The sequence below is a fragment of the Nicotiana attenuata genome, unplaced genomic scaffold, assembly GCF_001879085.1.
Source record: "Nicotiana attenuata strain UT unplaced genomic scaffold, NIATTr2, whole genome shotgun sequence".
Lineage (NCBI taxonomy): Eukaryota > Viridiplantae > Streptophyta > Magnoliopsida > Solanales > Solanaceae > Nicotiana > Nicotiana attenuata.
This window is the reverse complement of record NW_017670494.1, coordinates 149,510-221,598: the sequence shown is the minus strand read 5'-3', so window position 1 is coordinate 221,598 and position 72,089 is coordinate 149,510. Positions and strand designations below refer to the sequence as shown.

General features: G+C 40.3%; 1 protein-coding gene and 1 long non-coding RNA gene across 5 annotated transcripts; both read right to left on the bottom strand.

Annotated features, from left to right (window-relative positions):
• Nucleotides 1–2,080: 2,080 nt before the first annotated feature.
• On the bottom strand, nucleotides 2,081–10,513 carry LOC109240205 (BTB/POZ domain-containing protein POB1-like). Its single transcript, XM_019406841.1, has 6 exons — nucleotides 10,184–10,513; nucleotides 9,087–9,239; nucleotides 6,716–6,840; nucleotides 6,568–6,631; nucleotides 3,691–3,970; nucleotides 2,081–3,227 (listed from the first exon to the last, which is right to left on the bottom strand). Exons 1-6 carry the CDS (start codon nucleotides 10,428–10,430, stop codon nucleotides 2,414–2,416), a joined length of 1,683 nt encoding a protein of 560 aa, XP_019262386.1. The 5' UTR covers nucleotides 10,431–10,513; the 3' UTR covers nucleotides 2,081–2,413.
• A 32,028-nt stretch (nucleotides 10,514–42,541) lies between these two features.
• Nucleotides 42,542–46,667, bottom strand: LOC109240203. Of its 4 annotated transcripts, XR_002070030.1 has the most exons (4): nucleotides 45,662–45,710; nucleotides 43,229–43,344; nucleotides 42,789–42,883; nucleotides 42,542–42,675 (listed from the first exon to the last, which is right to left on the bottom strand). It is a non-coding gene; the product is annotated as an uncharacterized LOC109240203 (long non-coding RNA). The 4 variants fall into 4 exon arrangements; XR_002070031.1 differs by lacking the exons at nucleotides 43,229–43,344; nucleotides 45,662–45,710 and adding an exon at nucleotides 46,125–46,667; XR_002070027.1 differs by lacking the exon at nucleotides 43,229–43,344 and having other exon boundaries at nucleotides 45,662–45,715.
• Nucleotides 46,668–72,089: the final 25,422 nt, after the last annotated feature.

Genomic DNA, 72,089 nt, shown 5'->3' with positions numbered 1-72,089 from the left:
ATATCTGCTAGGTTTATACTATTTAAGCAAAATCTTTGTAAACATATTTAAGGTTATTCATTGACATATTCACAGAAAACTGCTGCATTTGATGTAGTTTCTATTTAGATGTTTTCAGATTTTTGTCATTACTTTCAGTAACTATAATTTTGCCCGACTGGGGGCTAAACCATTTGAAATCCTTTAAAATATTCTGGTCGTATGACTAATAAGAATTGGGGTTTGATTCCTGTTCTCTTTTTGATAGTTACAGGATGGTTTTCAAGCAATTCCCATAAATCAAAATACATTTCTCTCACCTCAAGTACAATCAAGACTATTTTACTTAATTTTTCTTTTCTGCCAAGTAGTCGTGCAGTTGTGTCTTTAGTGTGTGTTAATCAATTGTGGAGCAAATGATGGGTACATTGCTCAGCTTGACGTGCTTGTGTGATTGGCATTAAAGTTCTGCAACTGATTTCATCAACATCAAGCTTATTCTTTGAGGGTTTTCACTTATGAATGTGACATTTAAATAAATGCCTTCTCCTACCTTGGATGCTTAAGCTTTTCCGTGCTGATATTCATAGATATCTGTGATATAGATTTTCAATGTCCCATTTTCTCGGTGATGAAAATAAAGTACCCTAGTTAAGTTCTGAATACCAGTGTTCCTCCATTGACAGTTGGCCCTTGATTGATCTCTTATGTAGATGTGCCTCCATCAGGAATTTGTTTGTTCTAGTTTAAAATCAGATATTCTGTCTGCTTCTCTGAAAGAAGTTCAGTTCAATCCTTTGCCGCTCCCTGTCTAGAGTATTGTTCCCTCGTCTTTGCACGTCTGTGTATCATATAGATCTTCAACTTCATTGTTAGTTTTGAAGCTTTGGTGCAACATAAATGACATGCAGTGTAGGGTTGTAATTAATAAAATTCTTATTGACTGCTTCTGGGAGCATCTTGCTTTTGAGACCACTGGGTTAGATTGGTGGTTAACAGTGTTTCATATTTCAGGCTGTTACTATATGATGTTCAGCTCCTTAAATTTGTTGTTTTTCTTCTGCATCGTGGCTGCTAGATTATATTTCACTGAGAAAGAGCTTCATCCGCTTTCTACCATGTCCAGGTTTCCATTTCACTTGACCCTAGTAGGAGTCTTGTGGTGTCTCTAAAAACATTGCATAGTATGCCTTGCTACCCCCCCCCCCCCCCCCCCCCCTTATTTTTTTCTTTTTTCTCCCCCCTTGGAGCTTCAATTCATATTGAAAGTTAAAAACCTTTTTTTAACTTTCATTTTCGACAAAAATAATAAAAGAAAGGGCCAACAGTGTAGTCTACTTACATATTATAGGCATATTAACATAGCCTTCCCTGTCAAGACTGCATCTGATTTTCCCAAATGCCTTTAATTCTTTATACGTAGTTTGAGATGAAGTGTTCCTTGGTTTCTGGTAGTAGTGTCTGTCAATTTGTGGTGTGGAAGTTGGGGGATTGCGGGAGGGGTCGGGTCAAAACTCTGAAGTTCAAGACATGTTAAGTGATAGAGGACGACTCAACCTTTCCATAAGTATGTTTAAATCAATAATAAGTTGGATCAAATTTGATTTAAGTGGCATAACACAACTCACCTAATCAACCAATTTATATAGTTACAATAAAGTAAACATATTATGTTTCACTCTTTCCATTTGTTTTCTCTTTTTAGGATAATTTTTAAGGAGTTTAGCCCAAAATCAACCAGCTCGGTCGTGCTCTTTTGGTTCATCTTGGCCTTTTCATCGCAAATAGTACTCCAAAGCTCAATTAATATCGATTCCATCGTTTTCAGAATATGTTGTGTTTGTTAATAAAGAAAAATAGATGATAACACTACTAGGATACAGAACATAAAATTGCATTTGCTAGAAATTCGTCAACATGCCCTAAGATTTTATCCATAAGGGGAAAACGAAGGCCTCCATCAGAGACAGAACGATTATATCATATTAGTCCAATTAGAATAAACATAAAGATACCTACACTAGCAAATCACCTCCGCAGAGAGCCAATAAACCTTAAGAGAACCACAATTTCATTAATCTATGGCAAGTTAATAAACAAGTAAAATTCAAAGATTTGCTGAGACTTTAATTACGCACCTCAAAACAACTGGCAAGTTAAAAGTTAGTGCAATATCAACACATGAAGCTACTGATTCTCTCAATTTCACTAACACCCAGCAGTGCATATACAGCAGTAGGATACATACAAGCCCATACAACAGTTTCTACATAGGCACTGAACAATCAACCTGTCACTACAATTTAAACCTTTCTGGAAACTAGGCTCGACGATATCTTACAGTTAGCATTCCACCTCTTCTCAAAGCCCCCACTGACATCTAAAAAAGTCCAGTATGGCTGTAGACAAAGGCATTATGTTAGTATCTACGCACTTACTGTCGGATAGTAAGCTCAGCTCGAAGATGGAGAATCCCATTGATGAAGTATACACTATCTTCAGCCATAAAAGCAGTCCAAGGGATGCCAAATAGGTTCCTGTAGCCAACAGCCTTGCCACCAGTGAATGTGTAGTTCCCCTTATACTTGCTCACATATTCCTCGGTTGGCTTTGTCCGAGCTGCAAACTCATAATCCACTGCAAATGACACTGACCCCTTCTCTTGCATGCCTAAAAACAACCCAAAGCAATGGAATGAACTCTGTTGATCCATGTTACAATGAGCTGATAGGAAAAAACCTTGTCCACCCAAATGGAAAGCCTGAGAGTAAACTCTACCAGCAGGAAAGAGACTATTGCACTCTTCCCGTTTTATATCTAGGTAAACAATACACTGCTGACGAGGCAGTTCAAACTCGACAATTTTAACTGGTCTATACTTGTAAGCACGCTCCACAAAACGATGGTGTGAGGCACTGCCCTCCTCAGCAGCAAGAGAACGCTGCCGGTATGGTGCTTCAGCTTTGAAAAATAGAGCCTCTAGGACAACCTTGGAAGATAGTTCAGGATCAAAGTCATTGCAAGTTAGAACTTTCTTCAGCTTCCTGCATGTCATGTACGGAAAGCGAATGAGGCGACAAAGACGTGAGCCCAATATTTCACGTCGTTCCACCAAGTTTGGGTAATGGATGCGAGCCCACTTTAACACAAAGTCATATACAGCATCCTCTGAAGCAACCTGAAGATCGTCATTGGAGAGAACAGCCTCAATTCCTGCAAGAGGCAAGTTCAACACCTCTTCTTGGAACCTGGGAAGGATTTTAGGATAACATTTCAGATGACGAATTCTAGGCCGAAACAATCAAAAACCATATCTAAAGAGTGAACAAGTCTCTGATAAATAGGACAACTTGAAAACACTCTGAAATGTTATACAAGAAGCTCTTTACTAAAGGGAAGACTAGAGGTCCTTTTATTCACTAGTTAGTAATAAAACAAACAGCTAGTTATAAAGCCTCAAAATTAGGCTATGTCAAATGAAGTGTTAAGGAAAAGCAAACTCAGTCTGAAATAGGAATGACGGAATGAAGTTAGTTCATGAAATCGGGATGACAGAATGAAGTGCTCGAGATGAAGAGGAAAACTGAAACTGATGACAAGCCTCTTGTGTTCGTTCACTTTCTATTTCCAAGCAACAGATTTAAGCTCCACATTCAAAATCAATCAACGAGAGTGAGTAATAAAAAAACTACTTCTTGGAAGAGCTCTCACTTGGTTATATCCTTGAAACGTGCAGCGAGAAACTGTTTTGCAGCATCAGTCAGTGGCAGAACTGCATCAGCCATTAAAACACCAGAAGGAAGATCCAAATAAAGCAAGGCTGATTCACAAGTCATGGGAAGATTCCTTAGTAAACGGCTGCAGTGTCTCATGCATGATGCAACCTCAAATTTGTCAGCAGCCATAAGCACGTCAAGCAAGGCAGTAGGCGTTATCGTAGATAAAGTATTGCTATACATAAAATTCAATAGGTCCATGAAGGCAGCTTCTTCTGCGAAAATGATAGAGAAAGGTGGAGGTCAAAGAAGAATATATGTTATATCTAATTAAAGAAACTGTGAAAGAATTTCTTCTTCAAGTATGCTTTAGAAAGCAAAACAAACAGCAGAGCTTGGAGCATGTTTATAACCCCCCAAACATATTTGTAGACAATAAATGTCTCATAAGGATGCTTTTAGGAGTAGCAGACACGATTCTTGATTCTTGATCTGGTGTTCGATTCTTCTACATTTAGATTTTTTTGGATTCAACAAGATAGACAAAATAACGGATACGTTAAGGCATACTGCAAACAAGCACACGGGTAAAAGCATGGTTTATCAGCTCCTTATGGTAACATGTTTTTAAGGTTTAGAATCGTGTTTGGAGTTCAAATGTCAAACCTAAATCATGTACACATTCGGGCAGCTCAAATGTGATTTTTCACATTCACATTGGAAACTGTTTCCAAGTAGCTTTTTTCAGAATGCGAACTCACACTGCTTAACATAAAATAACCTTTGCCCATGATTTTAGATACTCTGTAGGAGATAATATATTATTACTTAGTAATCACATTAACATTTTAGTTTCCAAACACTAACAAAGAACCATCTTTTTTTCTTTTTAACAACGAAAAATATTTTTCAATGTTATATGGAATTTTGTCCTTGTTGGGCATTCAAAAAAAAACGGAAAAGGGCCAAAATTGCCCCTAAACTATTGAAAATGGAGCAATTATGCCCTCCGTTTGCTCTTGGGCACAAAAATACCCTCACCGTTAGTCAAGTGGAGCATATATGTCCCTCTCCACTAACAAACTCCACATCAGCTATAAATTCACTTTAAAAAAGATTTTTTTTGCTGAGTTGGAGCTCCACATCAGATTTGGTTTTTTTTTCATCCAAGATAATTAATGATATCTAAATTACCCATGTCTTTTCCCATTTTCCACAATCAACAGATTAAAAATGCCTTAATCAACAAGTCCTATCAAAGACCTATTGTATAATCAATTATGCTCCTCATTGTTCTCATTTTTGCTTTGTTTCACCATTAACTCATCAAACTTCCATAAACACTGTCGAAAGACCTATTGTATAATCAATTATGCTCCTCATTGTTCTCATTTTTGCTTTGTTTCACCATTAACTCATCAAACTTCCATAAACACTGTCGAAATAGTCATTCCAGAGTTCAACTTCATTGTATTATGCATGTACCACCTGGAGAGATAAACATACAAAGAGAGATTTATTGGTGTTAGAGACTTAATTCGATTCTTTTTTACATTTATTTTATTTTATCCTTCTGCAATTCTCTCCATTTTTTTGTTGTCGTTCTTCACAATCCTTAATTTTCAAGCCTCTATCTCATCTCTCTTCCCGTTTTGAAACCGTTTGCAGAGGTTCAGATCTGGACTTGGTTTTTTCTATACGGGTTCTTTCGGGTTTTTCTATACAGATTTCTGAAAGAAGAAAAAAAAATATATCAAGAAAAAATGGACTCCTCGAGGAGTTTCCGATGAAGTCTGATGGGGCTCGCAGGTTGGGTTTTTCGGGATAAAAGTCTGCTACATAAGGGGCAGTGATGATTGATGAAGAATTGAGATAAGTGGAGAGGGAGGTGGCGGCCAGATATTCTTGATATTAGAAAATTAAGAAATTATATAGAGGGTATTGTTTTCCAAGCTGGAGCTCCAAATCAGCAAAGAAAATACTTTTGAAAGTGAATCTATAGCAGATGTGGAGTCTGTTAGTGGAGAGGGGTATATGTGCTCCACTTGACTAACGGTAAGGGTATTTTGGTGCCCAATAGCAAATGGAGGGCATAATTGCTCTATTTCCAATAGTTCAGGGGTATTTTTGACCCTTTCCCCCAAAAAAATGATATCTTTCTGTATTTGAATCTTTTTTCTTTAGTTTCTAACTTAGTTATGTTATATATCTAACTTATATGTCAAAAGTTTTTATCTTAAACTATAAACCTGATCAAATACCATCTGAAAAATGGAAAGAGAGGGAGTATAAGAATCTCATTTATCAAAATCTATTTAAGAATTCACAGGTGTTCAAATCTATTTTGTCCCCAAGTTTTCAGACAACCGCTTATTAATCTAATGGTTAAACAGCTCAAAAACTCAATATTCATTTAGTGATTGATATGTGTTGCTCTCTAATTGAATATCCCAATTATTGAAAACTTTTTTAAAGAGAAAATAAGTACTGATTATAAGCATCCCGAGCTGATTCATTCCAAGTTTCAAACCCGAACAGTAGTCCGAACAACTATAGGAATATCAAGTTATGTGTACGGTATAAGGGGGAAGTGGGGCGCCCATGTAAGTAGGAGGGGGGAGGGTTTAAGTAACATAGAGCACGATATAGCATAGCCTACAAGTAATTCCAGTAACTTTTAGTGTAACCAAATGGAAAAAGATCTAGATAACAGACACATTTGATGCTCAGAGAATACAACTGTATCCAGATTCTGACATGGGACATTATCTGGTTAATATTATTACCCTATCAGGACGGTTCATTCTAAGGGAAAGGACAATACCATGAAATGAGAACACAAGAAACTACAATTAAAAATGTTATTACTAACCCGAGGCATGGATTTGTACAGTAACATGCCGCTGCTCCGACTCTCTCATGCCGTTGGAGAACATCTAGAAGAAAACAAATAGATGTCAAAAGAAAGAGCAAAAGAAAGTTCCTGACTAAGATATAACAAAGCATTAAAGACTTCTAACCTTATAAAAGAATGGACTCTTTGCGGCCAAAATAGGAGAACTGATGTATATAGTTCTAACTTGACGCCCAGTTGAAGAGTCCATGTTTGTGGACGAGTCAGTGCTCTTAGGAGCTTCACCATCCCCTATAAATTCCGTAAAGTTGTTTCAAAAACCCAAAAAAAAAAGGAAAAAGGAAAGAGAAAAAGACCAATAATAAAAACAACAAACCCAGTGTAATCCCACAAGTGGGGTCTAGGGAGGGTAAAGTGTACGTGGACCTTACCCCTATCTTGTTAAGGTAGAGAGGTTGTTTTCGATAGACCCTCGGCTCAAGGACAAAAGGGGAAAGAGAAAAAGACCACGCAATGATAAAGGAGCTTAATGTTTCACATGCTATTACATTGTAACAAATTCAGGTTTCAGATTATGCACACAAAGGATACATCCATATTCTCCTAAAAGAGTGATAGCCATGTTATTATGATATCTCTTAAGGGCTCGTTTGGTAGAATGCATTAGAGAAAATAATGCATGCATTAGCTTTTGGTATTACTAATCCCTTGTTTGGTACACTTTTCCAACCTATGTATTACTGATGCAAGTATTAGTTATATAACCTATTTAGTATTATCCTATGTATAACTAAACACATGCATTAGCATGGTTAAAGACAAAATTGTCTTTAAAGTCCCTTAAGGCTAAAGAATATGGAGGGCATTTTTGTAAACAACTAATTTTCTTAAAAATTATTCAATGCATTTTAATTTCGGAAAAGGTCCTGATAGATCCCTCTACTATTAGAAATTGTTTCAAATTGTCCTTCGTTATACTATTAGATCAAAATAACCCCTACTGTTTTACTATACAAACATATATACCCTTTATTTGATGGACTGGACACGTGGCACGCGTCCAAGGCTCTTGGTCCATCTGGTCTTAAATTAGACTCGACCCGCTCCATTACCCCAAGACCCAGAACTCAGAACCCATAACCTAACTCTTTTCTTCTTCCACTTTATCTTCTTCTTCCATACCACCATCCCCCTTCACCCAACCACCGCCACCACACTAGGAGCTCCTATCAGATGTGGTTGCAACCTCAGTCCGGGGTTGGAGATTCCTTCTGAATTTCACAAGTTCATCGCTACTTGCACTCTTTGTCGGGTCATTTGTTTCACTAAGCCATTCGAAACGAAAAGAACTAAATTGGATTGTGATTAGCTAGCACGGAATTCTGCAACAAGAAAATTATTGACCCTTACTAACGATGGATGATTGATTTGGATGAAAGAAAACTAGCTTTTGGCGTGGATTCTAGTTCCCTAAAACTAAAGAATTTACTAATCTTCACTCGTTCAGCCAGGAGGACGTAATATCCTATTAAACGGAAGCCACATTATATCTGTTTCTATGAGCAGCCAATATGCCTAAAACTATACGAAAAGCAAGCCCAGTTTTGAGATCACAAGATCTATTCAAATTGAATAAAATTTATGGTCTTAACCTTTCAAATTTTTTAGGAGCATAATAAGATGTCCGCGTTATACAATGCATCGGGAAGTATAAACTAGTAACTGGATTGGAGAAACCAGTGTGATGGAATCTACCATTATATTAAATTTTAGATTTTTAAAGTAAATAACTAATTGTTGTTATACGTAAATTCTTCATCTGAATTTACAGTATTTATTTCTCTCGGCTATAGAGTATTTCAAGCGATTAGGAGAATCCAAAGTATTCAATGTAATTGCCAAATGGAGGTGGATGAATAAAAGACAAAGACGGTGAAAGAATGTTTTCTATGGTGGTCATGGTGGTCTAATGGTGATGGAGGAATTAGTGAATGGTGGAGGAGGATCTCCTAGTGTGGCGGCACCTTTTGGGGTTAGGGTTAGTTTATGGGTCAAATGATTGTGTTTTCTTAGTTATGGGTTCTGGGTCTTGGGTAATTGGGCGGGTCGAGCCTAATTTAAAATGATCAAAAACTTTGGATGCGCGCCACGTGTCCAATCCGTCAAAGAAGGGGCATATGTATTTGAATAGTAAGACGGTAGGGGTTCTTTTAATCCAATAGTATAACGAGGGACAATTTTAAATAATTTTTAATAGTAGAGGGATATATGAGGACCTTTTCCGTTTTAATTTTTAATACACACACCAAACAATGGAAGTGGATAAGAAATAATCTTTGCATAACTAATGCTTGCATTACTAACCCATGCATTACTAATACACCTTATTCAGCACTATTCTTATACACACTACCAAACGACCTCTTAGATTCTTGTTAATATCAGGATCTAATGTTAAAACAGTTAGAATCCTTGAAATAGCAGCACAATGATGGAAACAAGATAGTTTGATCCATAGTGGGGAAGTCCATAGGTACCAGGGTGATCTGTGGTCATCTCAGTGCCGGATGGAGATTCCTCAACCATTGCAACAGCTTCCTCATCTTGGTTCTCATAAGCAAGACCATCTTCTGTGTCCAGCATATTACAATTCAACACCTCCTCCTCACGTTGCGTGAGCACATCCGCATCTGAAAGGTTTATGAGGTGAGAATCCATTAGACTGGAGAAAGTAATTAATAAGCACAAATTATGACAAAACATAAAAATACTGGAAGTTTTCAGATAGGCGACAGAACAAGAAATGTTTCAAGAATGGGGACAAACTCAAGTGCGTGCAGCGGTAGCTCACAAATTTAAGTATGATTTAGAACAACGGAAAATCTTAAGTTTGTTGTTAGACAGAGAATTAAAGTATTTGCCAAACTTTTCAGAAAGACACTTTCAGCGACAAATGACAAGACGATTACAAGATCATTATTTTTTTTTCTTTTTTTTTGTTAGCAAACAAGATCATTGGTATTTAGTGCTCAAGCAACCATATTTGCGAAGGATTTAAGTTATGCACACTATCATTGTATTAAAATGTTTACACTACCAGTAAATTTAACGTGTGATAGCAGGTTAGTTACCATTTTTACCAGATCACTAATTAGTGTTTATCAAAAGAGATTTACTGTAATTACCTAAAAGTGCATAGAACTTAAACTCATTTGCAAATTATCTGAGGATGTTAGTAACTTATGCTGCAGCTACATCTGCTAGATCAATTGCAAGATTTTCATCAACAGTCAACGCTAAAGCAAATTCGTGCAGTTCTATCATTTTAACCTAGCTAAATACCTTCCATTTCAAGTTGTAACTCAGGTTTGCACAAAAAAATAGAAATAAATAAATAAAGTCCTAAATTTTGTATCTTCTCCCTGTAAAGTTTGATATGTAAAAGCCCATTCTTCACATTCATTAATCATAAAAACAAAAACATTAAGCATTTTGATGTGTAAATTGAACCCTTGAAACAAAAAGATAATCAAATTGCACATCTAAGTACAAAATATACATACATGAAATGAATAAAAAGCCAAAATTTGATAAAATAATTGTTTAAAACCCTAACGGAATCAAAAGAGCTAACCATTTTCTTTCTTGATTTCTTCTCTACTACGCTTGCGTTTGCGGGCCCAATCAACGATACTGCTACAACCCTCACCGTCGGATTTGGAGTCAGGAACAATCTCAACTATCAAAATCCGGTCGGAGAAATTGCTGTCATTGAAAGCGAAACCGAAGTCGGATTCCGTACCCGACCCGTAACCAGGAGAGAAATCGGAGTCCATTATTATTGTTAGGGGATCAAAAATGTCGTCGTTCAAGTTTTTCATCCAAATTTTTTATAAGGAAAAAAGAAAAGGTTGAGAGAATATGTGAGGAAAAATATTATTATTGGTGGTGCTCAGTTATGGCTAAGAATGAGTACGTAAGTACGTTGTATACCTTTCTAGTTTGGTACTTAATAGGCTGGTTGGTCAAGCTGCAAAAATGCAAAAATGGTTTTTCTTATAAAAGTGCTAATTAATTTAAAAATTACTTGTGAGAGTCTATTTGGAAAATCACGAGGTAATTGGAAATGGTGTAATTACTAGGCTAGTAATTACATAGTATTGCAATTACGGCGACCTGTTTGTTTGTCATAGTATAATTACAATGTAATTACAAGCGTATTGTTTGGTTGCATAAGTATAATTACATAATTAGATTAAATTTAAAATGAAGTAATTATCAAAACTTAAAAGTTAATATAATAAATATATGCCTATAAATAATTTTATATAAGTATAAATTAACAACTAAAATTAATTATAAGAGAATAGTATAGTATTAGTTTACTTCCTTATAACAACTAAAAACACACGTCTTGTAATTATTAACAGCTAAATTAATAATATTTAGTTTAATTAATTATTTCAACTAAAAACATACGTCTTGTAAGAACATCATGGAATGCATGTTTGATAAATAAATTACTCCTTAATATTTATAATTATAATGTCATAATCTTATTCAAATGTTTGACAAAATTAATCTATCAATTCTAACTAAAAAATGACAACATGCAATGTGAAATAACAAGCCAATACTATTAAAACAAGTAAAGTGGAACCATAAGTATAACACTGTATACGGTCAAAATTAGGGAAGACCGGTTCAAGACTTCTATGGCAGTCCGGGCCCGGCCCCGATGGGATCAAGGCACGGTCCAAGGCCTGTCCAGGAAGCACTCGCCTCGGCAGGGTACGTCGAAGACTCACCATGGTGTACCTCGAGGCCATATGAAAATCGACGACCGTCATGGAAAGGCGGGAAACCCCCCTAGAGCACGTGTTAAGGACTGACAGAATCTGCAAAAATAATATAAATCCATGCTGAGCCGTTGCCCAGCTGGACTAGTAGCATTTATTCTTTATTTATTAGACATGTGCTATGATGAGATTCAATCCTCCTTTATCATTTTGTAAGGCACCTGGATATTGAATAACATACAACATTCTCTACTCTCTTTGCTAAAACTATTGTTCTTCACATTTATTGCTTATTCTTATATTGTTCATTCATTATTCATTTATTGTTCTTCATTTATTGCTCATTATTGATCATAAAAGTCCATCTTCAAGGCCCTCATTACCATTGATTATCTATCAATAGTTCATCGTTATTAGCTCCGTTTAGACCTCGAGGTCCCGCTTCAGCCAGCTTTGTGACTCCATTGGTTTGCATATCTTATTCTCTTTGCTCATACCTAGCATCTACTGCTTAATAACTAGTATTAAAATAAATCACATATTTTTAGAACCACAAAATCAAAGATAATTGTAGTTACCATTTTCAAGGTAAACAGTTTGGCGCCCACCGTGGGCCTAAAAATAATAGTGATTGTTTTGGTGTTAGTTTTCTGAAAACACAAGTTATTCTTCACACTTTTTCTTGTCCAAGAATCTCTGATATCAGGTCAAAATGTCTAACTCAGCACATGCACGCGAAAACAACGGCATGGAGCTTCAGGGAGAAAATGGTGCAGACGCCGATGTACCACTGCAAAATCCAGGGGTAGCACCAGCAGATGCCGGTGTACCACCGCAAAACCCAGGGGAGGCACCAGTACAAATCCCCGTCAACGTAAACTCATGCAACGCTGTGCATGTCTATGTGAGCTCTCATACCAACGAGAGTGTACGCGGGGAGGAAAGAGAAATTAGCCTTCAAATCATTTTCGAAATGTTGCAAGCACAACAAGTGGCTATTGCTCAGCTACAAAGTCACCAAAAAACCCCAAGCACAGTAGCACCTGAAACGGATCCTCAGGTCGAGCAGGTACCGGAAAGATCGAGTAACAACGGGTCAGCAACAGACCCCGCTATTATGAAGATGCTCGAGGACCTCACCAAGAGGATTGAATCGGGAGAAAAGAAGATAGAAGATAACGATAAAAAGGTGGAGACTTATAACTCGAGGGTCGATCAGATTCCGGGCGCACCTTCGATCCTGAAGGGCGTAGATTCGAAGAAATTCATATAGAAACCATTCCTACCAAGTGCGACTCCGAAGCCCATCCCGAAGAAATTCAGAATGCCTGATGTCCTGAAATATAACGGGACCACGGACCCCAATGAGCACGTTACCGCCTACACTTGTGCTGTAAAAGAGAATGACTTAAAGGACGACGAGATCGAATCCGTCTTGCTGAAGAAATTTGGAGAGACACTGTCGAAGGGGGCCATGATGTGGTACCACAACCTACCCCCGAACTCGATAGATTCGTTTTCCCTGCTGGCAGACTCTTTTGTGAGGGCACACGCTTGTGCCATTAAGGTCGCCACCAGGAAGTCCGATGTCTTCAAAATCAAGCAGAGAGAAAACGAGATGCTAAGGGAATTTGTATCCCGCTTTCAGATGGAGCGAATGGAATTACCACCAGTCTTTGACGACTGGGCAATACAAGCCTTCACTTAGGGCTTGAACGAGCTAAGCTCCATAGCTTCGAAGCAGCTAAAACAAAATTTGGGCGGACGTGCATAACAGATATCAATCAAAGATTAGGGTCGAAGACGGCCAATTAGGGGCCCCTTCGGGCTCGGTATGTGATAACTAGGGATTTTGACGTGTTTCATGCTCCTTCTTGCTTACGCTTTGATTATAAATTCTTACAAAATAGTCCCAAAAGGCTCAAAAGTTGTGCTTGATTGCAGGTTTGATCAACAAAGTGACGAGATGTCAAAGATCGGCTCAAAAGGAGTGAAACCTGCACAAGTACCAAAGACAAGACAACTCAGGACAAACAGGCCTAGTGCGGCCGCACTACACTTTGTGCGGTCCGCACTAGGGAGATTCAGAGACCTGGATTTTAAGGCATCAAAGCAGTGCGACCGCAGTAGATACTGTGCGGCCCGCACTGAAGACACCGCGACCGCACTACCATTTTATGCGGTCCGCGGAAGCAAACTTCAGAGAGATGTCAAGTGCCAAGGTTCAAGCCTGTGCGGTCCGCGGTCGTGTTTGTGCGGACCGCGATAGATGCCTCCCCGGCCGCACTCCATTCTGTGCGGTCCGCGGAGCCTGGGTTCAGAGAGTTGATTTTTCAGAGTCAAGAGCCTAGTACGACCGCACACCATTTTGTGCGGTCCGCACTGACCCTGCAGGGGCAATTTTGTCCAGTTTTTCCAGCTTAGTATAAATAGAATATTTTTCCATTTTTAGGGTATCAGATATTAGAATACTGTAGCTGCGCTCGTGGGAAGATATTTCTTAGCCATTTTTGGCATCTTTACGTAGTTTTAATCATTGAAACTTTGTATTTACTTTAGTAATTAATTAATATGTCTTTCTCTTCATCTATTTCTCTGATTTTATCTTCAAGCATGAGTAGCTAAACCCATTAGCTAGGGTTGTGGCTCAACCCTAGTGTGGGTAATTGATAGGTGTTGTGATTTAAGGTTAGATTGATTATGGGTGTTTGTTATTTGGGTCAATTTTATGGTTTAATTTATGAATTAGTGGTTGCAAACACTAGTTTGTGCTAAGTTGACTTACGCTCTTCTTGAGAAAGAGAGCCTAAGTCTCCAAAATTGACTCAACAAGGAATTGGGATGGACTCAAGAGATTTGATAGTCCCGATTAAAGGGTTGAACCTCGAGAGAGTAATTACCCGACTTGAAACCCTAGTTGCTTGGGCAAATGTGCATACCTAATTGGTCTCGAGAGAGTCAATTGGGCAAAACCACTCTTTTTCTACCGAGAGGTGTAGGGTGGGTAGTATCGAGCAACGGTTAAAATATATTTCCCCAATCATGTCAATCGTGCCTTAGATGCAATTACCCGTCAATTAGCCACCTAGGTGAAGGTCACTACCCTAGTGCCTTTTAAACCATTAGATACAACTTATAGCAATTTACTCTTAGTCTAATTTAGTTGCAATTATAATTTGTAGTTTGATCATAGTAGAATATAAAGAAAACCCCAAAAATTATGAGAAGTGTAATTAAGAACACATACGCGATCCTAAGCTAAACAGATACTCGATTCCAATCCTAGCTCTCTGTGGATTCGATCCCGACCCACAAATCGGGTAAAAGCTATTGCGACCCTCTCTCGCTACTTTTTAGTGGTGCAGAGTTGGCAGCGATCAGTTTTTGGTATGCATGGACTACCGGAAACTGAACAAGGTGACCCACAAGGATCATTTCCCTTTGTCATTCCTTGACCAAATGCTTGATCGCCTTGCGGGGCGTGCCTTTTATTGCTTTTTGGATGGATATTCGGGGTATAATCAAACTAATCGCTCCGGAGGACCAAGAGAAGACCACCTTTACTTGTCCATATGGCACCTTTGCTTTCTCTCGGATGCCGTTCGGGTTGTGCAATGCTCCGGAGACCTTCCAACGATGCATGATGGCTATTTTCACCGATATGGCGGAAGATATTTTGGAGGTCTTTATGGATGATTTTAGTGTGGTTGGTGATTCATTTGAAGAGTGTTTGGGAAATTTGGATTGAGTTTTGGCCCGGTGTAAAGACACCAACCTTGTACTAAATTGGGAAAATGTCACTTTATGGTTGAAGAGGGCATAGTGTTGGGCCACAAAATTTCAAAGCATGGGATTGAAGTAGACAAAGCCAAGATAGAGGTAATTTCAAGGCTTCCTCCCCCCACTTCTGTCAAGGGGGTGAGGAGTTTTCTTGGGCATACGGGGTTCTACCGGCGATTTATCAAGGACTTTTCGAAGGTAGTGAATTCTCTTTGCAATTTGCTAGAAAAGGATACAAAGTTTGTGTTTGATGAGAGATGTATGGAAGCATTTGAGCTTCTCAAGCTTAAGTTAACCACTACCCCGATCATTACCTCACACAATTGGAGCTTGCCTTTCGAGCTCATGTGTGACGCGAGTGATGTTGCGGTTGGGGCAGTTTTGGGTCAAAAAGTGAACAAAATGTTTCATCCAGTGTACTATGCGAGCAAGACTATGAATGAGGCTCAAAGGAACTAAACGGTGACGGAGAAGGAATTGTTGGCTATTGCGTTTGCCATGGAAAAATTTCGGCCATATCTTATGGGAGCCAAAGTCATAGTTCCCACCGATCATGTCGCCCTTAGGTATTTGATGACAAAGAAAGACTCCAAGGCAAGGTTGATGCGATGGGTGTTACTTCTTCAAGAGTTTGATTTGGAGATAGTGGACCGGAAAGGTAGTGAGAACCAAGTGGCGGATCATTTGTCCCGCTTGGAGGAGGAAGGAAGGCCGTGTGATGGCCTAGAGATCAATGATACATTCTTCGATGAGCAACTACTTTCTGTGTCGATGTGTGATATGCCATGGTTTGCGGACATTGCTAATTTCCTTGTGACTGGCATCGTCCCGCGTTAGCTCTCTTCTAACCAAAGGAAGAAGCTCAAACGGGATAGTTTGGACTTCTATTGGGACGAGCCATACTTGTTCAAGATTTGCACCGACGGAGTCATGGCGGGGGTGTGTCCCTGAGGAGGAGCAATTTAGCATTCTAGAGGCTTGTCATTCCTCCCCCTATGGTGGCCATCATGGAGGGGCGAGGACGGCTTCGAAAGTTCTGAGTTGTGGTTTTTATTGGCCAACGTTGTTCAAAGATGCAAGTGATCTAGTAAAAAGATGTGATCAATGTCAACGAGCGGGTGAGATTTCCAAGAAAGATGAGATGCCTCTAAACACCATTCTTGAAGTTGATGTCTTTGATGTATGGGGTATCGATTTTATGGGCCCTTTTGTAAGCTCGTGTGGAAACACTTACATTCTTGTAGCGGTTGATTATGTGTCAAAATGGGTTGAGGCCGTGGCCTTGCCCAATAATGAAGCTAGGAGTGTGGTGGCATTTCTGAAGAAGAGCATTTTCACAAGGTTTGGTACACCTCGGGCAATTATTAGTGATGGAGGATCGCATTTTTGTAATAGAGCTTTTGATGCCTTGCTTTCCAAGTATGGTGTCAACCATAAAGTGTCTACGCCTTATCATCCTTAAGCAAGTGGCCAGGTTGAAGTGTCTAACAGGGAGATCAAGAGCATTTTGTCCAAAACCGTCAATGCCAATAGGACCGATTGGTCTAAAAAGTTAGATGATGCTCTATGGGCTTACCGGACCGCTTACAAGACCCCAATTGGTATGTCGCCGTACCGGTTGGTGTTTGGGAAAGCATGTCATTTACCAGTGGAGTTGGAGCATAAGGCCATGTGGGCTTTGAGGAAGCTTAATCTTGAGTGGGATGTTGCGGCCAATCTTCGTGTTGAACAACTCAATGAACTTGATGAATTCCGGTTCCATGCCTACTCTAGTTCGTCCTTGTATAAGGACAAGATAAAGTACCTTCATGATAAATATTCTCGTGGAAAGGAGTTCAAAGTCGGTGATTTGGTTCTCTTGTTCAATTCCCGATTACATCTGTTTTCGGGAAAGCTTAAATCAAAATGGAGTGGACCGTTTGAAGTTGTGTTGGTGACCCTTTTTGGTGCTCTTGATTTGAAAAACAAAAATGGTGAAGTCTTTAGAGTGAATGGGCACCGTGTCAAGCATTATCTTGGGAAGGTAACATGTGGTGGCTGTTGTTCATTTCAAATGATTGGAGGGTAACATGCGTCGTGCCGTGACGTTAAATCAGGCGCTTCTTGGGAGGCAACCCATGTGTTTTTCTTTTTGTTTTCTTTGATTTTCTTTTTAGTATAGGATTGATTTTTGGGCTAACTGGTTGTGAGATGTTACAGGATTGAGTTGATGCAGTGTAGGACATAATTGAAAAATTGCACAGGTCTCTGAAGTTTCCAGCGCGGCCGCACTACCATTTTGTGCGGTCAGCACTGGTAGAGGGTGACAAAATTGCTCTCTGAAGTTTGTCACCGCGATCGCGGTTGATTTGGTACGGTCCGCGGTGGACCACCGCGGTCGCGGTCCATTTTGTGCGGACCGCCGTGGGTTACTGAGTTGGACTTGAACATAATAGCCCAGTGCGGACCACGGTCCATTTTGTGCTGTCCGCACTGGTAGGTAAGAATGGGCCCCAGGACTTTTTCTATAAATAGTCTCTGAGGGCCTCCTTTTACCCTTTTCGAACCCTTCACTCTCACACTAAGAAAAAGCACTGTTCATAGCCTCTTTTGCTCGTAATTAACTTCTGGAATTAATTAGCTCATTTCATCTCATAACTGGTAACATTACACTTCTTTCTACTTATTTAATTTTGTTAATTTAGTTTAAATTGTTGTTTTTCTTGCTTTCTTTTCTTTTCCTCTCATTTTTTCTTTCATAGAGTAGATTAGGGTTATTAATTTTTAGGTTAACATAGATTAGATAGTTAAAATCAATGGGTAACCGTTTAGAGACACTAATTAGGTGAAAAAATTGGACCTTAAAAGAAAAATCATGAACCCTAGTTTAGTGCAAAAATTGGGCACCCTGTGCGGACCGCGGTGATTCTGTGCGGTCCGCACTAGCCCTAGTGCGCCGCAGTTGCTTTTGTGCGGTCCGCACTGGTGAGATTCAGAGGCCATGTTTTTGGAACCCCATACCGGTGTGGACCGCGGTCGATTCTCTGTGGTCCGCGGTGGTCCCTGTGCGGCCGCACTACCATTTTGTGCGGTCCGCACTGGGCAATTTTTGCAACTGTCTGCAACACCGTGTCTCTGTTCTGCAATTTGTTCTGCTGCAATAACTTGAACTGCCTTGATTGATACTAACAAATACATTAAATGATGTTTGCAGACAATGGTGAGACAACAAGGAAAAGGCTCAAAACAACCGGGAAAAGGAGAACCCTCCCGGGGAGGGAAGAAGAAGATGATAAAACTCACTCCCCAAGCTCGGGAAAACATAAAAAAGACCAGAAAAATAATCAAAGCTGCATACAGAGCTGCTTCCCATTCCTCGGGGAGTGAGTATCAACCTTCAATGGAAATTTCTTCAGACTCTGTGCCAGAATATGTTGAAGACTGGCCGGAGAGATTCAGGCTAAGAGATACCCTTCCACCATCACCCACTGCCCAAGCACCAGAGCATGTTCCCACTGAGTCGTCTGAGGGCTCAGCAGCCGGCGGTGGTGAATACTCCACCTCCCCACAACTTCATTATCCGGGGAGAGTGCAGACGGAGGTGAGGAGGAGGTACAAGGGGATGAGGAGATAGCTGAGGGTGGTGAGCCTCAGGTGGGAGGCATTGCCGGAACTAGAAAGCCCGATGTTTGAGAGGATAGGTTTGTGAGCCAGGTGGCGTACCACAAGTTTAGGGAGTGGTGGCCGATGAGAAAGTTGATACCGTAATGGAGTTTCATTGATAATGATCTTTTACCCCTCAACCCCAATGTGCAAAGACAATTTAGGACTAGAGTGGGCTGGGAATATTTTATGGACAAGTGTGTAAACGCCAATGAACACATGGTCAAGGAGTTTTACTGCAATGTAGCCCACATCAAAAAGGGCTCGAAAGTGACCAAGGTTCGCAATAAGACAGTGTTGTTTGATGGGAAATACCTCAACGAATACTTGGGCTTCAATGAGGAGGATGAAACTTTGTACATGGCGAAGTTGGAGATGGGCGAGGAGGTCCGTCCATGGTTAGCTCAGTACCTGGTAATCCCAGGTACCGTTCCTGATTGGTTGACTACTGGGGTCAAAATATTGCGGAGGACCTTAAACTTTGAGGCGAGGGGTTGGGAGACATTTGCTTGCAGCCGGTTGGATCCTACTAGACATGACCAGACCCTTCCTCTCCACCGGGCTATTTTGGTTGCTTCGATTATGGCGGGATACCCCATAAATGTGGGGAATGTGATGTCCTGCATTATCTCGTTAGTAGGAGCAGAGCATGACCGGAACTACCCTTTCCCTAGCACCCTCACTATGTACTTTCGGGACTTGGAGGTGGACAAGAAGCCCTACGACGTCAAGGTCAAGGCGACATCCCCGTTCTCCTGGTATAGCTTGAAGGGGAATGACAACCCCAAGGACAAGAACTACAAAGCCCCTACTTCTGCCCCAACTGGCCAGTCTGAAGAGCCAGTTGTAGTAGAGGTCCCTGATGATCCTACCTCCATTTCTGCTGATATGCCTCCCGGACTTTCCACATTTTCAGCCATTCCTCCTGGCCCTTCCACATCAGCAGGCCCGGAGATCCCATCTAGTCAAGCTCATCCCATCACTGCCCACCGGCTGAGCCAGGCCCTGCTAAGTATAAACAACTGGATGCAGACTGCCTCGTCCAAGCTGTCCACATTGACTACTACTGTAGCGGCTCAGTCAGCTCCCCCAACCCCACAGGTACCCCAGTTGATCGAGGATGCGCTCAAAGAGATACTTGATAAACCAGAAGAAGATCCTCGGCACTCAGGCTGCGCTCACAAAGGCAGTGGATTCATATAGCAAGGCTCTCAAGGAGCTTGCTAAGGAGCATAGGAAGCTGCGGAAGACGTGGGCCTCCAAGGAGTCCGTGAAGGAGCTGCGGGCAGATGTTGATAGACTGAAGGCAGACCAGCTGCCTTTGGACCTGTTGCTTGATGATCTAGTCCCAGCAGCTCATCCACAGCCGGAGCAGACCCAGAGGCCTCCGAAGAGGAGGAGGATGATCCCTAGAGCAGATGATGCTATCATCCAGTTGGCAGACCCACCGGAGACCTCCTCCGGTCAGCCACAGGATGTACCAGTTCCACAGCCTGTCCAGGTCCAGGTTCCAGTAGCTGAGGAGCAGACCACCGGGAACCAGTCTGAGGTTCCCGAGCACTCAGAGAACCCAGGGACCACCCATGATCCTATGCAGACAGACACGACTTAGGGAGTCCTCTATATCCTTTTTCTATATCTTTTGCTGCTTATTTAGACTAGTTGGCATTGGGGACAATGCCAGCTTTCATTTGAGGGGGTGAGGCCTACATTTTGGATGACTGTATATATTGATATTTTCATGCTTTCTTGACTTTTCACATTTGGTCTGTATATAATTTGATACTATCGCACTTTTATTTCACTTTTGGTCTGTATATAAAGTTACATCATATTGTATATATTCATCCCCCGTTGTATATTCAAATCCCCTCTTGTATACAAAAATTTTCATTTTTAGCTTCTTATTTGTGATTCGTAGCTTCTTGTTTTCGGAGTCTTCAATAAACCTTTGATTTTCTTAATGCCACGGTTCTTTCCAAAGGTGGAATGTTGTGTGAACCAGGTGGCTCTTCCCAATGATAGATGGCGTGACAACCTTCTTAAGGGTTTGAGTCCGTTTTTCTTTTTGTTTTTAGTAGTTTGTAGTTAAGGGTGCCTCAAGCAAAGCTTCACTTGGGCCTAGCACATTTGCCTTTGATCTTATGGTCAAAAACAAATTGTTGTGTTTAGGATGGTGAAAGTCATGACCTTGAGACTCTTGTGTTGACCGATAATCATCAAGTGGTTTTTCGGGACCATTGTGTGCTCAAATCGTTTCTAAGGTCGTTGTGGGCCCCCGACTCTATGTCTTTAGCAACCCCTTAGCTTGTGTGGTGAGTAATTGAATTACAAGTCCAAGTCCCGAGCCATTGGTCTAGAACTTGCCCTGAATGTTTGTTGAGGCGAAATCCTAAGTGAATTTTGACTTGAGATGTGATTATAGGCTCTCCTTGACTCAAATGATAGATTGAACAATTCCATAGCCTACCATTGATAAGATCCCTAGTCAACCCTTTTGAGCCTTAAACCTTTTTCTTTCAAGAAACATGATACAAGCCTATATCCGTTCTAAAAGATACCCTCTCTTGGCACCCAAATCTTTCCTTTAGCACATGGCAAAAGTATAAGTTCGGGGGGAGAGACGAGGATTGAAACAAAGTGGTAAAAAGGCACAAAAGTGAAGAAAAGGAAAGGCAATGAAAAAGAAAGAAAAGCAAAAAGACAAAAAGGTGAAAAAGACTACAAAGGGATTCAAGAAAAGCAAAGAAAGAAAGGTGTGGAAAGTTGAAAAAGGAGAAAAGGTTTGAAATGCATAAGAAAGAGTGACAATTTGTCTCTCTAACCCCTTAGAAAGAAGTGAAATGACTTAAAGAGTCAAGTGAAATTGTGCCAAGTGAATCAAAAGAAGTGCTTAAGGGAAGATGGGACCCACTTGAACAAAAACTTGTCCTACCCTAAACCAAAAACCTTCAGAGCGACTCTACAAAAGCCCTATATGATCTTGAGTCGAATGAAGCTTACATTAGTGGATACTTACATAAGGGGCAAGCATATGGTACTTAGAGACGGACTTGTTACTTTCCTTGAGAGAGATGAGTGAATTCCCAATAACCTCGTTTTGTGTGCCAATATTCTAAAGGTGAGGTTTGCTTAGGGAGAGTTGAGGATGTGTGAGTATGGGTTCCACAATGACCAAAGTAATTGAAAAGAGTTCTTTGATGTGTTGAGTCAACTCTTGATGCTCTTGTGTCGCACTTGATCCATGGTTTTTCAAAGGTTAAATATTGTTAATGACTCATGTGTGTCGAGGGCAATTGTTAGTCCCAATTGATGCTAGTTGAGGTTGCTTTAGGAAAGCTGAAAATTTCTTGGATTTTCCCTTAAGGGGTGGGTCTTATTTTGTTTGCTTGAGGATAAGCAAAAGCTTAAGTTTGGGGGAGTTGATAACTAGGGATTTTGACGTGTTTCATGCTCCTTCTTGCTTACGCTTTGATTATAAATTCTTACAAAATAGTCCCAAAAGGCTCATAAGTTGTGCTTAATTGTAGGTTTGATCAACAAAGTGACGAGATGTCAAAGATCGGCTCAAAAGGAGTGAAACCTGCACAAGTACCAAAGACAAGACAACTCAGGACAAACAGGTCTAGTGCGGCCGCACTATACTTTGTGCGGTCCGCACTAGGGAGATTCAGAGACCTGGATTTTAAGGCATCAAAGCAGTGCGGCCGCAGTAGATATTGTGCGGGCCGCACTGAAGACACCGCGGCCGCACTACCATTTTATGCGGTCCGCGGAAGCAAACTTCAGAGAGATGTCAAGTGCCAAGGTTCAAGCCTGTGCGATCCGTGGTCGTGTTTGTGCGGACCGCGCTAGATGCCTCCGCAGCCGCAGTCCATTCTGTGCGGTCCGCATAGCCTGGGTTCAGAGAGTTGATTTTTCAGAGTCAAGAGCCTAGTGCGGCCGCACACCATTTTGTGCGGTCCGCACTGACCCCGTAGGGGCAATTTTGTCCAGTTTTTCCAGCTTAGTATAAATAGAACATTTTTCCATTTTTAGGGCATCAGATATTAGAATACTGTAGCTACGCTCGTGAGAAGATATTTCTTAGCCATTTTTGGCATCTTTACGTAGTTTTAATCATTGAAACTTTGTATTTACTTTAGTAATTAATTAATATGTCTTTCTCTTCATCTATTTCTCTGATTTTATCTTCAAGCATGAGTAGCTAAACCCATTAGCTAGGGTTGTGGCTCAACCCTAGTGTGGGTAATTGATGGGTGTTGTGATTTAAGGTTAGATTGATTATGGGTGTTTGTTATTTGGGTCAATTTTATGGTTCAATTTATGAATTAATGGTTGCAAACACTAGTTTGTGCTAAGTTGACTTACGCTCTTCTTGAGAAAGAGAGACTAAGTCTCCAAAATTGACTCAATAAGGAATTGGGATGGACTCAAGAGATTTTATAGTCCCAATTAAAGGGTTGAACCTCGAGAGAGTAATTACCCGACTCGAACCCTAGTTGCTTGGGCAAATGTGCATACCTAATTGGTCTCGAGAGAGTCAATTGGGCAAAACCACTCTTTCTACCGAGAGGTGTAGGGTGGGTAGTATCGAGCAACGGTTATAACATATTTCCCCAATCATGTCAATCGTGCCTTAGATGCAATTACCCGTCAATTAGCCACCTAGGTGAAGGTCACTACCCTAGTGCCTTTTAAACCATTAGATACAGCTTATAGCAATTTACTCTTAGTCTAATTTAGTTGCAATTATAATTTGTAGTTTGATCATAGTAGAATATAAAGAAAACCCCAAAAATTATGAGAAGTGTAATTAAGAACACATACGCGATCCTAAGCTAAATAGATACTCGATTCCAATCCTAGCTCTCTGTGGATTCGATCCCGACCTACAAATCAGGTAAAAGCTATTGCGACCCTCTCTCGCTACTTTTTAGTGGTGCGGAGTTGGCAGCGATCAGTATATCCCAGCAGGCTTTTAACAAAGGAACAAAAGTTTACGAAAAGGGAGTCAAGATCGAACAAGGAAAGATACCGGCCTTACATAGAAGATCAAAGGAACACCCCGAAGCGTAATGTGCCTCGAGGCGATCGAAGGTCAGATCGAGGACAAGTTTCCCGGGGACTCATGAGTAAAGCCGGGTTCGATAGGCATACTAGGCCATCGGAGGCACCCCGACTATCCGAATACAATTTCAGCGTCGATGTCTCAGGCATTGTGTCAGCCATAGGCAGAATCAAAGATACCAGGTGGTCGAGACCCATACTGTCAGACCCTTCACAAAGGAACCCTAACTTGGTATGCAATATCACGGCACTCACGGTCATAGGAACGAGGGTTGCATAAAACTTCGAGAAGAGGTAGCCAGACTAATCAGCGAAGGGCATCTTCGAGAATTCCTCAGTGACCGAGCTAAAAACCACCTTCGGGAAAGAGAGGCGAAGAGGAAGAACGAACTAGAAAAACCGCAACACGTCATCCACATGATCATCGGAGGGATCGACGCCCCACAGGGACCCGTTGTCAAGCAAACGGAAATATCCATCACCAGAGAAAAGCGAATTCGGAGTTACGTACCAGAGGATGCTCTCACATTCAGCAAAGAGGACATCGAGGCCTTGTCTCAGCCTCATAACGACGCACTAGTAATTTCTTTTCTTTTGAATAAATTTCAAATCAAACGTGTGCTTGTGGATCCAGGTAGCTCGGCCAACATAATCAGGTCGAGGGTGGTGGAGCAGCTAGGACTGCTTGACCAGATCATACCCGCCTCCCGAGTCCTCAATGGATTCAACATGGTGAGCGAGATGACGAAAGGGGAGATCATCCTCCCGGTCAACGTGGCCGGTACAATCCAAGATACCAAATTTCATGTCATCGAAGGTGACATGAGATACAACGCCTTACTTGGAAGGCCATGGATACACAGTATGAGGGCAGTACCGTCAACCCTCATCAAGTGATGAAATTTCCAACCAAGGACGGAATAAAAGCAGTGTACGGGGAGCAGCATGCAGCAAAGGAGATTTTTGCAGTACACGACACAGCACCAGTATCGACGCCCTCCACCGCGAAAGAGCATTTAGACAAACAAACAGCCAAATAGCAACCGCAACCAACATTCTCGGCTACACCCCAATGAGTGAATAAAGAACCGTGCCATGTCCTCGCAGCGAGCAATTGAAACACATCGAGGCTCAAACGCTATCATTGCTAAGGTACGACCCTCTCCTTTTTCATTTGTGTTTTATACTGACTTATTGCAGGCACTCAATAGAAAGGAATCGAAGCACCCTCAACTCGAAGACCTCGGGTTTTAAAGCATGTGTTGTGCTCTTTTTCCCTTAGACCGGGTTTTATCCCGGTTTTACCGGCGAGCTTTTTAACGAGGCAACATCTATATGCTACCTAAGGAGAACTCATCAAGTATTCAAGGTTTCTCTTCAATCAACCTCAAATACTGGGGGGCATCACCCCAGGAGGTCACCTTTTGGAAGAAATCAAACTATGCCTAGGAGGACCTCGATAGGAGAATGTTGTATTGGGCCAAACGGTCAAATGAATCGTGTCCATGTAGAATAATCGAGCCTCCAAAAGCAAAAAACGTGTACGCATGTATCGAGTAATTGAGGAAGCTTCTTTGTTTACTAACACTTTGTGCCTCGAAGAAATTCGCTACTATCACGAAAAACGGCCCAAAAGCCAAAAACTCTCGAATACGCGGGGACTTTCATCAAATAGTCAGCTCACCGAGCCATCGAAGACTCGAATTCGTAAAACCTCGATCAAGCAACTTCAAGCTCATATGCCCTCAGTGAGGCAACATCAAATCTGTAAGTCCTCCAACAAGGCGTGCTCAAATTTATAAGACCTTAAAAAAAGGCACAACCCCCGATATTAAGGCCAAGGCTATATATCCGAACTTGTAAGACCCCTAAAAAGGCATACCCTCGATATAGACGCCGAGGTCACAGCACGCGGGGACTAAAGGCTGCGGCCAAACATAAAGACTACGATCGAACTAAAAGGCTACGGCTGAATTAGCGCGGCTCGGAGACGTCCGACTGCCGCCATAAAACTAAAGGCCTCCAAATACATCGAAAGTACTTCAAAAAGAACCGGTTAATCAGGCTACCCTTGGCATAAGCAAAAGAGCTTCGGCACTATCAGCTCCGAACAATAAAAAAGTCTTCGAAAACAATCAGCCTTCGATAAAAAGGTCAAAAACTCAACCTTCAAGCAAGCCTTCAAAGATACTCTACTATCATCATATATCAACTCATAATCGAGGTTCCCATCTGGGCCGTCGAAGAGTCAGATGAACATAAAATATGCCAAGGCATAATCAAAACTTCAAAAGTCTTTAACCAAAATGAGGGAAAACTATAGCCATATTAGAGGTCGCATCGACCCAGCCTAAAAAGAGCCTAAGGGCCAATGCGTAAGAGCCTAAGGGCCAGCCTAAAAAGAGCCTAAGGGCCAATGCGTAAGAGCCTAAGGGCCAGCCTAAAAAGAGCCTAAGGGCCAATGCGTAAGAGCCTAAGGGCCAATACGATGAAAACCTAAGGGTCAACGAGCCTGATTCTAAATTTGACTCGAGGAGCTGACACCGAACGGTCAACTATTATCAATCACTCATTGAGCATGAAAACCTGAGGGGTTTATATCATAAGTCTGACACACCAAACTGGTTATCGGCAAACATCGAAGTTTATTCCAAAAGAGCAAAGGAAAGACAAGAAATGACGAAGAACAAATAACCTCATATACATAATAAAGTTTCACAAAAACATATTTACAAGGCCCATGCCTAACCCTTACACAAAAAGGGAGCAGATAAAAACCTAATCTACCGCCGGGGTCACTTGACCGGACGGAGCTCCCTCCGAAGTTGTGCCTTCAATGGCTTGGCCCTCGACCCCCGAAACATCAACGGCCTCCTCCCCCTCGAGGACTTCACCTTCGTCTTCATCATCCTCTGAGATCACCGGCTGAATCATCATCGGAAGAAAGCAGAGTTGCCGATTCTTCCTCTAGGGCCTTCACTCTCTCAATTTCGGCAGACAAATCGATGCCCCCTGCATATAAATCCTCGAGATCTTGTCTCCGAGATCTTAATCGGGCGTGTTCCAAGGCTCGGGATAGTTTAAGCTCGGCCTCTTTTGATACCTCCCTGGCTCGAGCATTTGCAGCAGCATCATCATCTCGATATGAGGATATGAGCGCATCAGCTTCGGACTTAGCTGCAGACAGCTTAGCAACTGATTCGGTGTGGAGGTCTCTGTACTTATGTCTTTCTCCCCCTGCCTCTTGGAGTTGATGCTCAACCGAGATCAGCCTCTCTCGGAGGGCTTCTTTATCGGAGGACACTTCATCCATATGCTGCTTCAGCCCAAGGATTTCAGCATCTCTGATTTTAAGTTCCTCTTGTATTAGATCATCATTCCGCTTAAACTGAAAGAATCAAAGCAAGGTATGTAGCGCTTAATTGGCAAGAGCACAAAAGTAAGCCCACAAAACTCATATTACCTGCTCATCGAGATCGGCCCGCTCTCGAGACATCCTCTCCAAATGTGCTCAAAGTTCACCTAGCTCCCCCTCCTTTTGGGCATAAAAGGGCCTTAAGTTCGTCCAATTCAGAAACGAGCTTCCTAAATTCGTCCCCACAACAAGCCAACTCTGCTTGTGACTTGGAAAAGGCTTGGTGAGAGAGCTTTAAGGCCTGAAGGCACAGAAGAAGAGAGTCGAAAAAATGAGAATCGAAACATAACATACAACGGCTAAAGTCAAGACTACCTATTGCCGAAGCTTCTCGGATTCCTCAAAGATCAATGAGGCGTCGATATCGGGGCCTTCCTCAACCCCAGCAAAATATCATTCAAACATACTATTCTCTCCGTAGGATGTCCCCACAACGGGAATTTTCATATCTCGGGCATCCCGTATTTGACCAGGAGAGAATGATGGGCCCGACAGAGGCTCACCTACGTTGATCATCTCGACTGGTTCGACAGGGGCCCTCTCCCCCCTTCGAAGGGATTCATCATTGGTTTCTTCGGGTTTATCGACCAGGTGCCCCTCGGCACCCGATGTGTTTTGGTCGTTGGTCGGCCCGGGGACTTCGTCTAAGCCCCCTCTAGCAATTCCCTCAGCTCGGGTCGGGACCGCCTCGACAGCCTCCGTTCCGGCAGCCTCTAACTCAGCCACCTTCGGCTCAGTAGACTTCAAGCAGCAGCACTTCTTTTCCCCTTTGTTGCCAGCGGGCAGTCATCATTCCCTTAATCTTCGGCGCAAAAATCTTCGGCCGTTTCCCAAGTTAAGGACACTGTATCGGACTCGGGCTTTTGAGCCTTAGTCCTTTTTGGCTTCGAAGAATCAGCTGGTGACTTCTTCTTTCTCTTTTTCTCCTTAGGAGGCTTCGGGGTATCTGCTTCCCCAGGCGGGGTTCCCTCATCAAGACAGCCTCTCCAAGGCCTGCATAGGCACAAAGAATGAGAGTATCAGCAAAAGATATCTTCTCTAAAGAGCTCGAATATGAACAGAGGTAAAAACTCACCTTGATTTTTGGCCTCCCAACGGGTCTTAGCCAGATCACGCCACACGCACTCGGCGTATGGGCAAATTGAATCAAGTCGTCGGACCCAGCCCGGGAGATCGTTGACAGCACCGGGGTACCACTCGACAGCTGTATCATCAAAGAGAGTTAATTCAAATTCAGGAAAGGATATCCGATCAGCAAAACATGTTTATTTACGATTCATATTCCATTCCTCGGGGAATGGCATTTTCCCAGCAGGGATCAGGTCCGAGGTCCTGACTCGGACAAAGCGGCTCATCCACCCTGGGTCCTTATCTTCATCGATGCTAGCAAAAAAGGCCTTCAGAGATCGGCACTTTAGCTTAATCAGGCCACCTCGGTAAAGCCGGGGGCTATACAGTCTAATTAGATGATCGAGGGTAAAAGGCATCCCCTCGACCATGCTTGAGAAATACCTAATCATATAAACAATGCGCCAGAACGATGGATAAATTTGCCCAAGTGTCACCTGATATTGGCTGCAGAAATTGAGGATCACTGGGTCTATCGATGGTGAAGAGGCTTCTACTGGGCCTAAGGTGAAAGGATATGTGTATACACTGAGGAAACCGGCTTTGTGCGTGGTTATGTCTTCTCCTCGTGAAGGAATCTCTACTTGCACCGCCTCCCCCCAACGGCAGTCGGCCTTCACTTTCTTGGTTTCAGTTATTAAACTGATATACCGAGACATGGGTTCGCACCATCCCGGAACAGAGGAGGGGTTTTCGACCTGGAAATCAGAGGATTTATCGCAACCTGGGAGTGCACTCCTCGATAGTAGGAGGAACTACCATTTTACCTTTGGTCGTTCGAGAAGACGACATTGTGTTTTCCTTTTGAGGAACAGTTTTAGAAGTTTTAGCCATCTCTAAAGCGGAAAATCCAAGAAGATGGAAAATATTGTTGGGAAAGAGAAGGGAGAATTCAAAGAAATTGAAAAGGGCTAAAGTGAAATTTTGGAAGCACTAAGAGAATGATATCTACGAGATTATGGGGTTTGTCTATTTATAAATATCGTTTGAATGTGCTAAGGAAGCCAAAAGGCCGACCGTCGGCCGCCTACAATTAATGCTTCTGGGAATCCGTACAAAAAGCAACCCTTTAGTATGTTCAACCGCTTATGTCATGATGTTGACGTCAGGACCCAGACATCGGGAACCGGGTTGTCGGAAATTATTAAAGAACACTCTACGAGTTGGGTTCGAGCAAACGCTCGCTCGATTATTTTGGCCTAAGGGTTATCCGAGTTCGAGCCAGTTCTCACTCGGGGACTATTAATGAAGCCTCAGGGCTATCTTTATCTCAAGTTCGAGCAAACGCTCGTTCGATTATTTTGGCCTAAGAGTTATCCGATTTTGAGCCAGTTCTTAATCGGGGACTATTGATGAAGCCTCAGGGCTATCTTTATCTCAAGTTTGAGCAAATGCTTGTTCGATTATTTTGGCCTAAGGGTTATCCGAGTTCGAGCCAATTCTCACTCGGGGACTATTAATAAGGCCTCAGGGCTATCTTTATCTCAAGTTTAAGTAAACGCTCTCTCGATTATTTTAAGCCTAAGGGCTACCCGAGTTCGACCCAGTTCTCACTCGGGGACTATGTATAAAGCCTTAGGGTTATCTTTATTTTCAAGTTTAATCAAATTTTCACTCAAATCGGGGCTACGCGAGTTCGAGCAGGCTCTCACTCGTGGACTATTTACAAAGGCCTTGGGGCTATCTTTATTTTTTTAATCGATCAAGCGTTCACCCAACTACTGATTCCAAAGGTTAATTGGAGTTCGAGAGAATCCTCGCTCGAGGGCCACCAACGGAGCTTGAAAAGGGCTAGCTGTATTCCGAGAATCGAGACATAGCCCTCACTCAACTCGGGCTCGGAAATCCCGGTGACCTAAGTTCGCATAAAACCGATCCGAGCTGAGTCCGAGGGATAGAAAAGGACTTTAAAAAGCGTCATATTGATCAAATAAAAACCCAAGGGTTTGTTATTATTATATTCCGGAACCGGTGCTCGGACCAATCGTTAGAATCGTACACTTAGATTTTTCACAAACGAAGGCAGAATGGCGTTCAACACAAATCAAAGGCAAAACGAAGAAATTCTTATATTAATAAAAGATGCCTTAAAAAGCCCACGGGGGGCCCTTACACAGAAACAAAGAAGCAAAAAACAACAGCCGAAGGCCTAATCTACTTTCGAGGGATCATCCGCAAGGGCAGCATCCTCGAGAACCTTTCTCTCAGAGACTTCATTTTGTTCTTTAGAACGTCGTCTTCGAGAACCTCCTCCAAAGCGGCAAAGTGATAGATGAAGAAACTGCTATACCCTATCAAAGAGCAGAAGCTTTTGACAAGCAACGAAAATTGTGGCCTGGTGAAAAGCTTGGCGAGTACGGGTCTCGTCAGCACTACTATTGTGAAGCCACTTCTTGAGAAATTGTACCGGTGTGGGATACAAAAGTTAGTAGATAGTGCCACCTCACTCCATGGAAAGCAAAAGGAGTGAAGCGCCACACCAGGTTGAAGTTAAGAGAAATGAGCAGCAATTTACAGTCCATATATCTTCTGGTACGGGAAGAACCCGATGCCCTTCTCTCATCGATTCGAGCCAACAACAACAACAACAACAACTCAACATAATTCCTCTTAGAGGAGAACGGCTTCGAAGAAGAGCCATGGCATAACTGATGAGGTTGCTGCCCGATGACTTTATAGTCACAGGTTTGAACCATAAGAATAAGAGACCAGAAGAAGATACAGACAAAGGGAAGGACTAAAAATTGTTGAAGAAAGAATGAATGAAGCTTTAGCTTCAGAAATCCCTTATTTATAGAGGAAATAGCGACGAAACTAACGGGGTATTCAATGTTTTTGGGGAAAAAAACCGGCAGAGCGTTCAATGTTTTTGGGGAAACGGAATGGCAGAGCACTCAATGCTTCTGGGGGAATGAACCGACGGGTCGTTTCAATCGTTTCAAATGCCAGCGTCATCAGCATGACGTCATCACAAGAGGTTCGAGGAAATCGAGGTCAAGATCGTTTCTTATCCTTTCATTCTAAGAAACGCGGGGACTATCTGTATACGGTCAAAATTAGGGAAGACCGGTTCGAGACTTTTATGGCAGTTCGGGTCCGGCCTCGATGGGATCATGGCACGGTCCAAGGCCCGTCTAGGAAGCACTCGCCTCGGCAGGGTACATCGAAGACTCACCATGGTGTACCTCGAGGCCATATGAAAATCGACGACCGTCATGGAAAGGCGGGAAACCCCCCGAGAGCACGTGTTGAGGACTGACGGAATCTGCAAAAATAATATAAATCCATGCTGAGCCGTTGCACAACTGGACTAGTAGCATTTATTCTTTATTTATTAGACATGTGCTATGTTGGGATTTACCCTTCTATATAAAGGGGACCTTTGTTATTTTGTAAGACACCTGGATATTGAATAACATACAACATTCTCTGCTCTCTTTGCTAAAACTACTGTCTTTATATTTTTTGCTTATTCTTATATTTTTCATTCATTATTCGTTTATTGTTCTTCATTTATTGCTCATTATTGATCATAAAAGACCATCTTCAAGGCCCTCATTACCATTGATTCTCTATCAATAGTTCATCGTTATTAGCTCCGTTTAGACCTTGAGGTCCCACTTCAGCCAGCTCGAGGCCCAGCTTTGTGACTCCATTGGTTTGCATATCTTATTCTCTTTGCTCATACCTAGCATCTACTGCTTAACAACTAGTATTAAAATAAATCACATATTTTTAGAGCCACAAAATCAAATATAATTGTAATTACCATTTTCAAGGTAAACAAACACAATTTCAAAATCCAAAAAAAAAAAATAGTTTAACATATGTCAAATTCCAACATAATAAAAATAAGTTCCAATACAATTTAAGATTATGAAACATAAGGAGTTTATAATCTTATTCAACATCGAAATTCTACTTTAATGACATCACACGTTATATGCCAAGTTTGTTAATGACTTCTTATTACTAATATTAGGAGGTGTACGTAGTTTCAAAAACTAGAATAATAACGCAATTACTCTAGATGAATAAAATAAAACAAATAAGAAATAAATTATACAAGCAATTACATGGAATCACAAGAAGTAAAGGTAAGAAAATAAAAGATAAATAACCTACAAAGAAAAATATATTTAAAAATTAAAAAACAAATTAAAAAGTAAAAATAAAGAAATAAAAAAACAAATTAAAATAATGGAAATAAAAGTTATAAAGAAAATAAATTAAAATAAAAACAAAAAGGAATGAAATTAAAAAGTAACTTTTTAATTATATGGTGCAATTACCACCAATTCTCACCCCTCCATGAGAATTGGAGAATGTAATTACGCCCAATTCCATGTTGAACAAGTAATTACTTGGCCAGATAAATATGCCAAACTGTGTAATTATTGTAGACAATAAATTTGCGTCAAGAAAATAAAATCAAGACCGAAAATATTGCAACAATCGTAGTATTTTATTTCGAATATTTGAGTGTTACAATCTCTATGAATCCTCTGATTCTTCTTTTCAATAGTGAATAAATTCAAGAGCCTTTGATCTTGATCTTGAATCTATATTTGTTTCCACGAACGATGATCTTGTTCTTGAGCTTGAGCTTAATTGCTTGAACTTGACCGTGATTCGTTCTTCGTTCTTGAGCTTGAACTTGATTTCTTGAACTTGAACTTGATTGCTTGAAGCTTGAAACTTGTAGAGAAATTTGTGGCGTTTGATCCAGGAGCTCTCTCTTGCTTCTTGTTATAACTTTTTGTGTCTTTTCTAAGTTACGAAGACCCCTATTTATAGTTGTGGGAGGGAGGAGTTGTGATAAGAACAAACTCTTTCCGACCAATCAAATTGAAGTGTGACATGGACGCATTTGATTGGCCAGAACATGTCACTTGCACACGTGGCGCGGTTTCATTGGCCTTTCAGTGTGACTGGGCATGCCTTGTCATTTTGACACGTGGCACGATCCTATTGGCTCTTCCATTTGACTTGGCGTGCCACGTCATTTCACGCGTGGCACCAAACTGGGCCTCTAGGAAGATTTGGGCCTAATGAAGTGGGCTCATTACTTGTAACCCAATTAAATGGGCTAACCCAATGGATTAAGACTTAATTTATTTAACCCATATGTGTTGGACTTATATAATTAATTCAATTATATTAGCCCATAATATTTATTTGGACCAATATATCTTGAATTTAAAATATAGTCCAAATTATTTATTGAATTTAAATTCAATAAATTTTACATGCCTACAAATGCCCCCTACTTCAAGACTTGTCAATGTGTAAACTTTAAAGACTAGGCTTGAAGTAATTATAAAAAAAAAGCACTTCTTCCGTTTACTGGAACTTTAAGATTTACTCCCGATGATCCTGAAATATTCGTCATTGGCTTAATAAAATAATGACTATCAGGATAAGATAATAACAATTGTACTACATGTTAAAGTGTAAAGGAATTCCCAGCACTTTAAAATAGAAAATCTCCTTAGTCTTCTTACTTGATTTCCTTACCAAAGCACACTCACAAAATTGGCGACACTTTGTTGTTCCTTATTACATTAGATTCTTTGTATTTTGTTAGGACTAGGAGACATTCCTTGTTGTATTTTATATTTTGTACGGACTAGAATTGGAAAATATTATTTGAATCCTTTTTGCACTCTACCAGTCGTCCGAGTCCATGTTGGAGACCAATTATTGTCGCCGCCTTTTCGATCCCACGTCGAGACTATATGTTCTTCGATGCCTTTTGCAAGCTCTATAAATACAGTATACTTTATTCTATTAGCATTACTTTCCGCGTTTGCAAACCACTTTGAGTTCACTTTTGACGACTTGGAAGCATTGACGCGAAGGTAATTTCTTCTTTTTTTCTTGTGCTTTTTTCTTCTTTTGTCTTTTTTTCTTTTTCTTTTTTTGTAGGTCAAGCGAGAAAGATATGTTCTTGTTCAACAAGATGATTCACGCATGAAGAAGGCGGTCTTAGGGTGTGAGGGGATGGGTACTCATCCCTGCCCAAATATCGGAGAGATTACTCTCAATGTGCCCCGACTATCGGAGAGATTACTCTCAATGTGCCCCGACTATCGGAGAGATTACTCTCATGTGCCCCGACTATCGGAGAGATTACTCTCAATGTACCCCGATTATCGGAGATATTACTCTCAATGTAGCCCGACTATCGGAGAGATTACTCTCAATGTGCCTCGACTATCGGAGAGATTACTCTCAATGTGGCCCGACTATCGGAGAGATTACTCTCAAAATGACCCGACTATCGGAGAGATTACTCTCAAAATGACCTGACTATCGGAGAGATTACTCTCAAAATGAACCGACTATCGGAGAGATTACTCTCAAAGTGGCCCGACTACCGGAGAGGCCAACTTAAGGTGCAAAGGGACTCATATGTCCACCTTAATATTGGAAAGTTATAATTCCTTTAAGGAAAAACCCACGAAGAGGCCGACTTAAGGTGCAAAGGGACTTATATGTCCACCTTAAGATTGGAAAGTTATAAAGCTTCAACTCGAAGACTTCATGGACTTGACGACGTCGACTTGAACACTTGAAAAACTTTGAAGATTCGACGGACTTTGCAGACTTCAACTTGAAGACCGACAAACTTGAAGATTCGGCGGACTTTGATGTTTCAATCTGAAAATTTTGAGGGCTCAAATACTTCCACTAGAAGACCAACGAGTTTGAGGACCTCAACTTGAAGACTTCAACTTGGAGACCTGGAGGGCTTAGATATCTCAACATGAAGGGTGGTGAACGTGAAGACTTCAACTTGAAGGCCGATGGACTTGGAGGGCTTGAATACTTCAACTTAAAGATTGGCGAATTTGCAAACTTCAACTTGAAGACCAAAAATTTGAAGGTTTAGCGAACTTGAAGGCATAACGAATCACCAGGCTTCATTGCAAATACTTGGTAGCCCCCTAAAAGACTATAATCATTCCATTGAAGACACCAATTTACCATGGAAGCTTGCCCCTTTTAAAATCAAATGAGATCAAAGTTCAACAGGAGGATGGCATTTCAGCTTGATTTTACATTCATTCATACTTCATTCGAACAACAATTGGGGCAATATGTATCTTTTGAACTTATGCGACTGAACTTAGAATGAAACTCTAAGCTGCCTACGTACCTCGGTGAAGAGGATCAAGTCATACCGTAGTTCAGACTGGGTAATTTTTTTTTATGTCCTAACTTTTGCCTAGGCCGCCTCTTTCGAAGTTTTCAACCTAGCAGACTCTTTTTTTTGCAGGGGCTATACACAGTTTAGACTCATGCGGTCCAGGAGTGTAGCAACATGCAGTTTAGGCTCGTGCGTCAAGGAGCGTTGCAACTTCAAGGATAATACTTCTTCAAGAACTTGCCATTGATAGGGCCGATTCTCATGCCATCTGCATCAACCAGCTTGTAAGCCCCACTTGAGTAAGCTTCTTGTACGACATATGGCCCATACCATTTTGAAGTGAACTTCCCTACAGGTTTATTGGAAGTAATTATGGATCTTCGTACGGCAAGGACTTGATCTCCTACTTGAAAGGATCTCGGGCGAACTCTTTTATTGAAGGCGCGAGATAATCGAGCTTGATAACATTCAAGACTCTGTTGAGCTTCCAACCTCTTTTCATCAAGAGCTTCCAACTCTGCTAATCGAAGTCGAGCATTTTCTTCATCAGTGATCCCTTCTTGAATAGCCAGTCGTAACGAAGATATTTGACGCTCAAGTGGCAAGACAACTTCGACTCCATAAATTAGTGAATAAGGAGTCGCCTGTGTTGGCGTGCGGTGAGTCGTCCTATATGCCCATAGAGCTTCTTCCATACGGTCATTCCAATCTCGTTTGGATTTGGAGACGACTTTCTTTAACAAGTTGCATAGAGTCTTGTTGAATGCCTCAGCTAGACCATTGGCGGCAGCATTGTACATCGAAGAGTTACGTTGCTTGAAGCCAAAGAGATCACAAATCTTCTTCATCAGCCTATTATCGAATGGCTTTCCATTATCCGTTATTATGTAACGAGGAATGCCAAAGCGATAAATAATGTTTACTCGGATGAAACTTGCAACATTTTCCTTCTTTACTTCCTTAAGAGCACCCGCTTCAGCCCTCATTTTGAGAAGTAGTTAGTTGCAGCCAAGATGTATAGGTGCCCGCCAGAGGACTTTGGTAGTGGTCCAACAACATCCAATCCCCAAGCGTCAAACGGCCAGGATGCAACAGTCGGGTGCAAAATTTCAGGAGGTTGATGAATAAAATTCGCATGGAATTGACAAGCCTTGCATCTTCGAGCATAGTCCAAGCAATCTTTACCATCGTTGGCCAATAGTATCCCATCCTTTTTATATGGAAGTGGAGCTTTGGTCCAGACTGGTGTGACCCACATACCCCAGAATGCGCTTCTTCAAAGCTTGGAGTGCTTCATCTTCCCCTAAGCATCGCAAGAGTACTCCCTTGAATGATCTTCTGTATAGGGTAACTTTGTAGTAAAGGAAGCGAGGTGCACGATGACGGATTTCAGTTCTTCTCCGCGGATTTTCTGGAAGTATCCCATAGCACAAGTAGTCGATAATGGGTTGTCCCCATTCTTCTTTCTCGACTTCAGAAACAACGACAAGATGCTTGAGTTAATTTTCTTCACCTTCAGCCTCATTTGGCAGCGGTACTACCCATTTTTGGCAGACAGTAACTTGCGCTTGATCAGGCAGGGTTAAAGATGAAGCTAGGGCAGCTAAAGCATCTGCCTTCTTATTTTCTTTCCTTGGCACATGCTGAATAGTCACATCACCGAGCCACCCCATTAACTTTTTAGCGTAATCATGATATGGGCGTAGTTCAGGCTTCTTGACCTTGTAACTACCTAAAAGTTGATTGACCACTAACTGAGAGTCACCAAAGACTTGCAATTGCAACCGCTTCATTTCGACAACCATTTCGAGCCCAAGTATTAGTGCTTGATACTCAGCAACGTTGTTAGAGCAGAGTTGCGTCAACGTAAAAGAGTAGGGCAGAACTTCACCTTGAGAAGTGACAAATACTACACCAGCACCAGCTCCTCCGCGATGTGCAGCACCATCAAAGTACATATTCCATGGAGGCTGAACTTCGATGACCATGGCGTCCTCATCAGGTAGTTCGTCAATTAGCTCCCAATCATCAGGTATAGGATGATCTGCCAAGAAGTGTTGATACCCAATTTTTCCCTATATATTTTCAATATGCAAAAATACTTTCATATATAAGCATGTCCAAGCATTTTTATTATTTTTTCCATAATTTTTAAGGGTTTTTAAATTGATTTATTTCCCTTTTTCATCCATAAAGTCCCCAATAATTATTTCCAAAATTATTATTTTGGTAATTCATCTATTGGATTCTCATATTTATGCCAAAATTGGCTGAGGTAATTTTTACATATTTTTGCAATTTTATTTAGTATTTTTAAAGCTAAATTGCACATAATTGCAATATTAGCCCTTTCAAGGTTTAATTAGGTTTTATATTTATAAAATGGGGTCCTGTATTTTTAAATTGTTAATTATATGTTATAAATCATTTTAGCTTTTTTAAATTAATCTTCAGAAGCCATTTACTATCTCTTATAATTTAAAAAAGAAAAATTGGCTATTTAAATAACAGCCCATTTGTATTTCAATTTTGGCCTAAATTGAACCCCAATTCCCCAGCCCAATTTTAATCTAAACCCGACCCTTACTCAATTAAATCCTACCCAAACTCGGATCCCCACCTACCCCTTTTAATCTAGGCCATTGATCATTCAGATCAACGACCACCATTGACCCTTACCATTTTTAACCCCTAAACGACCCCTTACCCTAAATCATTTCTCACCACCCGCCGCCCTCGAATCCCTTACTCTCAAACTCTCTCTGCAAAATCACCTAAACCCTAGCCGCCGCCACCCAAATATACCCTAATTCCCTTCAATCCCCACCTAATCCGTGGACTCCCATGGCGGTTTGAGGCGTGTACTCGTCTCCTATGTCTACTGGTTACCTATTTTTGTGATTCCATGGACAGATCTTGAAGAGATCTGATCCAGTCCATGCTCAACCTCTATCTCTGGTCTTTTCCGGCCACCCATGACCATTCAAGTCGGATCCATGGATTTTCCGGCTAGATCGGTAACCTTTCGAAGTCTTTCTCACTTTTTTGGGTTCTGAAACTCTAGCTTTAAGAGCTTTCCGATTTTTCTTTCAGGTCTGTCTTAGATCTATGCATGTTATGAACTTCTTAGTGTTTTCTCAAAGGTTCTTCCATTTTCCTTTAAAATAACTCTTCATTTTCAAATTAGGGTTTCCTAAACTTTTCTCCGATTTTCAGTGTGTTTTATGATTTTACTATGTTTAAACAGTTTGTCCATGTTTTCTGCTACCCGGTTCATCGTGTTAAAAACCCTAAGTGTTTTGGTTCTATCTGGGTTTCTGAAACTCTCTCTTTGTTTATTTTATACGCATGTTTGGTTCGATTAAGTTCTTTGTGTTTGAATCCTTTTTTTTCTTTCTTGTTTGACTTATCTGATTTTGAGTTCTTAACTTTTCAACTCAGCTCTGTCAAAACCCTAATTTCTTATAAATGTTTTCTTCACTTATTGCTATGAGTTTAAAGACTTTCCTTGTTTCTGTGTGTTGATCTCCTTTACCTGTTACTATGGTTTTTTCATTTCTGATTCTATGTGACCACTTGACTTTGTTAACTACTGTGCTCCGAGTAGGTTTCTTTTACTACTGAATCGTACTACCCTCCGCTCTACTATATGTTTGTTGTTGTCGTCTTTTCGTTTTCAACTAACTGTTTGTTACCCGTCCGTCANGTCAATTCTAGCATCTTGATTTTGCATGCATTTGGTCAAGCCAGCGATTGCTTCCGTCAGGTTTGCCAACTGCTCCTCCATAGATGAGGTGTTTGTCACCATGGCTTGCATGATTGTTGTGGATGATGGAGAGTAGCATGGATTTTCACACAGATTGTTCCTTGATTGGTTCACGCTATGCGGTGTAAGTGGGGAGGATACATCACTTGAAGCATCATCATCTTCCTTCATAACAGAGCGCTTGGATCCGGAGAGGTCAAGCAGAGCAAGAGTTTTCTTGATCTTTTCAGCAACATCGCTTCCTCCTTCGGGTGCGTTTGTGGAAGATCTTGCTCCTTTTGAGGATGAAGATCCGAAAACAGGGGTTGATGCGGACGGCACTTGGAGTGCTTGTTGTCCTAAAGAGCTCGCTTTGCTCCTCGTAACTGGTCCGAAGCTTCCAAAGGTAACATCGAGGATGCTTTCCACATCAGCATAGAACCTGGAGTTAGCAGCCTTGGTGGAAGTTGAACCGGAGTTGATTTTCTTTGAAGCCATTTCAATGTTCTTGGTCTTTGGTGATTGAAAAGTTGAGATGAGAAGTAGAGATTGTCCCACTGGGCGTGCCAGAATTTGTAGACAATAAATTTGCGCCGAGAAAATAAAATCAAGACCGAAAATATCGCAACAATCGTAGTATTTTTTATTTTGAATATTTGAGTGTTACAATCTCTATGAATCCTCTGATTCTTCTTTTCAATAGTGAATAAATTCAAGGGCCTTTGAGCTTGATCTTGAATCTATATTTGTTTCCACGAACGATGATCTTGTTCTTGAGCTTGAGCTTAATTGCTTGAACTTGACCTTGATTCGTTCTTCGTTCTTGAGCTTGAACTTGATTTCTTGAACTTGAACTTGATTGCTTGAAGCTTGAAACTTGTAGAGGAATTTGCGGCGTTTGATCCACGAGCTCTCTCTTGCTTCTTGTTATAACTTCTTGTGTCTTTTCTAGGTTATGAAGACCCCTATTTATAGTTGTGGGAGGGAGGAGTTGTGATAAGAACAAACTCTTTCCGACCAATCAAATTGAAGTGTGACATGGCCGCATTTGATTGGCCAGAACATGTCACTTGCACACGTGGCGCGGTTTCATTGGCCTTTCAGTGTGACTGGGCATGCCTTGTCATTTTGACACGTGGCGTGATCCTATTGGCTCTTCTGCTTAACTTGGCGTGCCACGTCATTTCACGCGTGGCACCAAACTGGCCTCTAGGAAGATCTGGGCCTAATGAAATGGGCTCATTACTTGTAGCCCAATTAAATGGGCTAACCCAATGGATTAAGACTTATTTATTTAACCCATATGTGTTGGACTTATATAATTAATTCAATTATATTAGCCAATAATATTTATTTGGACCAATATATTTTGAATTTAAAATATAGTCCAAATTATTTATTGAATTTAAATTCAGTAAATTTTACATGCCTACAATTACATCGAGTTACACCCAAATCCAATTCCTATTGGCTTTCCAAATAGACTCTAAGTGTATTTTTACTCAAAAGTATTTTCAAAAAAGTACTTTTGGAGAGAAGCTACTTTTTTCTGCTTCTCCAAAACTGCTTCTAGTTCTCCTCAAAAGCACTTTTTTTCTTCTAAAAGCTTGGCCAAATAATTCAATTTTGAAATAAAAACACTTTTTTTGAAGAAAAAAAAATGTGTTTTTGGCTTTAGAGAAACTTGGCCAAACATGTTATTACTCTAGTTTTGTTTTTATAATTAAGGGCGTAAATTGGATAAAGTATATTGTCTTTGATTTCCTTGTTTACTTACACTTCTGTTAATGTTGATTAGGAGTAATACTTTTGTCTTCTTAAAAAAGTGATTTGTGATACTAATTCTCTAATTGAGGGTTAATTATATTCGCAAAAAACCAAAATTATTGTAGTAGTTCATTTTTTTTTTTTCTCTCTAACTTTTATTAACACAAGTACGCCACACACACCATTAAAAAGATAGAACCACTACAATTCTTAAGCTAGTTGTAGTCGTCATATGAATCCTTAATATCAATATTTTTTTTGTTTGGAGCTATTATATTTCAATACTGCAAACTCAAGGACAGAACCAGTAAGTTAAACGAAATTGGCTAGGGGTGCGCATTCGAATCGGTTTATCGATAAATCAAATCGATTATTTGTTATCGAAATCGAAATCGAAAAATCGAAACCTTATTGAAACGATAACGATAAGCATATGTACAAATCGATAATCGATAAGTAATTATCGATAAGGGTCAAAATCGAATCGATAAATCCAATGCACACACCTAGACTATAGACACTTGTTAAATGAGTAATTACCTATTTGTGTAGATTAATATAACATACAGAATGTATATATATTCCGCTACTATTTTGAAAGCGGCTATACAATATTATTTTCCCTAATCTATACCCTTTCCTTTACCCTAAGTCCCTTACCCTATTATTTCCTCTACTACATTTAAGGAATGATCATATTTAAAGATCAAGGGAATGAAGTTGAAATTAATGGAAAACAGAATTAGCCGTGATGATGTGTTTTGTTTTGTTTTGTTTTTTTATATCGTTGGAGTGTTGGTGGCATACATTTGATCCCTTACTTTAGTTTTGTTGCATGTGCTTGTTGACACAATTTTTATATTATAAATGGTGTTCGTCTTATTTTAGCTTCTTTTTGTCCATATTAGTTAGGCGCGTTTATAGCGATATACTTTCCGTGGAATCCCGCAAATTTTCTTATTGATGTAATCGATAACCGAATCGATAAGCCCCCAAAATCGATAAATCGAAATCGAAAAAATCAAAACCTTATTGAAACGATAACGATAAGCATATGTACAAATCGATAATCGATAAGTAATTATCGATAAGGGTCAAAATCGAATCGATAAATCGAATGCACATCCCTAAAATTGGCAAGTGTATATGATTTTGATTTAAATTTGACAACTTGGCCCCATGAGCTCATGACCACAAGTTTAAACTTCTAATGACAGAGAAAAAACAAAGGAGCAATAAGTGAAGAGAGAATCAGATTATTTTTGATAAAAGAGTGGTGATTGACAAAAGTCAAAAATGATCTTTGCGAATTTGGCATTTTTAATTAACTAAGATCATTAAAAGTTGTCACGATCCAAATTTTACAAAGTCGTGATGACACCTAACTCAACCAGTTAGGCGAACATACCAACATAAAAGACAACTCAAACTGAAGTTCATCAAATAAAGCTAAAACAAACTACCCTAAGAATTGAAGTCACAAGTCAAGAGCATCTAAGAATATGAATACAATATTGATATGAAGAAATACATCATCTGTTTACAAGATTCTAGGTTACCGTGAACAAATGACAGTTAATGACTGCAATTTGCTCGGACTCTGCGACATCGATCTCAGCTCCAACGTCTGCAATGTAAGGTACAGAAGTGTAGTATCAGTACAACTAACCACATATACCCAGTAAGTATCAAGACTGACCTCAACGAAGTAGTGACGAGGTTTAGTCAAAAGATACTCACTTTACATGACTTGTTTAGTTGGTGCACAATCGAAGTTAAAGATAAGCATGTCTTTTCTCAAATATCATGATCAGAAGCATACCAATGTACCGAATCTGCATATAAAGGAGATATATATATATCAAGCAACATCTATTCAAATACTTTTACATGAATCTAGAATATGTCTATGCATGATAAAGGCTCGAACATTACATCAACCAATACCCTCAAAGTATCCAACCACATGTTAATATATCTCATGCATATGTAAAATGCATCGAATAACATATAAGAATATATGCATGAATGATGCATGTAGAATGTAGAAATACACATATCTCACGTCAAACCAAAAACATGTCGGTTTCTCACAACCTGCACACACATGCCAAGGTAATAGCTACAATCATCAATCTGTAAGAAAATATCCGTCGTGCCAATATCCCTCAAATCCTCACCATGCATATATATCAATAATCCGCACGAAAAACACCCATTGTACCAATATCTCTGTCATCCCCACCTTGCATATATATCAATCCGCTCTGAACTCGCCCATGCAATATCACCTCATCTGCACCATTCATGTACATAAGAGAGTACGCAGGATGCAATGCATATGTACAAGAGGGATAATTATGCTTAGTATGCATATGTACAAGAAATACTTGATATGCAAGGTGTATACATATGCATAATTAATATATGACCACAGCTATAAGGGGTCGTTTGGTAGGAGGTATTAGAAAAAATAATGCAAGCATTAGCTTTGTGCATTACTAATACCTTGTTTGGTATATTTTTTTGACATGTGTATAACTAATGCTTGTATTAATTATACATCATACTTGGTATTATCCTATGTATAAGTGATGCATAGAAAAACCATGACATTAGTAATACCAAGGCTATTAATGCATGCATTAGTGTGGTTAAAGGCAAAATTATTCTTAAAGTCCCTTAAAGCTAGAGAATATGGAGGGCACTTTAGTAAACAACTATTTTTCTAAAAAATCATGCAATGCATTATAATTTTTAATACACCACACCGACCAATAGATATGAAATAATAACTGCATAACTAATGCTTGCATTACTAACCCATGCATTACTAATACACCTTATTCCGCATTATTCTTATACACCCTACCAAACGACCCTTAACATGTAATCCAACATATATTTTAGCTCATTATGCCGAAATAAAATGCCAAAAGCCTAGACATGATCTCCGGCATGTGTAATAATGCTCAAGTATTCATACAAACAAGTATATATGTCACACAAGTGGAATAAAACAGGCAAATTAGGAGAAAAAATAAAACAGGAGGCAACAAAACACCATTAACATTGGTCTGGAAAAAAAACAAAGTAGGTTATAAGTTGGAGATTTGGAGTTAAAATAGAAAAAAGATAAAAGGTAAAATAGAATTATGGAGTAATAAGTTAGGGCATAATTGAAAAGAAAAATAGGAAACAATCCCACCACACCAAATCGGTTGTTTCAAAAAAGGGGACTTTTTCATTGTTCCGGAATAATGGATTTAACAATGCAATATAACCAATTTTAATGAAACAATCAAAACAAATATTATTTTGGAATAACAATACAATACAATACAACGAGCAACAGCCATCCAAACAAGCTGTTAATGTATGGACTGTCGATAGGGAGGCAAATAAAGTGACAGACATCTTAGTAATTATGAAAAAGATCTGGGATTCGCATTAGCTTAGTTGGAAATAATATTCTATTTTTTTTATGCCCTTCCTCTTTGTCCTTTATTTTAATTCGCAATGATATTATGAAATTGATACTTGGCGATCAGTTCCTGTTTTTGATGATCTGCCATAAAATTATCTGCTTTTATTTAGGAAAAAAACTCACTTTGAAAAAAAAAAAACAAGGCCTATTGTTGTCTATAAGTCTTCTTTTTTTACTTCTCTTCTAACAGAATATACTTCCGACTTTGATGAAGATTCTCGCAAGTTCTACAAATTCTTTACACAATGAAATAATATTAAAACCCGTTATTCAAGCTTGTTTATTCGTAGGAAAATATTAAAAAACAAAAGTTACAAAAAACGGAAAAGAAAAGACATAGTAAAGAATAGTATAAACAACAACAACAAGTATTCAGTAAAATCCCACAAAGTGTGGTCATAAAGAATAGTATATCATATAAAATATTAAGAATATTGAAATGTTTCTCCAAAATTACAGATGAATTCAATTGAACAATTGGAGGATATTTAGTAAAGCAGCTGAGCAGAAAACATTATCTAGAATAATATTATAACAAGAAGGAAGGCAAGAACGAAGATCATAGTTATCATAGCGCCTCCTCTTATTCCATGGATTTCTGCATATCTAACCTACTATAATAGGTTAAATAACAATGATATTAGTCTAAAAAAAATTCGCACTAACATAGTATATAGTATAAATACCCCTAAAATTAAAGTACCTATCATTCTAAATATATTATAGAAAGTCATGTTAAAAGGGTACTGATCAAATACCCAGAACAAAAAATTAGTGCAAATAAGATATAAGAAGAGAGAAGAGTGGATACGAAAGTAAGTAAATCAAGAGGGAGCTCCCTTCAGTCCAAGCACAGGAAGCTTAAGATTCAACTTGTCTGCCGCTTCATTCACTCAGCTACTAAGGGCTTTTTTAACTTAAACCTTAGCATTTGTGTGAATGAGTCGGCAACTAATTGAATCATATTGTCCCCTATATGTGGACTGAAGAAAGCTCTCTGCATCAATTACGCAAAAAAGGCACCCCACAGAAAAAAATCTTCAAGAATCTCTTGAACAAACAATTTCTATAAAGCATTGAAAGCTGAGAAAACTAAATATTTATGCAATTGAGATGAGAAAAATACTTGGTGTAGAGAGGAAATTAAATAGGGAAGAAATATTAGAGGAGTGGATTCTGATAGTTATTCTTCATTGGCTAAGAGGTGAAGCTCATGGCTTTATATAAGCTAAGAGAAAGGGAATGATTAGACAGTTTTATGGTTTAAAATATTGCATTGAACTACTATTGGAGAGAAAGTTACTGTTAGTAATTAATAGGCTAAATGGCTTCGTGGCCACTTAAATTTGTATCAGTTTGCAAAGCCGATATATGAACTTATATTTTTCCCATTTGAACACTCCAACTTGACAAAATGAGTACTAGTAAACACGTACATCAATTGCGCTGACATGTACAATACGTCACGCTAAGCTATTTATTACTTGCCATGTGTTGTTTGTGGGTCCCATTTTTAAATACAGAATCGACAAAAAAAGGGTACAAATACAAAAAAGAAAAAAAAAAAAGAAACAACACCTGAAACATACCCAGTATTAATCTGTACCCAACCGTCCTCATTCTTCTTCATTCACCCTCCTCCCTTCCTTTCCTTAACCTTCTTTCTTCTCCTTTCTCTTTTTCTTCATTATTCTTTCTCTCTCTTATTTCTAAATCAAATTTACAACATTACTATGGTCATGATTAGACCATAACCAAAACAAGAAAAAAATTGGAATTTCAGAAAAAAAATAACAGAAATCCATGATTTTAAAAGTGGAGGTCGCCCAATATCATTGCAAATTTGCCTTCCTTTTTTTTTTTTGCTGCTATTTTGACAAAGATGAATTCGATGATAGAACAACGATAAAGCTCAAGCTTTCTTCCGACACCGGTGGTTGCGGCATATTGGGACGAAAATAGTGGGCGGAGACTAGCAAATGAAAGAAAAGATTATTGAAGAGGAAGATGAAGGGAAAAAGAAACAAAGAAAGGTGAGGGGGGAAGAGAAATTAGGATGAGAAATGAAAAAAATTGGGTGGGAGTTTTGCTGGGAAGCCGAGAGAGTTGGAAGGGGAGGGGAAAAGAGAAGGGGAAAGGGAAAAGTCTTTCTTTTTTCTTTTTCGTTTTTCTTTCTTATTTATATTTTATTTTAACTCTAATTTTTTTTAAGTAAAAACAATACTATTCACGCGCCTTGACTGCGTGATTTGCATACAGTTTAGCCATGTCAGCTACACTGCTTCCACATAGGCATGGTCAACGGTCAAAAGTATTTATTAGTACCCATTTTGTCAAGTTGAAGTGTTCAAATGAGAAAAATATAAGTTTATGTATTGGCTTTACAAACTGATACAAGTTTAAGTGGCCACGAGGCCACTTGGCCTAATTAATATGCTTCTTTATTTTTCGTAGCTGCCTTGCCTTGTGTTTTATACTCCTCCTAATCTTAGGGGTGGTTTGGTAGGAAGTATTAGAAAAAATAACACAAGCATTAGCTCTATGTATTATTAATACCTTCTTTGGTACATTTTTTCAACCTGTGTATAACTAATACTTGTATTAGTTATACATCATACTTGGTATTAGGGGTGGCAAAATGGTTAAAAGAAAACAGTTAACCACCCATATTATCCACTAAAAATGGGTTGGATAATGAACTTTTTAAAATGGGTCAAATATGGATAAGAACCATATTATCTATTTAGAAAATGGGTAACCAATGGATAATCAATGGGTCGAACTTTTACATTTGTAAAGCCTCAAATTGGAGGTTCCTCAAGTTAGGGAGACTAAGAATTCTCCCAGAAGTGATCATTTGCAAGAAGTCATAGATAATATGGTTACCCATATTATCCGCCGGTTAACTCATTTTTATCCGATTAAATATGGGTCAGGTCGGATAATTTTTCCGCTTTTTCATTACCGTTTCGACCCGAACCATATCTGACCCGACCCGCCCGTTTGTCACTCCTACTTGGTATTATCCTATGTATAAGTAATGCATAGAAAACTATGGCACTAGTAATACGAAGGCTATTAATGCATGCATTAGTATGGTTAAAGACAATATTGTCCTTAAAGTCCCTTACAGCTAGAGAATATGGAGGACATTTTTGTAAACAACTATTTTTCTTAAATTTTTTGCTATGCATTATAATTCTAATACACCACACCAAACAATATATAAGAAATAATATTAGCATAACTAATGCTTGCATGACTAAACCATGCATTACTAATCACCTTATTCCGCACTATTCTTATACACCCTACCAAACGACCCCTTATTGTATTCTGGAAAAGCCCATCACTTTCTTTTCATATGATTTACTTTTGGAAGATATAAAATGTTCGAAATTAATATGCAGATACCGTGGAGGGATAAACAACTTACGTACAATAATAATGTAAGTTCCTGTTTTATTGATCAATGCTTATATAATGTCATTTAGGTGAAACAAACTTTCTCCTTGCCTATTGTTTACCCTCGAATCCGGATAACAATTGAATTTATATGGGGTTTTAAGGATCCGTGAACTAAAAGATACAAAAGGTTTTTAGGTTAAGGAAAATAAAGATAAAGACTCAACAATTGCTGTTAAAGTAAATAATCGCAGAATATAATATTGCTTAGAACAATTGTGCTTTATGTGCCACAAGAATTTAGAGAGATCCCCTTTTATACATTCTGATTAAGGGTAAAAATAAGGTAGGTAAATTGATTACATCGTGGATCCCTGTAATTACGCCTTAATGGCCTGAAGTGGTTGAGAAAATCACGTTTGGGCGAGATATCCGGCGACGCTTGGTTATCCGTTACGAGTCCGGCTTCCGACCTTGTGTGTTTCTCCATCCGGTGGTGACTCCTATCGAGCTCTGTAACGGTCTCGAAATGACTCGACCTCGGTTGTAGACGTGGCCGTCGTTCTACCTTGCATCCAGGTCGGGTTCGATGGCCCCGATTTGCTCCGGACCGGACCCAACCCGGTCGGGCTCAAGCAAAAAAGGGTATCACCCAATACACCTATGGCCAAAGAGTTATAATGCATATTCTGGCTGAAGATCAAATTTCGCAAGTCCCCACTACTGAAATGGCTGTCTTGTCTATCCAACCCAAAAGCTCTTCCTTTCTTGAAGCAAACAATTCTCTTTTCCTCATATTCCAATCACAGCTCTCACTACATCATTGTAGTTGCGAAGACAAAATTTTCATTAAAATAATCCATTACTGTTTGACCAAAATTCAGATCTAGGTGTTTAAACAATTAGATTTTCTTAATCAGGTAGAGTTAATCTTAACTAATAATAATATTCACTAGATTATCTAACTAGTACCGTGACAAAATGCTACAAGATCTCTGTTAACACTGACGAATATACGAAAATGAACAATGCTTAATGGAGTAAATACGATATAAATAGCATTAAATAGCAATAAATGACGTATGATGGTATTTATGTAAGTAGATGTAATAGATATGACCGGAAAAAGGGAGTGGAATCGTGTAATGTTCCTTCTGACAATGATGAATGATTGGTTAGCCTTTGAATATTCTTGGATCGTGGGAGAAAAGCTAGACAAGGATCTCAAGAAAAAGGTGTCTTTTATATGTATGTAATAAAGCAAGAATCTCAAAGAATGTAAAAAAGTGTTATTCTCTCACAAATAAGTGTTCAATTTCCCCTATAACTATGTCTCTTTCTATTTATAAGGGGACATGTGCCACAAAATCCTAATAGTACAGATCCAGAGAATATTCATTGGAATATTCTCTTTAAAGTCTTATCTTAAAACTAGCCGTTATTACTCTATTTAAGGAGAGTGCTCATCCTCGACCTTGATCTCTGATGACTCCTCAATCTAGCCCTTCATCTCTTGCCAGATCACTTCGACCTTGAATATGTCTTTTGTTGAAGTCACACTGATGACATGTGGCAGCCCTCGAAGGCCCTCTCAATGCTGACGTGGTCTAAATATAACTAAGATAATTTTTGGCCCATATAGTTAGTCCCTCTTCTAGTTGAGGTCGTCTTTGCGAGCGAGTTCAATGAGCGTATAATGTCGTTCATGGTCGAGCTTGTCATACATATAACATGGGCTGTAGTCATTGTAGCGAGCAGGCCACGTGGCTCTTTGGGCCGCATATTTTAAACCCTTCGATTTTCCGGGTGTCCTGCTGGAACGATTTGGTCCAAGAGAAGAAGTGATGTCATGCGTCATGATGACGCTGATTCCCGAACACATTGCGTCGATTCTCACGTGACCTTTGATTGACTTTGCTATTTCAATCTTTGTGCTAATTATGGCGAACCGTTTTGATTATGGTGCCTCAAACTTTATAAACATGGAAGGATTTGTTGAGATTCAATTTTTTTACTCTCTCTTCACTTCTCATTCGGAATTTCCTCTCCTTATACATAAGATTTCATCACATTTATGATTCCCTTCTCTACCTCCTTATTAATCTTCACAACAATGTCAAACCTCTCATTAGATGCCCATGTGGAAGATCACTTTGTTCTTTTGGCCGTCGTGTTCATCGATCAGTGAGAAGACATCATAGTCGTCGTTGAGGAGGAAACTCCCCCCTCTGCGGAGGAGATTGTGCCTCGATACCCTGATGCCAAAACCGATTTCCATAATTCACCGGAAGTGGTGACCGAGAGGTTTCAATCCACGATGACGGTCGAGCGTTTAGCCGCGTTTAAGTCTAAGTTCGCCCTTCTCGACCATGTGGAGTTAGTTCCTGCGGGCGACGATGAAGTACGAGTCCATCATCTCGGATATTGTGCCCTTTACGCCTATCCATTCACCATCAGCTATTAGTTTTCCTTCCCTCTGTTAATAGAGGAATTTTGCCGCCACTACAATGTGTGCCTTGCGCAGCTCGCCGCCTACGTCTTCAAGGTGGTAAAGATGTTGGCGAAGTTCGCTGAATTTCCGAAGTCGAGATCACGGTGCGCTACTTGGTGCACCTTTTCGCCCCCATTTCTACCGAGGAACGTTACTGAACCTTCGCCACCGCGAGAGAAAGTTCTTGGTGGTGAGGATGGATGAAAAGGGTAGTCGGCATTTCTAGCTCGATTATTTCTTCGTTAGGACTGAGGCCATAGTGTCTAATGTCGCCAGCTTCCCTGAGGCTTGGAACCCCACCCATAAGTATTCATGTTGTTTGTGTTTCTTGTTCTCTTTAATCCTCTTTTTGTTGTGGGCCGGCCAATTAACTCTTCTTTTTCTACAACTACTAATCGACCTCTTTAGTTGGTGACACATATTGCCGACTAGGTCAGGCGGATCCTTCCCTATACGGCGGGATACGTGACTGGTCGAACTTCTTCCAGAAGTTCAAACCGGCTCTCCCCTCGACAGGCTATCTCTTCCATATCATCGATGTTGTTTTTATGCGGTGTATATTTCATCGTCTGTACTGTTCCCTTTTTTTTTAACTTTTCTCTAGGCTTTGTTAGAGGGACCGCGAGGAGGGCTAGGCCCCCCATGCCCTCGTTCCGGAGGAGGAGGGACGCTACGCCTTTGATCTCCGCCCCTGTCCTAGATGTTGCAACTTTTGTACCTGTACTAATTCCAACTATTGCAACCTCTGCCTCTGCCCCTATTTTGGTTGTTGAAACCTTTGCTCCTCCATTATTTTTGCTAGTTGACGAGGATAACGAACACTCGCCTAGTGACGGGGATCTTCTACCTGGATGTGGGTGGCGGAGCTCTTTTGGCTGTCGACATCGTGGAAAAAGGATTCACGTTGTGTGAGATGTCGACAATTTATGTTGGCGACGATATTGGGCTGAGCCTTGAAGCCCCACAACCGGTAGAAGTCAATGAGGGTTTGCCTTTGCATTCCGAGGGGGAAATGATCGAGGAGAGGGCTTTTGATGGAGGCCTCACACTTTCGAGACAAGAGCAGGCTTCATCCTCTCGGGCGACAATAGATGTTTCTTCATTCGCTGGTGATAGAGGAAAAATTGTTTCTGAAGAGGGCGATGAGTCAGGTTCTGATATTGACTTGGACGATATGAGGATGATCGATGAGGGGCTCACCCAACTTAAGGTGAGAGTGGAAGGAGTTTCGAGGACCATCACGTTCCCCATGGATCATGATTTGCTTGTAAATATCGAGGAGGTAGTCCAAACTCTCGGTTCTCTATGTTCTGACGTCGAGGGTGAGACTCTCAAGAACATAACCGACAATACTTTATCAAAGAGTATCATTGGTCTCGCTCTCAGGGTAAGTACGACTATTATCCCCCTTTTTCTTATGCCTTAGCTTCTTTTTTTTGCTTAAACCTCTTTTCTTTGATTTGTAGATGGTCATTATGGAAATCGAGAGTGCTCGGGGGGAGAAAAGGCGTAAAGAGATTTTCATGAAGCTAAAAGGAAAGTATACCGAGTACCGCGGGAAATACCGGGATCTCTGATGTTGGCTTCATGAGGGCGGCGATGTACGGGCCTTAAGAGAAGACTAGAAAAAGAGGGATGAGGAGCTGATGGCGGCCGTGGAAAGGTGAAACGTCCTTGAAGGAACATTGTGGAGCAAAGAAGATGAGTTTGAGCTCAGTAAGGGTGTGGAAGCCCAATGTAGCGATCTTCAAGCTCAAGTAGTCCAACTGCAAGGCCAGTTAGATGAGTGCCAGTTCCAGATAGAGGCTCTCAGGGGTGAGATTGCCGAGATACAGGAGGCGCTCGAGCAGGCGGAGTCTTCTTGGTTAGATCCTTGGAGGAAGGTGGACATCCTTGAGCTAGCGAACAAAACTCTTCGTGCTGAGCGGGAAAGTGATCGGTCAACAGCGAGGGCTAAGGAGGACCATCTTGAGGAGAGGATCAGGGAGCTGGACAAGGATAACCTTGAGCTGCATGATCAAGTTGCTGCTCTCGAGGCCGAGTATACCTAACATTCCTCGGGAGCTGTACGAGGATTGGATCCATGCAGAAGCCCGGCTGGATGTGCTCCACGACTTACATGCAGCGGGCACTATTTTGGTAAAGGCTCTCGAGGATACTTGATTCAAGGCTCGCTTGTGATTATGATCCATTTATGCCTCAACTTGGAGAGGAAGACGAGGAGGAGGGTGTAGATCGGCTCGAGGACAATGCCTGGTATGATTCCACTTACCCCTAAGGCGAGGATGGAGAGGATGCCGGGGGCCGGGAAGGTGATGGTGTCGATTGTCGGAGTGGTAACATTGTCGAAGATCGAGTTGTCGAGGGCGTTGAAAGTCGTAATGGCGATGGACAATTTTTTCTTTTAACTTTTTGTGCACTTTTTGTTGGCATCTTCGAGTGACTTTGTAAAAAAAATTCTTTACCTAAGTATGAATATCAAAGTTGTTCCTTGTACCTTTTTCGTTCCCGCGGTTTATTTCTATACTTGTTTATTTTTGCTTCTTTGTTTGCATGTTTCGCATTTTGTCCTTTTTATTATTGTCGCCTTCTAGTCGACCGTAGCCTTTAAGCCAAATAGTCGTGGCCATATCGGCCCTTTGTTTATATAGGTTAAGTATCTCTTAGTGGAGATGTGGCCGAGGACCGATAGGGGTTATTCGAACTTGGTCGGTTTTAACATTTTGTTAAATCATGGCCGAGGGCCGATAGGTGTTTGTTCGAGCTTGGTCGAACTTAACCTTTCATTAAGTTGTGGCCGAGGGCCGTAGGTATTTGTTTGAGCTTGGTCGAACTTAACCTTTCATTAAGTCACGACAGAGGGCCAGTTGGTGTTTGCTTTGTCGAACCTAAACCTTCGTTAAGTCGCGATCAAGGGACGGTAGGTGTAAATTTGAGTTTGGTCAAACTTAACCTTTCGTTAAGTCGCGACCAAGGGCAGGTAGGTATTTGTTCAAGCTTGGCCGAACTTAACCTTTCGTTAAGTCACAGCCGAGGGCCAGTAGGTGTTGTTCGAGTTTGGTTGAACTTAACCTTCCACTACGTCGCGGCCAAGGGCCGGTAGGTGAAAGTTCGAGCTTGGTCGAACTTAAACTTTCGTTACGTCATTGTCGAGGGCTGGTAGGTGTTTGCTTTGAGCTTGCTCGAACTTAACCTTTCGTTAACTCGCGACCGAGGACCGGTAGGTGTTTTTTCAAGGTTGGTCGAGCTTAACCTTTCGTTAAGTCACGGTCGAGGGCCGGTAGATGTTTGTTCGAGCTTGGTCGAACTTAACCTTCGTTAGAGCAATTTTGATAAGTGTGAATTTCTATTAATTTGACGTCGTTGCTCAGATTAAATAATTGGAGAAAGTTACAAATTTTGGGCATTGGCTTCCAGTCCCAGTCTCGGTATATCTAGTCCCTTCATTGTTCGACTTGGAGAATCTCTAGGAGTAGGGCAACAAAAAAAGAAATCAGTCTGTTCTTCGTATACTCTTGATGTTTTAAGCATCAATGCCACACAAGAGGGGGGGGGGGGTGATTTGTGTGGTACCTAATTTTCGCTTAACTACTCTATAGAAGAACCTGGTTCTTCTAGGTGTTCCAACTACTACTGTTTGCGGAATAATAAGTACTGAAAGTAAAGAACACTGAGATTTTTTACGTGGAAAACACCTGGCTCAAAAGGTGAAAAGACCACGACCTACTACTCAGTAGGATTTTCCCAAACTTCCACTAAAATCACTGAGCCAAAACAGTATTTACAAAACTCTTTGTAAACCTAAGGATTAACTCTAATCCCATTGTGGCACATAGCCTCAACTGCTGCGACAACTTCAAGTTAACTCTAACTTGAAAACTCTAAGTACCTAGTACAAATGCTTCTATGAAAGCTGAAAGGTACAACTTTAAACCACCTACTACAATTGAACTAGAATAAAATAAAGACAATGGAACTGATTCTTCTATCTCGTTCAAGTAGCTTCAGGAGTGCACACTCAAATCTCACATAAATTGCTTGCAAAATCGCCTTGCTATTTTGCTCTCAATTTGGTTTAACTTCTGCGTTTGTGCAATACTTGTAAAAGTGAACAATCACTGTTGTTTAATAGGTTAGTAATCAGAGTTTGATTGGGACTCAATTGCTGCTCTCCTATCGCAGAAGAGTTCTTGATGATATCAAACTCTAACACTATCTTTATCCTGATTGTGTTCTCTTCATATAAGGAGACTTTCTTTCCTTATCTAATATGCAACCTTTTTGATCAGATCAGGAGATATTGTTGCTTTATCAGTAGAACTTATCTCTTTCACGTGCATCTCACATGTATAGGTTGATCATGACTGTGCTTCACAAGATGGACCTGGTCCAAGACTGAGTTCATTTGTCATTCTTCAAAACTTCACTTGTTCTTGGGCCAACAAATTCCCCCTTTTTGATGATGACAAACTCTGTGCTTTTTACTGATTTGGAACCTGTAAGAACTCAACTTAACCATCAACACTAAACTTAGAAAATGCACTTATCATCAAGGACCAGGTTAATTAGGTTATAAACATCACTTATTTCAGAATGTGTAAAGCACAATATCTCTTTCCCCTTTTGGCATCACCGAAAAGTTGCATACACAATGTGAATCCCAAATTTTAATAAATACTCATGGCCACTGGGTCAACTGCAAGTGCAATCATGGTGCAATCATGAGTAATCAACAAACATATTTAAACTATCAAGGTTAGAATAATTATTGAACAAGAGAAAACAACAGTTGTCATTGATAGAGATATGTTGCCACCAACAATCCACAAAAAGAAAGAAAAACATTCAAACCATGAGAAAAAAATAGAAAGATAGAAAAATCCCTAATCTGGGTCACTCGGGGTACTAAACAAGTGCAGGAGTCAGGATCTAGGAGTCCTAAGGCTTGGAGGAACTAGAGGGTTGGGGTTGGGTTTGGAGAAGATTCAACATGTTCTGAAGAATTCCATCATTCTTCTCCTTTTCTTTGGCAAGCTCAGATCTGAGACCATCCCTCTCAGCTTCTACTTCAACCAAACGTGCCTTGAGACTTTCTATTTCAGCATCCTTGGCTGCACATTCCTAAACCAGACTCCTAACCTTGCTGTTGATGGGTGTCCTCTGGTATGAACCAGGTTCATTTGGGATGGCATTGACTGGATAGTCACAAGCAAGCAGAGTATTGATGCCAAAGTGTTCCTTGCTTGAGGCCATTTCCCATTTCTTCAGAGGCACATTCAGCCTGTCCAGAACTGTGGTTAGAATAAAGCCATAAGAGTAGCATGAGCCTTGGAGCCATTTATGACCGTGTCTAGCAGCTTGACAATGAAATCATGCCAATTGATTTGCTTCCTCTCTCCAGGCACTCCATAAGGACCAGATCCATGTAGTTGGCAGTGTGCCTTCTCTCTTGTCTAGGCAATAAGCACTTGTTGACAAATTCAAACACAACCTTGTGCTCAGGCCTCATTTCACTCTTCTGCACAGCCCGGGCTTCATTCACTTCTTCTGAATCACAAAACCTTTTGGTGATTTCAAGGGCAGTAGGGAGGGAGTCCAGGCAAGGCCACCTTTGCCTTGTATAGTCATCAAACCCTTCAGAGGGTATGTCCAGAATCTCTCCCAGTTTCTGTGCATCAAACTGCACTTGAACTCCTTTCACCAGGCTTCTAACTATGCCATCCTTAACCACAGCATTTGCCATAAATTCAATCAGCTCATTCCTGGCAAGCCTACCATCCATCTGAAGGACCATGTCCTTCCACCCCTGAGCTGCTAAAGCATCCACCAACCTAGTCATTCCTGGTTGCACCAGGTCTTTCAATAGTATTTCCTTCAAAATTTTCCTTCTGCCAAACATGGCAAACTTGTCCTGTTCCTTCTCAGAATCATGTTCTTCTTCTTCTCCACTCCAGTCTTCATCATCATAAATTCTTGATTGTTTGTTTTTCACTGCAGATCTTGTCCTCTTGGCTAGTGAAGGTTCAACAGCCTCAGACATAGAGGAAGACTTCTTGGAGGAAGTTTTGGTCTTTTTAGGCTTGGGTGTAGGAACCTCCACTGTTGTACCCCTTTCTTGATGGACCAGTTCCATCTCCTCTTCCTCAACATCCTCTGAGGATTCTGCAATCTGACCCTTTCCCTTATCCATTTTCTTTTTCTTACTTTCTTCTAAGGCTTTTTGTAGATCAGCTTCACTCTGTTTTACCCTGTTTCTTATGGGTCTACCCCTAGGCACTGAAGATGCAGTAGGTGTAAGGGATGGAGCTTTTCTTTTCTTGGAAGGCTTGGGAACATATGGGGCTTTTGTTATGGGAGTTCTGCGTTTCTTTGGGTCATAGCTTGCCCCAACCTTTTTCAGTAGATCAGCCAGGGTCCCTTCAGTAGATGAAACAGGTTCATCTCTCTGTTTGCTCAGATGAACCAACCCTCAGCAGCTTCCCCAGAACCACTTCCGCCTGACTTCAGGCCACTCGCTTCTACCCTTTCATGTTCAACCCTACAAATAGCAGGTACTACACTATTCCTAGTTCCCCTCTCTTCACCACATGTACCCTCTCTCTTTTTTTCTTTTTCTAACTTCTTTTTACCTCCACTCCTACGTATCTCAGGCAACTCAACATCCCTAATGGGTCCAACCAGAACAAACCTAGTCTTTAAATTTTCAATTACAGGTGAACTTACCTTGGAAGATGTTTCTTGAGTCTTTTCAGAGTCAGAAGACCCATGTCCTTCCCCCTCAGTAGCAGATTGATAGGATTCAGACTCAGAGTTGGAGTCAGATTTTTGAGCTTTGCTTGCTTTCACTTGGCTTGCTTTCAACCTTTCATTTAAAGCCTTCCTCAGAGCACCAGATGCCACAGTCTTTCTAACAAGCATTTTTACCCTTCGTAGTCTAGGTTTTGGAGATGCACTGGGTGGAGTGGTTGAGGATGAATTTGAGGGAGATGGTGGTGGAGGAGTTCCAGGATTTTCTTGTGGGTTAGACATGATTGTTGATTTCTTTAAAGGTTTTGGGAATTTTGGAGAAGAGGGCAGGTGATAGTGAAGACGAGTTTTTTTTACGGTTTGGAGCTATGATGAAAGCTGTAGAATTGATGTGTATTTAAAGGGGATTACACATTTAATAAGTAACGGCAGCCGTTTGCAGTGGTCAAATAGGAGTCTAGTCAACCTGAAATTCCAGATTTTGAATGATCTATTTGGCTTCCCTAGATATTAGGCAAAAATTACGGTTTAGAGTTCTAGAGGGACGAAACTGGTTCAATGCTAACGGATAGAATTTTCTAGGAATTTGAAAAGTATAGGACTTCTGCTCATGATTAAATTATTAATCTTTCTAATTGTGCAGAGTACAGAAAACATACCTGAGCTTTCATATGAACCCATACTGATGAACCAGGTTCTTCATTTAGAACTCTCTTGAACATGCCTCAAATGCCATAATAGAGAAAATTTTGTAAGAGATCAGTGAGTCATATAAACACATGTCACAGGAGTATATTAATTAAAGTATGAAGCTGAGTAAGAATTAATCTAGATATTTACACATGTTTAGAATTCCTAGCCAAAAAGAAAAAAAAAATTTATTTTTTTTTTCATTGTGCATTCTGAGCTGGACCTATTAGGTGATCTTAATCATCCCTAATTCCAACCTGTTCCTCTCAAAGTTTTCTCTACTCAGTGCTTTAGTGAAGATGTCAGCAATTTGTTTATTAGTAGCACAAAATTCTATGGAGATCAATCCTTTCTCATAGTTATCTCTCAAGAAGTAGTGTCTAACATCTATGTGCTTAGTCCTCTTATGATGAACAGGGTTCTTTGTCATACTTATAGCACTAGTGTTATCACAGAATATAGGAATGCAACCAATTTCAATGCCAAAATCTACCAGCTGCTGTTTGATCCATAGCAATTGAGCACAACAAGATGCAGCAGCAACATACTCAGCCTCAGCAGTGGATAAGGCCACTGAATTTTGCTTTTTAGTGGCCCATGATACAAGACATGAACCAAGAAAGTGAGTCATACCTGAGGTGCTTTTCCTATCCACAAGGAAACCTGCATAATCAGCATCAACATATCCTACTAGATTGAAATTACTACCTTTGGGATACCAAAGACACAGATCAGTGGTGCCTTTCAAATATCTTAGTATCCTCTTGACAGCAGTCAAGTGAGACTCTTTTGGATTAGCCTAAAAGCGAGCACAAAGCCCTATACTGAAAACAATGTCAGGTCTGCTAGCAGTAAGATACAAGAGTGAACCAATCATACCCCTATACAACTTCTGATCAACTGATGAACCAGGTTCATCAATGTCTAATTTAGTGGCAGTTGCAATGGGGGTGTCTATTTCCTTTGATTCATCCATTTTAAACTTTTTAATCAGCTCTTTTTCATACTTCTACTGATGGATCATGGTTCCATTTGGGCTTTGTTTGATTTGTAAGCCTAAGAAAAAGTTAAGCTCACCCATCATACTCATTTCAAACTCACTCCCCATTAATTTTGCAAAATCCTTGCTTAGTTTATCAGTGGTGGCCCTAAAGATTATGTCATCAACATATATTTGTACCACAAGGAGATCCTTACCTTTTTCCCTTAAGAATATAGTACTGTCAATTTTACCTCTTTTATAGCCATGTTCAAGTAGGAATTTGGACAATCGTTCATACCATGCTCTAGGGGCCTGCTTGAGTCCATAGAGAGCCTTGTCTAATTTGTACACATGCTCAGGACATTTCTTGCTCTCAAACCCTGGAGGTTGTTTCACAAACACTTCTTCTTTTAGGTAGCCATTCAGGAAGGCACTTTTGACATCCATCTGATGGAGAGTGAATTCCATGTGTGCTGCAAAAGCTATGAGGAGTCTTATTGCCTCTGGTCTTGCAACTGGAGCAAAGTTCTCATCATAATCTATACCGTCCTCTTGGCTATAATCTTGGACCACCAGTCTTGCCTTGTTTCTTGTAACTGTTCCATCAAGTTTGTTTCTGAAGACCCATTTTGTGCCAATGACTAATCTGTCCTTGGGTCTTGGAACTAGATGCCAAACTTGACTTCTTTCGAAGTGATTGAGCTTATCTTGCATTGCATTCACCCAATCTGCATCCTGCAAAGCCTCAACAACATTTTTAGGTTCAATAAGAGATAAAAATGCATCAAAAGCACACAGATTCTTTAATTGTGATCTAGTTTTGACTCCAGATGTTGGATCAGTGATTATGTTCTCAATAGGATGAGAACTTTGATACTTGTGAGGTTTCACAACCAACTAATTTCTGCTAGATGTTTCTCCCATGTTCTGTTGCTGAGGAACATGATCTTGAACAGATTCTTTTAGAGGATTAGTTTCAATTTCTCTTTGATCAGTTCCCCCTGTCAGGTTGCCCTGGATGGAAGAACCTGTTCCATCACCTGTTCCTTCTTTTGGTGTCTCTTTAGCCTGTGCTGAGAATTCAGTCAAATCCTTTACCAATCCAATGGCTTCATCTTCATGTTTCCGTCTCTCAGAAAGAACGTTAGTTTCATCAAACACAATATGCACACTTTCTTCTACACACAAAGTTCTTTTATTGAATACTTTATATGCTTTGCTCTGTGAAGAATATCCCAAGAATACTCCCTCATCACTTCTGGGATCAAACTTACCTAAGGAGTCTTTTCCATTATTGTGCACAAAGCACTTGCATCCAAATGCCCTAAGATGGGATATATTTGGTTTTCTCCCTTTAAGTAACTCATAGGGAATCTTCGCTACAAGAGGTCTAGTCATGCATCTATTGATAATGTAACATGCAGTGTTTACAGACTCTGCCCAGAAGTTATGGGGCAGTTTACTAGAAAGAAGCATAGTCCTAGCCATGTCTTCAAGAGTCCTGTTCTTTCTTTCAACTACTCTATTTTGTTGAGGAGTCCTAGGGGCAGAGAAGTTATGATCTATATCATGCTCATCACAAAATTCAGCAAACTTAGCATTTTCAAATTCAGTTCCATGATCAGACCTTATGGATGCAAGTTGATTACCTAGTTGTTTCTGAGTTTTCCTAACAAAAGCAGTAAACATGTCAAATGCTTCATCTTTAGATGTTAAGAATAGTACCCAGGTAAACCTAGAATAATCATCAACTAACACCATCACATATTTCTTTCCACCTCTGCTCAAGGTTCTCATTGGACCACAGAGATCCACATGAACCAATTCCAACGACTTGGTTGTGTTTACCATTTTCTTGTTTTGAAGGATGATCTTACCTACTTCCCCCTTGCACAAGACTCACAAACTTTGTCATCCTTAAACTTGATGTTAGGTAGCCCTATCACCAAGTCCTTAGAGACTAATTTGTTTAGCTGATTCAGACTAGCATGACCAAGTCTTTTGTGCCATAGGAGGGGATCATTATCCAACACACTTAGGCATGTGAGTTCATTTTCTGAAAGAGCAGACAAATCTACAATATAAATATTGTTCACTCTTTTTTCCTGCAAAACAATCTTGTCAGTGGTAAGATTAATCACAAAGCATTTTGTAGAGGTGAATGCTACAAGGTTACCTCTGTCACACAGTTGTGACACACTGATCAGGCTGTAGTTCAAGCCATCTATCAAGTAGACATTCTCAATGGAGTGTGAGTCTGTCTTACCTACCTTTCCAACCCCAATAATCTCACCTTTCTTCCCATTTCCAAAGGAGACATTACCTCCCTTTAGGTCCTCAAGTGAAAGGAACTGGTTCTTGCTTCCCGTCATGTGTTTTGAGTAGCCACTATCCATGTACCATACTTGGCTATTTCCCCTCACTTGGACCTCTTGTTCATCATCCGATTCTCCGATGGCCATAAGTGCTTTATCTCTAGCTTCATCTTCTGAGTCCTCATCTGATGTTTCTCCCCACGCAGCAACCATAGCCTTTGTTGATCCTTTGTTCCTTTTGGGTTGAACCTGTTCCTTCTTCCTATTCCTTCGTTCAGCCCTTTCCTTCTTCCACTCAATTTCCTATTGAAGAAAGTTCTTGATCATGTGATCAGTCTTACCACATTTGTAGCAACCCTCATTGGTCTGTTTCTCAGGAGCCTTAGGTTTGTTGAAGGTTGTACCTCTTGAAGAACCCTTTCCTCTAATCAGGTACTTTTTGAAATCTCTTGTGATCATGGCCATTTCATCATCCTCCAGATCTGAACCTTCAGCTATTCTGAGAGCCAAACTTCTTTCCTTCTTGGGTGCATCCATTTTCATGGTTTGCTTTCTCAGTTCATAGGCAGTGAGGTTTCCAATCAGTTCATCCAGCTTGAGGGTAGCAATGTTCTTTGATTCCTGAATAACAGTAATTTTGCTTTCCCAAGTCACTAGTAAGAATCTTGTCAAGATTTTCTCAACCTTGTCTTCTTCAAGGATAATTCTCCCAAAAGATTTAAGTTCATTTGTTAGTGTTGTGAACCTTGTGTACATCTCCCGGATAGATTCTCCTTCCTTCATACTGAAGTTCTCATATTGAGAGTATAGCAGTGTTCCTCTTGATCTTTTTACTTGAGGAGTTCCTTTATGAGCCACTTGTAAAGTGTCCTATATTTCCTTTGCAGTGGTACAACTTTGAATCCTGCTGTACTCGTCTGGACCGAGTCCACACACAAGCCATTTCTTGGCCTTGGCATTCTTCTCACATTTCTTCAAATCTTCAGCAGTGCAGTCAGCTCTTGTCTTTGGCACATCCACTCCTTCCTCATTCTTCTTTGTAGTTGCCAAGGGACAATCAGTGACTATGTCCCAGAGATCATATGAGTTCATAGTCCTCTCCTATGATATGATCTCTCATCCTATTCTTCCACCAGGAATAGTATTGACCATTAAAGAGTGGAGGCCCAGCAGTGGATTGCCTTCCCAGTTTCCAGGTGGTGCACTCATCTTGATATTTTCCCAAGGTGTTAGCCTCTTCAAGGATAACCCGCTCTGATACCAATTGATGTTTTAAGCGTCAATGCCACACAAGAGGGGGGGGGGGGGGTGATTTGTGTGGTACCTAATTTTTGCTTAACTACTCTATAGAAGAACCTGGTTCATCTAGGTGTTCCAACTACTACTATTTGCAGAATAATAAGTACTGAAATTAAAGAACACAGAGATTTTTTACGTGGAAAACACCTGGTTCAAAAGGTGAAAAAACCACGACCTACTACTCAGTAGGATTTTCCCAAACTTCCACTAAAATCACTGAGCCAAAACAGCATTTACAAAACTCTTTGTAAACCTAAGGATTAACTCTAATCCCTTTGTGGCACATAGCCTCAACTGCTGCGACAACTTCAAGTTAACTCTAACTTGAAAACTCTAAGTACCTAGTACAAATGCTTCTATGAAAGCTGAAAGGTACAACTTTAAACCACCTACTACAATTGAACTAGAATAAAATAAAGACAATGGAACTGATTCTTCTATCTCGTTCAAGTAGCTTCAGGAGTGCACACTCAAATCTCACACTAAATAGCTTGCAAAATCACCTTGCTATTTTGCTCTCAATTTAGTTTAACTTCTGCGTTTGTGCAATACTTGTAAAAGTGAACAATCACTGTTATTTAATAGGTTAGTAATCAGAGTTTGATTGGGACTCAATTGCTGCTCTTCTATCGCAGAAGAGTTCTTGATGATATCAAACTCTAACACTATCTTTATCCTGATTGTGTTCTGTTCATATAAGGAGACTTTCTCTCCTTATCTAATATGCAACCTTTTCGATAAGATCGGGAGATATTGCTGCTTTATCAGTAGAACTTATCTCCTTCACGTGCATCTCACATGTATAGGTTGATCATGGCTGTGCTTCACAAGATGGACCTGGTCCAAGACTGAGTTCATTTGTCATTCTTCAAAACTTCACCTGTTCTTGGGCCAACAACTCTGATCCGAAGTGTCCCTCTCGTCGCCTCATTAAAAACCTCCTTGAGAAAACCCTAATGGAACAAAACGCAAGTGAGGGAAAAAGAGTACGACTTGGGGGGCACTTCTTATTTTCTAGAAGTTGAAGTATTTGAGGTGGTTGATATTCCAATTTTTTGGTAATTGTTTTCCTTCCATTGTCTCTAGTTGGAACGAACCCTTGTTCGCTTTGCCTATGATTTTGTCTGGTCCTTCCCAGTTGGTTCCCAATTTGACTTTTCTTGGATCTCTATTTTCTTGGGTTTTGACTCTTACTACGTAGTCTCGATCTTAAGCTGTCGGACCTTTGCCTTTTTGTTGTAGTAATGTTCTGCTTGTTGTTTTTGGGGGGCCATCTTTATGTATGCCATATCTCTTCGTTTGTCGACCTCTTCGAGCTCTTGTCTCCTACTCTCGTTGTTGTTGGTGCTGCTTTCCTGGGAGTACCTCAGGCTGGGTTCTCCGACCTTGACTGGTATAACTGCTTCTGTTCTATAGACTAGGGAATGGGGCATCTCTCTTGTGCTCGTCTTGGGGTGGTTCTTTGTGCCCGTAATACTTCTAGGAATATTTCTAGCCTAAGTCCCTTGTATTCTTCAAGTTTCTTCTTCATGATATTTGATATGGACTTATTAAAGGATTCTGCCTGCCCGTTGCCTGCTGGGTGATAAGGAGTTGAAAGTATCCTCTTAGTGTGCCACTTCTTGAAAAATTCGGTGGTTTTCTTTCCCGTGAACTGGGCTTGTTGTCGCAGCTTGTCTCCATGGGTAGGTCGAATCAGCAGATGATGTTTTTCCATATGAAGGCAATTACCTCTTGTTCGCGTATTTGGGCGAATGCTCCTACTTCCACCCATTTAGAAAAATAGTCAGTTAAAACTAAAAGAAATCGTACATTACCTCGCCCCGGCGGGAGTGGACCCACGATGTCCATTCCCCACTTAATGAATGGCTATGGATAGGTGACCGAATGATGTTGTTCGTTCGCTTGGTGAATTATTGGGGCTTATTTCTGACACTGATCGCATTTCATCACAAAAGGCGTCTTTCTTCATGGTAGGCCAATAGTACCTAGCCCGTATGAGACACTTGACGAGTTATCGATCACCAGAATGAGCGTCGCAGTGGCCTTCATGGACTTCCTCGAGAACGTGCTGGGTTTGGTTCGGACCTAAACACTTCGCTAGAGGGCCGCCATATTGTCACAACCCAAACCTGGGGAGGCGAGACCGGCACCCGGTGCCTCACTTAACCGAGCGTACAAACTTGAGACTTAGGGACTCTGAACATACAATGTCATACTTTGGCCGTAGGGCCACATTGCAAGACAATTTGTGAAACAAAATATAAAATTGAATGGAAACTAGCTCTGACTGAACATCAATATAAAGCTGGGCCGACAAGGCCGTCAGAACTACTACAACTGACAAACCAAAAAAGTATACATACAAGGCCTACAAGCCCAACATACTACATGACTGACAGGATATGTCTACAAGCCTACACTGATGGATGTACAGTGATCGGAATAGGGCCCCGAACTAACCATAATATATATATATATATATATATATATATACACACACACACTCACACATATATATACAAATATACACAATATGTACTCAAAACCCTAGACCTGTCAACTCCGACGGACGTGGACCTTACCGATCAAGCTGAACTCGGACAACACCTACTAAGGAGGTCTACCCGACTGTCTATCTCAACTCTTTCAATATAGTAAGTAAATTAGTTGTCCAACCCTATAAGGCTCGGTACGTGTAACTGCTCAGCCGTAGTAGGCTCGCTCATAGGCGCTCGATCATACTAGGCTTGGTATCTCTGCCATTCTGGGCTCTCTCATAGGCGCTCATCCACAGTAGGCTTGGTATATAACTTACCATCTGATTAGAGATTGCCCAATANTAGTAAGTAACTAGTATATAGTGTGTGTGTATATATATATATATATATATATATATATGTATATGGACCATTTGCTCTCTTTACTGGAATAAGACAATACTTAACTGAATATAAAATCCTGATACAGGAGAATACTGTAACTTATGAGACTAGGATAATGTACATAAATTCAGGAGTACGAACTTCTCTATATGTCTCGTTATCAAACGCATGTAGTTACGAGATCATGCCAAAATAAAGAAAATGTTTAGTCTTAAAACACCTTATCACAGTCTTTCCAATTACCACGTTAAATTCGTCTCTTTGCACCTTAATATAAAACAACAATATTGACACTATCATTAAGTTACGAAAGGTACAACTATCGCAAAACGAACGACAAACTTATTTTATATTAAAACGGGCAGCATCTCCCCTATAATCTTTACTTCCTCCTAATTCGAGATAGCACCAAAAATACAAGAACACAACAATAACAACATATATACATTATTTCCCAACCTTATATCCATCACAAAATACCACAAAATACCTCAACACACCCTAATCTCTTCATATGCAAAACAACCACCATAGTAGTGTCAAAAAACCCGAAAATGTTACGATGAACGACCAGCCGACCAGCCCACATTTATGTGGTGTTTCTCCAAACCTTTTCTCCTCCAAAACTCCATAAAATAATATCAAAACACAAAATCCAACAAAAACACGAAACATCCCACAAAATAGTCCACTATAAGTTGAATAACTCGAACACACGACTTTCGATCACCGTCCCGTGAGTTCTTACAATTATAGAACGAATTTCTATACTTTTCCAGCAAAAAAAAATGGATTAAAGAGAGAATTATACTTACCTTATTTGTTGAATATCTAATCTTGTATCTTGGTTCTTCAACCCTTAGGTTTTCCTCCAACTAGAACTTGAAAAGAAAAAAAAATCAATTAGGGTTTGTGTTGAATTTTTGGGAGAATTTTGCAGGGGCTGATTTTTATGCTCTATAATGAGTGTAATATATGAAGTAAATAATCCCTTGAAAGGGCTCTTTGGCTGACCCGAACTATCCCCTTTTGACATATTCAGTCCTCTCATTTAAGCAAGTAGGTGGCATACCTACTTGTCACCTATGCAGTCTGCGCAGTCTCGTAAAAATGCATATATCTCTCTACTACGATGTCGTATTGACAAACGGTTCAATGTGTTAGAAAATAGACTCATAGATCTTCAAATTTATGGGTATATCACCCCGTAACTATAGGTATATTGGGAGAAACGTTCTGTGACATTTGACCCAAATTTCAGTAAAACTATAAACGTAACTTGTGATGATTTTCATCGACTTTTGTTCCACAACTCACTTGACTCTAAAACTTCACACATGACTATAATATGACTAAAATAACTCATAACATAACCCTCTTATCATATTAATAACCCTAGTCTCACTCAAAAGGTACGAGTTATAACATTCCCAACTTTTCATCTTTCGATGAAACATTATTTTCTTCAATTCCTTTAGCTTCTGAACCTTCCAACCCTCTTAGTACTTTTTGTTCATGAATTTGTAACCTCCAAAGTAACATGATTAACTTTCTTTATATATTTTCAAAGATGATCTTATTTTTGGTCTTACGTCAGTTTGCTTACGGCGTACTTTTACGTACGAAAATATGGGGTGTAACACATATGTTCTCTTGTACAAGTCGTTATGAAGGAGATTGTATCTGGCCGCTTGCTTTATTAGTTTTTAGCTTCATTTTTTCATTTGGGAGGGTGCCATCCTGCAAGTAGGCAATAATAAAATTGCGCCAGTCCCAAGTCAAACTTACAGATTTTACCTCGATTTGGTCTAGTGACGAGTTGAGGAGATGGACTACGCTTTTATCCCTAGTCGTGATGCTCCTGGCGGCGGAAGCCAATTTGGCAAGGCTATCTGCTTCGATGTTCTGAGCTTACGGGATCTGATCGAGCTGGCATTAGTCGAAATTGGGTAGCAACTTACAGATCTCGGCTTAATATTCTTGCAACCTTGGTTATTTGATTTGAAAAGTCCTTGTAACTTGGTTGACCACGAGCTAAGAATCGCAGTGGAGTTACAGCCGCTTTGCCCCATACTTGAGTGCTAGCCTCGACCCTACGATTACGACCTCATACTCGGCCTCATTGTTAGTCAATTTGGGCATCTTATGAACTGGCGAATTACTTTGTCGGTAGTGACCTCGAGTACGAGTCCCAGTCCAGATCCAGAAGCATTGGATGCACCATCGTTGTACAGGACCCAGAGGTCTTGTGTTTGAGAAAAAGCTCGAGCGGCTTCCTTCTCGGCCTTGGGAATTACTTTTACACTAAAGTGCGTTACGAAATCGGTAAAAACTTGCGACTTTATCGCTGTTCGAGGCTGGTATGTGATTTCGTAATCACTTAGCTCGATGACCCATTTGGCCAGCCTCCCTGATAGCTCGGGTGATGTTTTAACTTCAATACCACACAAGAGGGGGGGGGGTGACTTGTGTGGTGTCTAATTTTTTGCTTAAATTGATTATGGGAGGACCTGGTTCTTCTAAGTGCTCCTTAACCTACTATTGCTGAAATAGTAAATACGGAAAGTAAAGAACACAAGTATTTTACGTGGAAAACACCTGGCTCAAAAGGTGAAAAAAACCACGACCTACTTCTTAGTAGGATTTTTCCAAACTCTCAACTAGATCACTGAGACAAAAACTGCATTTACAAAACACTTTTATAAACCTAGGATTAACTCTAATCCCGTTGTGGCAACCAGCCTCTAACTATTGCGACAACTTCAAGTTAACTCTAACTTGAATTCTCTGAGTACCTATTACAATTGACTCTAGATATAGCTGAAAGGTACAATATGAAAACACCTACTACAATTGAACTAGAATAAAAGACAGACACTTGGAACTGGTTCTTCTATCTGGTTCATGTAGCTTCAGGTTTGCACACTTGAATCACACATGAACTACTTGCAAAAAGCCTTGCTATTTTGCTCTCAATTCACGTTTAACTTTTGCTTGTGCATTACCTATAAAGTGAGAATATCCTGTAATTTATAGAGTTAATAGATGAACAATAACTAGAGTTCTAATGCTACTCTTCCTTGGTGGAAGAGTTCTAGTTGATTTCAACTTCTAACTCCTTTCCTTTCTTGGATAGTATTCTCTTTGATTAAGGAGTCCTTTTCCTTATCAATTATGCAACATTTTCGATAAGGAGATATCAATTATACCAAGTTAAGCTTATCTTCTTCACGTGCATCCTATATGCTCGAATATGCACATTTCTATGCACACACAGGATGGACCTGGTTCATGCCTGAGCTTCCTTTGTCAATCTTCAAAACAAACCTTCACTTGGGCCAACAAATTCCCCCTTTTTGATGATGACAAGCTCTGTGATTTTTCATAAGCTTAGGCTCTGTTTCAACGCAGCTTAACATCAATACAATGTTAGAAACATTTTTCCTTTTTATCAGTTATCATCAAGGACTAGGTACATTAGGTTATAAACATCACTATTCAAAGAACAACCTTTTCCCCCTTTTGGCATCATCGAAAAGTTGCATAAAAAATATGAGATAACCAGATTTTAAAACTTACTGATGGCCACTGGGGCTACTTGAAATGCAATCATGGATTAATCAACATAGATCAAGCTAAGAATTTTAACCATAAAAGAAATATAAACAAACAGTTAGAGCAAAAACAATGAATTTCATTGATTATTGATAAGATTCTACCACAAAGCATAAGAAGAAATAAAAATACTGAAAACATAAGCAAAAGAAACAAAACGTCCCGAACTGGGGCAGTGGTTGATCTACACTAGGCTAGGAGGCTTAAGGCTCGGAAGGACCAGGTGCTTGGTTTTGTCTTGGAGGAGTTTCAACATATCTTGAAGAATGCTATCATTCTTTTCCCTTTCTCTTGCCAGCTCAGTTCTGAGAGCATCTCTCTCAATCTCCACCTCTACCAACCTCTTCTTCAACCTTTCAATCTCAGCATCTTTAGCCCCACTTTCTTGCACCAAGGCTCTGACCTTGCTATTCACTGGTACCTTTTTGGATGAACCAGGTTCTTTAGGAGCGGCATTGACTTCATTATCACAAGCAAGCAGAGTGTTAATCCCAAAATGATCCTTGCTTGTACCAACCTCCCACTTCTTTATAGGTACCTTGAAATGTGCAAGCACAGCTGTGAGAATGAAGCCATAGGGAATGTCGTGAGACTTGGTGCCATTGATAACCCTATCAAGAAGCCGAATTATAAATCCAGGCCAATTAATCTGCTTCCCATTATCCAAACACTCCATCAAGACCAAGTCCATGAAGTTTGCAATGTGCCTCCTTTCCTGCCTTGGCAGAACACATTTGATGAAAAATTCGAATAACACTTTATGGGGTGGCTTCATCTCACTCTTGTACACAGCCTTGGGCTCAAGTTTCTCCTCATTGTCAATGATTTTTTTGGTAATGGACAGGGCAGTAGGAAGGTTTTCTAGGCTTGGCCACTTAAGCTTTGTGTAGTCATTGTACCCCTCAACAGGTACATGATCACGCCCAACTATGCCTTATAAAAAGGACTCTGCGGACGTTGCAAATATAACCCGAGTATTACGCCCAGGGTCGAATCCACAGAGAGTCAACCTATCAACCACTATCTTCAAACCCACTTATTCTTCAGAACCAGCCTCCCAAATATTCAAATCTCAGTTGAGTGTTCTTTAACAACTAGCTTGCAAGTAACTAAATAGCTGTAAACTAAACTAATAAGGTTGTAAACAATTATGAGGAAAAGCTAAGGCAATGATTTCCCCTATTGATGGAATCCCTTCTGTTTATGCTCATACAAATTGACCAACACATCTCTATCAATCATGAACGCTAATCTTACCGCAAATCTCTCCCGAGTAACCACAGTAATTTACTATTGCACTCTCCCGAGATACACTAGCTTACTTTATTTAGCACGATTCACTTTAGATTACACCCAAGGCTTCGTTATCCCTAATCCCGCCTTTAAACCCGCAATTATAGATTCCTCTAATAATCTAGGAGTGGTGTTGTTCAACAATACCCTAAATATGCACTCTTTTCCAAGTTATGCACACTAAATAGGCACAGCTAATTGAGGATCCTGTCAATTAACTACAACAAACACGAAGTTGAACAAATAGAGATTAAACTAGCAATTTGTATTCACATAAACAAGAAGTTCATCACCCAATAGGTTCCATCAAAACCTTAGACAAGGAATTTAGCTACTCATGGCTATGGGAAAATAAACTAAGATTGAATTCATCATAAAAATCAAAAGAAAAGAAGAAAGATGTTTAGAGTATTCTCTCACAATGGTTTTCCTTGCTAAGAAACCTTAAAAATCAATACATGCCTCTCTTGGGCGAAGTCTAATGTTTTAAATAGGGTTTAGGTCTAAACATCCCGTAATTGACACTTTGGTCCCTGAAGTTTCTGCGCCTGCCGCGATTCTGCCGCGGTCGCGGTAGAACCGCGGCCAAACACCCTCGCAGAATCCCTGAAGTTCTGCAGCTGCTTTCCACCGCGGTTCTGCCGCGGTCGCGGTGGAACCGCGGTGGACCCAGTGCTCTGAATCTTCGGCCTGTTTTGCATGGTTCACTTGGGAAATTTCACAGTTGGCCTCTATTTATCAATTTTGACTCCAAAACTGCTCCTTAGCCTTCCTTATACATATATCACCTGCAAATCATGAAAAGCACTAATAAGAGCATTTTGTTATCACTTTTAGCATTAAAACTACACAAGAAGGTGATTATCTAAGGTGTGATTATAGTCAAATTCACCTATTATCAACACCCCACACTTAAACCTTTGCTCGTCCTCGAGCAAACTAAACCACACTTCTAGGCCTAACTGCTCAATGCATTGCCCCAATTTATGTCACACCTGCTATTATCAAAGATCGACCTAAGCGGTGCACAATCATATCTCAAATGCAGACTCTCATGCCAAGACACACTTGTGCTCACTCTAATTACTCCACAGAAGTGAAAACTCACTTTTTCTTCCTGAGTCACATGCCCTCACATAAACAAAAGCTGAGAGAAGTTCCACACACACATAAAATTCAACAACAAGGAACCATATATAGAAAGAATTCACTCGCTCTCAGCAAAGAGCATTCACATGCCACACAGACACACCATAAGCTTGCCCCTAGTGTAATACTCCACTAATCGAGCCATTCAGTCGAAGATCAAGAGGTCTTTATAGGTTGTAATGTAGGCTAAGGGACGGGTAGGATATATTTGGATATAGTGACTAACCTCCCTAAGCACTTTTAATACACACTTCCTTTTGTTTCACCTTCATGTTCAACCCGATCATTATTCCACATTTTGTTTCACTTGTGACCCCCACTTTTCTTTAGGTACAACTGGCTTCTTCTTTTTTTTTTTCAGATTTATTGTACACTGCCAGTTCACCAACCAGAACCTTCATTCTTGATTCCCCTTTTTTCACTAACTCTCTCCCACCCCACACTTTGACTTTTGTATATTCTTTAGTGATTCAAGTGCTTCTAGGAGGTAAAGGTTCAAACAATTCGCTTATTCAAACACAGCGATTTAGATCATTATAGGGTTATCAAAGAACAGGCTTCAGGCTCAAAGGGGTTAACTATGGTAATATGCACAGGTCGATTCTCAAGTATAAAGGGTTGCATAACGAAATGCCTCAATCATCTCTAAAACCAAACGACTTCTATTTCGCTTTGCAACACAC

Coding starts and splice junctions, on each gene's coding strand:
- LOC109240205 (XM_019406841.1), bottom strand. CDS start 10,430: ATGAAAAACTTGAACGACGACATTTTTGATCCCCTAACAATAATAATG. Junction 6,841..9,086: donor GATGACCACAGATCACCCTG/GTACCTATGGAC, acceptor CGGAATTTATAG/GGGATGGTGAAGCTCCTAAG. Junction 3,971..6,567: donor TGTACAAATCCATGCCTCGG/GTTAGTAATAAC, acceptor TCATTTTCGCAG/AAGAAGCTGCCTTCATGGAC.